Source organism: Lactuca sativa, chromosome 3 (assembly GCF_002870075.4).
Source record: "Lactuca sativa cultivar Salinas chromosome 3, Lsat_Salinas_v11, whole genome shotgun sequence".
Classification (NCBI taxonomy): Eukaryota; Viridiplantae; Streptophyta; class Magnoliopsida; order Asterales; family Asteraceae; genus Lactuca; species Lactuca sativa.
The window spans coordinates 34,029,492-34,101,580 of NC_056625.2; the positions used below are offsets into that span (position 1 = coordinate 34,029,492).

The 72,089-nt window shown below is 37.0% G+C and overlaps 3 protein-coding genes and 1 long non-coding RNA gene across 27 annotated transcripts in view; all 4 read right to left on the reverse strand.

The window, feature by feature from the left end:
• LOC111917242 (uncharacterized) overlaps positions 1 to 1,125 on the reverse strand; it is a 2,245-nt gene extending 1,120 nt beyond the window's left edge. The window contains exons 1-3 of the mRNA XM_023912915.3: positions 528 to 1,125; positions 167 to 237; positions 33 to 79 (exon numbers count right to left, since the gene is read on the reverse strand). Of these exons, the coding sequence (XP_023768683.1) occupies positions 33 to 79; positions 167 to 237; positions 528 to 669 (260 nt within the window). The 5' untranslated portion in view covers positions 670 to 1,125. The remainder of the gene's footprint in view (positions 1 to 32; positions 80 to 166; positions 238 to 527) is intronic.
• A 1,490-nt stretch (positions 1,126 to 2,615) lies between these two features.
• Positions 2,616 to 6,055, reverse strand: LOC111891834 (uncharacterized). 23 transcript variants are annotated; one of them, XR_006189116.2, is made up of 8 exons: positions 5,682 to 6,054; positions 5,559 to 5,610; positions 5,301 to 5,358; positions 5,161 to 5,202; positions 4,431 to 5,059; positions 4,224 to 4,249; positions 4,048 to 4,116; positions 2,616 to 3,946 (listed from the first exon to the last, which is right to left on the reverse strand). It is a non-coding gene; the product is annotated as an uncharacterized LOC111891834 (long non-coding RNA). The 23 variants fall into 23 exon arrangements; XR_006189113.2 differs by having other exon boundaries at positions 5,559 to 6,054; XR_006189108.2 differs by having other exon boundaries at positions 5,447 to 6,054.
• Positions 6,056 to 18,646: 12,591 nt separating this feature from the next.
• Positions 18,647 to 26,136, reverse strand: LOC111917241 (probable serine/threonine-protein kinase SIS8). Of its 2 annotated transcripts, none has more exons than XM_023912913.3 (13): positions 25,592 to 26,136; positions 24,268 to 24,708; positions 23,963 to 24,066; positions 23,045 to 23,778; positions 22,849 to 22,889; positions 22,695 to 22,763; positions 22,498 to 22,598; positions 22,338 to 22,416; positions 22,169 to 22,267; positions 22,016 to 22,084; positions 21,882 to 21,931; positions 21,598 to 21,795; positions 18,647 to 19,060 (listed from the first exon to the last, which is right to left on the reverse strand). In XM_023912913.3, the coding sequence occupies exons 1-13, from the start codon at positions 25,997 to 25,999 to the stop codon at positions 18,958 to 18,960; spliced, it is 2,496 nt and encodes an 831-aa protein (XP_023768681.1). In that variant the 5' UTR covers positions 26,000 to 26,136; the 3' UTR covers positions 18,647 to 18,957. The 2 variants fall into 2 exon arrangements, with proteins under 2 accessions (XP_023768681.1, XP_023768682.1); XM_023912914.3 differs by having other exon boundaries at positions 21,598 to 21,774; positions 25,592 to 26,135.
• A 29,481-nt stretch (positions 26,137 to 55,617) lies between these two features.
• Positions 55,618 to 60,421, reverse strand: LOC111917240 (glycine dehydrogenase (decarboxylating) A, mitochondrial). The gene is made up of 15 exons (XM_023912912.3): positions 58,999 to 60,421; positions 58,667 to 58,912; positions 58,508 to 58,585; positions 58,324 to 58,424; positions 58,047 to 58,242; positions 57,834 to 57,959; positions 57,571 to 57,756; positions 57,371 to 57,484; positions 57,134 to 57,286; positions 56,837 to 57,025; positions 56,645 to 56,722; positions 56,454 to 56,579; positions 56,245 to 56,343; positions 56,035 to 56,152; positions 55,618 to 55,904 (listed from the first exon to the last, which is right to left on the reverse strand). Exons 1-15 carry the CDS (start codon positions 60,220 to 60,222, stop codon positions 55,813 to 55,815), a joined length of 3,126 nt encoding a protein of 1,041 aa, XP_023768680.1. The 5' UTR covers positions 60,223 to 60,421; the 3' UTR covers positions 55,618 to 55,812.
• Positions 60,422 to 72,089: the final 11,668 nt, after the last annotated feature.

Sequence of the window (72,089 nt, forward strand, 5' to 3'; positions counted from 1 at the left end):
ATAGAAGTGGTATTGTAAATCTATAATATTACCTCTCTGATATAGGTGGGGTTATGCACTTGTCTTGAGACTCTACACTCTGGAAAGATGATAAACATGGATTGAAGTCAGTCCTTCATATCATTATCATCTGCTAAAATCGTATTTTGATCAGAGAAAATGTTACCAAAGTGGAGTAATCTTCATATGCATCCACTAGATTCAGAAATTCTCCTATGGTTCGACCATCCACATTTTCTGCAAATGCATGTCCAGGTAAATAGAAAACAGGAAAGGGAAAGGGAAAGGGAAAAGAAGATAAACATATATATAAGAAATGCTACCATCATACTCAAATACAACCCACAATTTTCCACTATTTGATCCAAAAACACGTTTCCCTTACAAAACCCTAGAGCTCTGATAGCAATTGCAAATTGCAATCAAAGGTTGAAGATCCCCCAAAAATGTTACATGATTCCAACACCTAAATCTATGCAAACTAAAGGAAGCATAATAAGATAGCGGAAGGCATTATGATAGAAGACCTGATGGAGGAAAGTGAGGGAGTGATAAGAAGCCACATAGCGATTGAGCTGCTAATGAATGGAGATGGATATGAGAAGGGTTGACGAATCGAGCCAATCCGTCACCGTATAACACCAATCCTCTGCTGGGTTTGTCAGCCATTTGATATACCAGTAGTGATATTGAGTTTTGAAGGTGAAACGGGGTTGCGTTGGTTCTCAGAGATGGATTCAAAAAGCAGGGATTGTGTATCTGCGTATTTTAGAAACGGAATCAATTCGTCCACTAAAGATAAAGATGTAGCTATTCCCTGAAGATCATCAAGCACAATCAGAATCGAAGAGGCCAAATTTCTACAAGTTGGGCTATAGATTCGTCCGTGGAGAAATTATAAGGGTTTATGGGGGTGTTCGGATGTGCCTTTGATCATGTGACGTGAAATCAGAGATCCTCCTCCGTGTAACAAGGTTGCAGACTTGCAGAATATATACAACATGATGTTCGGTTGTGTTTCTTTCTCAACTCTCAAGTAATAAACATGTAAAATTTTAAGAGGATATTATAAAAATTGGTAAGAGGATATAGTAAGGAAAAAAACATAAAAACATTGTAAACAAGAATTTGCAACAACAACAAAAAAAAAAAAAAAAAAAAAAAAAAAAAAAAAAAAAAAAAAAAAAAAAACCATTAATATGTAAGTGGAGCTTGAGAAAAAAGTTGTAAAAAAATTGTAATATATATATATATATATATATATATATATATATATATATATATATATATATATATATATATATATATATATATATATATATATATATATATATATATATATATATATATATATATATAGAGAGAGAGAGAGAGAGAGAGAGAGTTAGGTTCAAATGTTTTCACTATCTATTCTGTGCATATATGATTGATTATGGACCAATCATTTTAGTTATTTTAAAAAAGTAATTAATGCATATTAAATTCTGAATATGTAATTAATATTCATTATATCTTCAACATCTAATATGCATTAATTACTTTCTTAAAATAACTAAAATGATTGGCCCAGAATCAATCATAAATGCACACAATAGATAGTGAAAACAAAATAACCTAACTCTATATAAGCGACAGGTACAAATAGTTTTTTCAGAAATCAGTTTCTAGAGGCGATTAGCTCTTTTGTGCAAATAGTTTACTACATAAAACAATTATCAATAAAATTTATTACAAATACGAAATGAGTAGGAAAAAAATGAATTGCTAGGATTGTTTACAAATGTGTACAAACATATGATTAATGAATGTTTTTCTTATGAGTAGTGTCCTTTGCTGATTAGTTGCATAGTTGTCATGTTTTTTTTATTTTAATTTTTTTTATCTTAGAACAATCTACACATGTATACATTACTTTAATCCTAAAGTCACATCTTTTTACTTGAACCCCTCTCAACTATATGTCAACTTCTAATATCGTTAGGCCAAATGCACTTTAAAGGGGGTACCGTCGCGGCAAGCTTAGTTTCATTTCAATCAACTTTCGTATTTCTAAGAACAATAATGTATTAATAAATATTTACCATTTAAATAAAAATATACAACCATTAAGTTCAAAAAGAAATACACAAATTTCAGTTACGGTCTTGCAAGTTGTTTTATTATTTTTGGATCAATAGTTTTTGAAAAGGTAAGTTGTTAGATTGGATCAATGCTATAAAAAAAATATATATCAACATTATTTGTTTTATTTATATGGTTATTTATTTATAATCTATTAATAAGTATCATATGTATCAAATTAAAATTTTGAAACCAAACAACTTATAATTGATGATTGCAATTGTGAGCCCGTGTTTCAAAAGTTAATTAATTTCCATATTAATCTAAAAAGAAATGTAATAAATAACATAACGAAATTATTAATAATATAGGTATATTTGAAACTTTTGGTACTTTTGAAAAACTTTTATCAGTTTAAATGAAACTAAAAAAATTATTTTATCCAAAAATCACTCAAACAATTAAATTTGAAACTCACAAAACGTTGGTAATATAGATGTAGAGAGTTATAGAGCGAAAAATTCATTTGAAAACATTAGCAAGCAGATACACAATAGAATCAAATGATTATGTCTAGTTATATTTTTTTTTGAACTATGACAAACTATAATAAAACAAATAAAAGCCAACTTCCAACAAGTTACAAAGAGTATCAAACAAAAAGCTTTACAAGAGAAAAAAAAAACAACACTTAAGGTCAATTATGACATCACCATGCGAAATTACCAACATCAAATGAAACTCATAGCATCAGTAAGCATCATGAGAGAAAAAACACCAATATAGCAGCGAACTTTATTTTTTCCATCAAGCAAAGTTCCTCCATGTCTACAAAAAAGAACCATAGGTAGCATCGGAAAAAAAAATTCAAGGTTACAACTGGTTAATTCAATCAGCAATCAAGATTAAAAAAAACTTTTAAACTCCACTTTACTCCATGTGGCTGATGATTTTTTTTTGGTTTAGGTAAAAAAGTATATATTTTTTTTCATTTTAGTCCATATTTTAAGATTTCATTTCGGTTTAGGAAATATACGAATTAGGACTCCAAGCTTTGCAAGATGCTGATGGCGTCAAATAGCAACCAACTTTTATACCTTTGTGAATCATAGATCCATTATTTGTCTTCAACCTGAAAAACCGCTAATGGCTATATGAAGATGCAATCAACATTATGTACACACAATACAAATGCATGGCCAACTCAATCGACTTGTATGACCACCTAGCGGATACAAATAACATACATACACACAGTAACAACCCCCGCCCCCCCCCCCCCCCCCCCACACACACACAATTATAGTTGATATATTTTTACCATTTGTCAGATTTTTATTACCTAAATACCAAAATTTGCAATCCTATTCCAAAAAAATCAAAATATCGTACACCGAAAAATTACTTGAATACATTTCAAATTATGAAATTTAACTTAATTTGCTGATGGCATTGGCTATCAAAGAGTGATTAATGGCAAGAAAAGATAGTGTTCTACCTGATCAACTGATTTATCTTGTCTAATGTTTCCAATTGCTTTTTATCAACAACAAACTTTTCTTTTTGTGGAAACTATTGGTTGCAATGCTTGGCAAATGGTTTAGCTTCCTTTCAAAGTCTAGCAAAATCAATATTATTTTGCATTTATTAAACAAAATCAAGTGGGGTTGTGGGTTAAATACAAACATCTTAAGAAAAATGAATAATAATCACATCTTCATCAATCTAGTTATGAAGGAGGGAAAACTCATTTTCTAACCTTTAGCTTCAGGAGGAGGGAAAAGTTTTGAATATGTATAAGAAATCACCAGAAACTGTTCTTACAACTGTTAGTCAACCACAGAGTTACCATTCTTGCAGAAAACAATCATATGAAGTGTTGGCCCTAATTAAACAAACGTATGTATTATAGTAGATTAAAAACCAAATAAACAAAAGGAAAAAGATACATGATAAAAGTTTCATGTAGCAAATGAAAGACAATACCATCATCTATTTCCAATGGTGACATCCATGTTTGTGCATGGTTGGTTGAAGGCAGCACCACTATCTTTTCTTCAAAGACCCAAAAAGAAAAAGATGGGTGAGATCTACAGGGTCAGATGAGGGATGGATAATGAGAACTTAAAATAAGATTAGGAGAAGAAAAGCTGAGATCTTACAATGAGATAGGGGTCTTCCTCTAAATCTGAAAAGAAAAAAAAAATGCACCTTTAGTCAAGATCATGTTTATGTGACATTTAGATCAAAGGGGACAAAATTTAAGAATTCTCTATAGCAAAAAGTCATTAATATTATGGTTCATTAGCAATAGCTTCTTATAAGAACAACAGAATTAACCTAATAACTAAAAACAAACAAAAGCTTACAAAAAGTCGAGGCTTATCATCTTCATCTCTTATGGTCCATTTCCATCGTTGGCCTGCAATTATAATTCCATTATCAATATCATATTTTAAAAAATTAGTCAAGAATATCTATCTAACAACTAAACGGCAATTTTGATATATTATGACATAAAAAGAATAGGAAATTAGAACAAAATGCTGATAAAATACCATGTTCTCATCAAATATGAACTATCTGCTATCAAGATTATTACTGTAGCGAACATAACTTTAAAATTCAAGATCATACCCAAATACTCTCTTATCATTTAATTTATCCACAATCTGCATCCAAAGATCAAACTTTCAAAATTAAAATCAGGATTTTCTTAAACATAAAACATAGTATTTAATTATAATCCCATTGTATCTATTGATGGACCCCTGAAATATGCATTTACATAGATTAAGAGTCGAGATAAGAGAAATGAGATCTATGTATATATGTAACAAATGTGGAGACTTGTCTGATTAAGTTTATGAAGTTAAAAAAACATCACCTGAGGAGAAAAGAACAACATACTTGAGGTTAAAGTGACAATGTGAGTTGTATAGCCTGATGGTCATAAAGAGATCACTTTGCTTGTTTTGTTCAGACACTTATTATATACCTGGCATACAAATAACATACAAATTTAAAATTAGAGGAATATAAATACAAAACACCACCAGTAGAAACTTTTTTTTTTGCCATATTTAAAGCTAATGGGACCTGAATTGCATCACAATATAGGCATACAATCAAGTTGCAAGTCTGCAACCATTACACAATATATTCTTGTTAACTTAGAAACAAAACTGAACAAAAACAGATGCAAATAGAATTAATAAGATTCAATCACGATACATTACCGTTAAAAATTCAGACTTTCCTAGGATTCCAGCTCAAAAATTAGATTTAATCAAGTTTCTGTTGCAACATATACAAAACAAAATGAGCATATGTTGAGACAGGAGAGAGATACACAAAAAACTTGAAGCCCTTCTGTTTGATGTACCGTATCTAACAGCTCCATCTTAGATATCAGGGCTTTATTTGATTTTGTAGTTAACGAAGAACATGTGAAAGAAAGTAGAAGAAGAAATCAAGAAATAATCGAATCTGATAACCTCATATTTTGAGTGACGAATGCAGTCAAACAAAAAAAATGAACACCAAAACCTAACAAATCGACCTTCGTTAACCATAACCCAACAAAGAAACAGACAAAAAAAATTGGAAAAACCACTGACCGAAACCAAACTAAGACGAATTGCAGAAGAAATCGATGTAGGTTTCTGCCTAGGATTGAGAAAACGATTACTATCCATGGTGTAGAGTCAGTGACCGTTGTGGTGACGCTCGCTTCTCGGTGAAGATGACGGCGGACGAAATATGCGATGTGTTGTACCTTATGAAAGCAGGAAGAACAGATAGGTAGAAGATGTAATGGTGGTTGGGTGCGTTTAGGAAGAATTGATTTAGGATTTTAGTGAGTAATTGGATCAGCTCTTCGGTGGGAGAAGTTGGTGGAGACGATGAGAATCGGTTTGATGGCGGCTGTGTTTAGGAGATTAGGGTAATGTAGTGTAGTGTAATTCGTATTCGTGTAATGTAATACATTGTTATACGTTGTACCTCTTAAAAATGATAATATATATATATATATATATATATATATATATATATATATATATATATATATATATATATATATATATATATATATATATATATATATATATATATATATATATAAAAGTTGTAGAAAGGTTGTAGAAAATTTTAAAAAGTTATAAAAATGATAATTTGTAAGGAAAATTACTTTTCTAAACATTTAAAAACAACGTTGTGAAAAAAAAGTTCAATTTTGTGAAAAAGCAAATCATAACAAAATTAAAACTTGTACTTGGAAAGAAAAATAAAAAATTGGTAACATGGTTTATGTATTATCAATATTATGGTAGTTGAAGGAAACCAATTCAAGACAAACTTTCATGGTACCACTTATTGAAAAAAAAATATGTATAATGAAGCTTCGAAGACATAAATAGTTTGTTTCCCAAAACTAATATTAAAATGTTTCGAAAATAACCATTATGTCTAAAATTAGGTATTTTAGACTAACTCAATAACTCATCAAAGTATATTTAGTTATTTACCTAACAAAAGGTACATTTTGGATTGGGAACTATGGATTTCGGACCTATGGACTACAAGTTTCAGATTATAGACAACTTTTTTGCAAATAAAATCATTTGGGACAACAAATCTCCAACACTTATTCAAAAGAATTATTGTGATGTATTCTTGTTCAAATGGCTCAAACTCTCAAATTTACGAACATAAATGAAGAGCAAGATTGTGGGTATTTTTATCGGTACGATGAATTACCTAGTGTAAAGAGAATTTTATTAAAATGCATAATTAGTTGACTTAGATGACCGAAAGAAACATCTTATATTTCCCACTGGTGCAAAAACCAAATAAAACAAATGATAGTAATTTAGTGAATCTGTCATGATTTTTTTGTGTAGTTTACATGGGTTTTAGTCTTTGTATTATTTTGATATTTTTTAAGACAAATCATATAAGGGCATTGCCCGAATTAATTGAATGTCATTGTAATATGTTGTAACGTCCTTGTATTGTTTTGCACTGCTTTAGAACGGATAATGAAAACTAAAGAAAATTACATATTAATTCAACGAATGACTTATGAAACTTCCGGCAAAACCGGCCTCAAAGTGATCATCAAACTTATCAATGTAACTTTCAATTAAATTCATGGTATTGTTCAATAAAATTCGTTCATATACCATTGGAGTTAGAACATGTGTCTTCGATTTTTTCCATTGAGTTGATGAACTCTTCATTATCCTTATACATTGTAACCTAGAGGCATTGTCATTCGACAAGCCACTAATAGTCGATAATCATTGGCTTTTGTGCGAAAGAGGTATCATACATGTTTAAATTGAGAAATGAAATCAAACACAATATTATCAACAGACTATTTTTGTGACCTTCACACGTACCACTTCAATTAGTTGTTCTATCAAAATCATTGAGAGAATCTAAAATGTTGTTCCCATATATGATGGGTATCACATTTTAGATCCTCTCTAAATATGATTTTAAGAAATGAAATCAAACACAATATTATCAACAGACTATTTTTGAGACTATCACATGTACCACTTCAATTAGTTATTTTGTCAAAATCGTTGAGAGAATCTAAAATGTTGTTCCCATATATGATGGGTACCACATTTTAGATTCTCTCTAAACAGGATGGACCACATAAGTTGATAGAACTCATTCCACAACGATCCCTTTCATATCCAGGGTCATTTTGTTGATTAGCAATTATTTTTTGTTATTTTCTATAATCCTATAAAAATATATGGTGTTTTGGGAATATCTTATTTTTTATAGCCAATTGACATTGATATGTACAAAATTAGTTTAGTTTTGTTAAAGCACGGAAATACATGTGGCTTGCATCCCTTAACCATTAGAAAAAGGGTCCTCCTATATACACAAATTTTTCGTGTATTTGTTGCATTGAATTGCGTGTCTACACTAAATCAATCAGTGTTTTTAATCCTTATTTATAAAATTTTCATTTAGAGTTCTTTAATATAGGTCAAATTTATAATTTACCCTTTTGTAAAGTTTTACATATTACTTTAACTACTTTGTAAAATTATATATATTACTTAAATATTTTAGTGTTTCCTACTTTTATTATTATTATTATTATTATTATTATTATTATTATTATATATATATATATATATATATATATATATATATATATATATATATATATATATATATACTAGTCGTTACCCGCGCAAAGCGGCGGACAACGAATAATTTGTTTTGGCAATGAGAGAGAGAGAGAGAGAGAAAGAGGATGAAATGGTGGCAAAGGTAGGGGTGGATACGTATTGTAGGGCTTTGTCAAGGCTCTTCTTTCAACCAATTCTTCTGTCAGTTATTAGTTTTCTTTCATAAAAGATGTTATATTCTAAAGAGCACAAAAGCTATCAACAAATAGGATTGAACATATAAATATGATTGATAAGGTAAGTACAAATTTGTATTCCCTTTTATAAATTTAGTCTGTATGTCATATTGTTTAAGATTTTGAGTTTTAGGTTTCGATTTGTAAAAGACATTCCATAAAAATTTGCAATACATTAACAAATATCATTTTACATCTAAATAAAACTATAATGTATGTTTACAAGAAATGTAAATTGATATAATTTGGAATAAAGTTGGCAAAGATGTTATCTAGGTTTTTTTTATTCAAATTAGAAAATGAAACTGACAAATTATTGAACAACTTAAAAATGTTCACGAAGTAGTTATTCAACTTCTAATTTTATGCAGTTTTATCTAAAATTGATCACGAATACCAAAAATAAAGTAATTATAACTATTATTATTATTATTATTATTATTATTATTTATTTCCATGTTTAAAAATATACTATTACAATATTATTTCAATTTTTTTAGTAAAACAATTTAAATTTTATTAAAGCTTTTAATTTGTAAAATATCGATGATTATCTTGTTTGCTTTTCATTGATGCAAAAAGTAAAAATAACAATTAAATTAATCGCAAAACATAAGCTGAAAAAGTTAGAAATCAATTTCAATCTTCATAGTATTTATAGCACAAGAACCATTACAACACAACGTCCTTTCTTTTTAGTGGAGAAATAGAGGGTAATAATCCAGATTTCCATAACAAAGAAATACGGAACACATACGCTTATTTCCTTCTCTTTAGCACACGATAACATATACTTTGATCACAACCATTATTTATTTAGCAAACTATAAATGTTGGATGTTGTACAGAAGTAGAGTAAGTTTTTCCTATTAAGAGAATGTTTAATAAGTCTAGTATTACCCTCACACAAAGTTAATCCTTTAGCCAGAAATAAAATAATTGTTTTGCACTTTGTAGTTTGGTAACTTCTAGCTCTTAATATCTGCTGCATTAATCAAGAACATATGTAGGTTTACTAAAAAACGGGCATATAGATTTTTTGTTTTAACGATATGAAAATTAATAGGAAGAACATCAACTATTTTTTACAGCCTCTGTGTTGCTATTTGGCTACTATTTCTTAGGTCCAATATAAAGTTATATATTCTCCCATCATAACACACATATTATTCACTCACTTGTCATGCTAAACATGTGTACGAATTGAAAAAAGAAACATAAGAACACCCATTAATAAAAATTACAAAAATTCTAAAAGAAATATAAAATATCCCTTTTGATTCTCACCTCTATTTTTACCAACTTCCATTTGTGGACCTGATAGATTTTTGATATTCAAAGTCACAAAAGACAAAGTCGTTGAAAATATTGTTTTTCAAGAGATATCAAATAAAGGTTGATTTAAGGCATCTTTGTCCACTTTAATAAAAAACCACAGCAACCTGAAAAGAGAAATACATGATCTAATTGTTCATTTTGATTTTTGACAAACCAAGATAACATGTAAGGCCCTTTGAATAGACAACTCTAACTCTTACATAAGTTTATTACCAAACCAGTAGGATGTAGTTAAATAGGTCATTTAGATCGGATGTCAGCTCAGTAGCTCTAATAATGTGTAGCATCATCTTAAGAAAACTGAATATAAACAAAATAAAAATGTAAGGCAACTTAACATTCATCAATCAAATTAGTCACCTATATATACATTCTATTAATAAAAGGTGATTTTGAAATATGCATCCAAGTGACCCTGGTGTAAAAGGCAATTTTAGGGTTCCATATCTTAGAGAAATAGATGCTTGGGAGAGAGAATGCTCATGAGTTTTTTGGGTTTCTCTTGAATCATATGAATAGATTCCAGCAAAGATCGGTGTGGTGGATGGTCGTAAGGCGTGGTGGGCGGTGAGAGAGAGAGAGAGATAACCATACCGACTCCACATCTCTTTAGAACATCTCCTGTGGGTAAAACCTAAAAATCAAACAGAAGCAGAACAACCATTGGAAATCAAAATACAAAATCCCTTGTAGCAAAATGAAAAAGAAAAATGATTCAAGGGAATCAAAATCAGAAAACTCAAACCTGGGGAAAGGTGTGTGCATAATGAGAAGCTCAAATCCACCGCGATAGATGGTGGTGAAGGTCAAATACACACATGAGCACAAATAAACATACACAAGATTTTAGAAAAAAAAAACTAAGAAACATACCATAGCATCGCCAAATCATTATGATTTTATCAATCAAACTATGTTCAACTTGAAATAGACAAAAACAAAAACACTCAACAATTATGTATTGAGCGAGAGTGGTGAGCGGTGCGTGTGTAGAGATTATTCGATTTTCAACGTCAACAGGGAGGAAAGGTAACTCTCTATATATGGCAGTATGAAATGACAAGGTGGAGCCGTGTTAGGGTTTCTTATGGAGAGAGGAAAGAACGCTTGTAGAGGGATAAGTTTTCAGGGATTTCGCTATGAAACGTATATCGCTCATTGACTGATTCAATTCGACGAAAGTGAAGGAATACAGGGTCAACTTTGACCAATTCAATTTACAAACTACTTCGAAAGTTAAGATATTTAAGGAATAAAAATAGTATGTATATGTTTGTTATGCGGATAAAATTCGTGTATTATTTGATTGTACCATCAGCTTAAAGTTCGGACTATTTCAGATTTAATTATATTTTATTGATGATTGTTTGTACTTTCAGCTTTATATTTTGGACGTCTTAAACCTATTTTTAGAAATAGTAAGGTTTGTATAATAATATAGTAATATATCTCAAAATATTAACGTTTGGTATTTTATTATGAATTTAAATCCAATTTCAATAAAGTTTATTTTTTACTATGATATATTTTATCATTTTAAATTTATAATTTTAACGATCGATTAATTTAAGAATTCTTAACTCGTTTCTAGAAACATCTATTTAACCACCCTTACGTCAACTGTTATCATACATACTTATAAAGCTAACATTTTTTCGTGAATCTCATGCATTTGAAACTCCATTTTTTAACTTCCTTTCACCACATTCATTTGAAACTCCCATGACTTTTCAATTTCTTTACAATAATATTATAAATAAGTTAAATAATGTTCTATAAACAAGAAAGGGTGTTTTATTACAATGTCTTCATCCCACATCGATGGTGAGAGTAAACAAGAGAATGTTTCCTCTTCTATAAATAGAAATGGTTGTGAAATGTTTCAAAGGGACCAAACCATGAGAACTTCCTCATGTCTACCTTTGTAGGATTTTGAAGGTATTATTTGGTGAGATTGTCTATATTGACAAGTGTCCAATTAACTTTTAGAATTCCAAAAATGGTTTTGAACCGAATTTTTTCAGGTTTAAACCGTGTTTCAGTTAGAAAAAAAATTATGTAGTTGTCTCTATTATCATTTTTTTCAGGTTTAAACCGTGATACAAAACATTTTTTTTACTATTTAAGATAAAAAATTGTCTCTATTATCATATGTTGTACACAATGATAAAATTTAAGATAGATAAAAAGATGTCTCTATTATCGTATTTTCTACATAATAATAATATTTAATATAAACGTTTTAATTTAATATGAAATTATTATTTAATAGATAACAATAATGATTTATTTACTTTTAAAAATTAACTTTTTCTATTTTAATCATATAACTTTGTATATGCAAAACAACTTCAAGTTCCAACCTTATCTCTTATAATATAGTTCAACATAATAACAATACTAAAAATATTTTTTATGAAATTATTATTTAATTGTTAATAACAATGATTTAGTTATTTTTAATATAAAATATTTTTTTTATATCCCACGCAACGCGCGGGTATTCGCCTAGTATATAATAAATTAACGTCTTATGTCACGTCTTAAAATATGTCATAGCTCATTTATAACTTGTCAATTATTTTTACGCCCTACAACTTATAACAATAAAACACCACAACTTATCAATTATTTTTAGTAAATTGTCAATTATTTTTACGCCCTACAACTTATAACAATAAAACACCCACAACTTATAATAATTATTTTTAGTAACCCGCCGAGTAAGAACTGATTTATGAACTATTATTATCGTCAAATGTTGATAAGGGTTATATTATAATGTATTAGTAACTTGTCAATTATTTTTAAGCCCTACAATTGTTATACCCCCGGCCGAGGTGGCGGAATATAAGGTTTGATTTGAAAATCAAATATAAATGTAAGGATATTTAATGAAAATAATATATTTTATTATTTTCAAAATTCATATTGATCGACCAATTTATAACTTTATTAAAATTTCAATTATCGTATTGATATGTGTGCCGATAAAATGTATTAATATGTGTGTCAATCATTTTATCGATAAAATGTAATATTACAATTTTATACCTTCGGTTTACGATGTAGTTTTAAAAAAGACCCTAGATTTTATCAATTTAAATCTTAAACCCTTAAAACTTTATTAATTTTGAAAACTAACAAATAGAAACATATTACCTATTTATAAAAGTTGTTTAATTAAAATGATCTCATGAATACATTTACAAGAAGAGTAATAATGAATATTATTAAATATTAATAGAAAAAAATTAATTTGTTAAATAAGAAATATAAACTATGAAACATTAACAAAAATATAAGGGATAAAAATAAAAATTTGGTTACAATTTCTTTTTATATATAGAGGATTGGTATTTCTTATATGGTAAACTGAAAGCGACTTGCTGAAAGTAACTTTCCTTAAAAGCAAACATACGATATTTGTTATAAATATAGATTTTATTAAATGACAAGTTGAGAAGAATGGATGGATGACACATATTATGAGGTATTTGTACTTAACCTTTCTTCTTCTTCTTCTTCTTATTATTATTATTATTATTATTATTATTATTATTATTATTATTAAATATATGTTTAGAGAGATGATATTCATCCAATGAAGACAAATGAAGTAGATGAAAATAATTGCTTCAATAAAAGTAATTATTTTTTCGACGACACATCGCCATTCGACACGGATATTCATCCAATGGACACAAATGAAGCAGATGAAAATGAAAGTATGAACGAAAGTCGTTATTTCTTCGATGACACATCACCCTTCAAAACATATAAGATATAAATTCATTAGTATGTTGTTACAGTAATGTAAGCATCAAGTGGATTTGTTAGCTACTGATAATAATATAATTGTCAGGTGTTCAATTCTCGTCAAGAATTGATGGACTGAGTGCAAAATATGGTAAATACTTTAGGTTATGTCATCGTCATAAAAAATTCTAAACGTAACTTTAATGTTGTATTTCAATGTGACCGTAGAGGTACATACAAAAGTACACAAATCTCCAAAAAAAAAAAACAGGGACAAAAAAAATTAATTGTCCATTTAGCCTACAGGGTAAATATTCTTCAGTAGATAATTCTTGAAAGATAAAAATGATATGTGAATTTCATAACCATGAGCGTCATTATATTTAGAAGGCCATCCTTATCCACGACGGCTAACTGAATATGAATGTCGAATAGTGGAAGATTTGTTGAAAAAAAAATGTCAAACCAAAAGATATATTATCTGCACTAAAAAACCTAAATCCGAAAAATGTATCTACTCTCAAAACTATCTACAATGCAGACGAAAAACTTCGACGTAGGGAGAGAGAAGGTAAAACTCAAATGCAAGGTGTTATGGAATTTCTAGATCAAAATGGATATGTTTATTATAGTCGTGTAAATGTTTTGACAAATAAGTTAGAAAATTTATTCTTTGCTCATCCAAGATCATTAGAAATATGGTGTGCATTTCCACATGTCTTGTTAATGGATGCAACATATAAGACAAACAAGTACGGGATGCCTCTATTGGAGATTGTTGGTGTAACTCCAACAAATATGACATTTTCCATTGCATTTGTGTACATGCATGAAGAAAAACAGTCCAACTATATTTGGGCTTTAGACTGTCTAAAATCGGTAATGGAAGGATGTATGTTGCCGCGTGTTATTGTGACTGATAGAGAAATGGCTCTTATGAACGCATACACTATTATATTTCCAGATGCTAAAGGATTACTTTGCAGATGGCATATAAATAACAATATCATGAAGAAATGCAAATCATGTTGGGATGTTCTTTATACGTCATGGACGAGGTTGGTTAACTTTGAAACAAAGGAAGCATACAACAAGAATTTGGCACAAGTTGAAAAAATTACGAACAATTATCCAGGTATTTTTAAATATACATTATAATATGTTATAATTCATTACATCAACTGAAATTTTTTATGTATTTCAGGTGCATTTTCTTATCTAAACAAAACATGGTTGACACCACACAAAGAAAAATTTGTGTCTGCATGGACCGATAAGTTTCTTAACTTTGGCAACCACACAACTAATAGAGTTGAAAGTCAACATGCCAAGTTAAAAAGATATGTCGAAACATCACGATCAGATATCGCCAAATCATTGAAGCGTATTGTTGATGTTGTTGAGTCACAATACACAGGTATAAAAGCGAGTCTTGCGCATAACAAAATTTTGATTGTACATCGGTACTACAAAATACCACATCTAAAACCATTGTGTCGTTTCGTTTCAATTTATGCACTTGATATCATTTTCAAAGAATATGAGCGGTCCAAAGAATTTGGATTTGTTTATGAAAATTGTGGATGTCAAGTACGTACAAGTTATGGGCTGCCATGTGCGCATGAACAAGCTATATTTGTTTAAAAAGGTCATTGTGTACCGCTTCATTCAGTAGATAAGTTTTGGAAGAAACTTGATTTATTAGAATGCAAATCGTTAGAAGATGACAATTTGGGTTGTGCAGTTGAGGTAAATATGTTTAATGCTCATTACGAAAAACAATCAAGACCTCTTAAGTTAAGTTTAGCAAGGAAGTTACTAAACTTAATCACGTCGTCAACAACTTCAGTTTCTGAACCTGCTACTCACAAAAATACTCGTGGGCGCCCCTCCTTAAAGAATAAACTTTTCAAGAAAACCCATATCGATTTAAACCAGGACCCATCACCTCAAGATCCACCACCTCAAGATCAACCGACTCAAGCGCCACTAACTCAATATCCGTCTCGACATAGCATTTCTACTTATACGCCTGATTATATGTGGTCTAATTTGTTTGATCTAAACCAGGAACCGGATAAGCACAGTACGTACTCGTTCCGAGAACCTCCAATGTTCAACTCAACTTTTAATCGGGAACAATCGATGCATAGCTCGTACTTCAACCAAGAACAAGTAATGTATAATTCAGATCCACTTATGAATGAAATTCCGTATGAATTTCATCCATGTCACAAACATACAAAACATGAGGGGAGATGGAAATTGTGGATTTCGTGCAATAGCTGCGTGTCTCGGTTATAGTGAAGATAATTGGTGTCAAATCCGCTTAGATTTACAGAATGAGTTGTTAGCACACCCAGTTGAGTACGCACAGATTTTTAGTACGATTTAAACACCATACATCACTCACTCATTGAATTTCAATGGATCACGTTTCGCACCAAAAGATCGTTGGTTGATTATGCCAGTCACTAGCTTTCTCATTGCTAACAAGTATAGTGTAATAGTTATTTTTCTAAGCAAAGATAGTCCATCAACATGTTTTCCACTATGGCTTGGTCCCCAAGACATCTCAACTCATAGAGTTGTTGTTATTGCTCTTGTTAGAGGTGATCATTATGTGAATGTTGATTTACATGGAGCATATCCAATGCCTACTATTTTACCACTTTGGTGTCACAATAGATCATCACAGTCTGCTGGATGGGAAACTGTTTATGCTGCTCGCCCGAATTCCTACATTTCTCCATTTGCAGCACACAGTAATTGTAACAATTCTACAGTTATAATATCTGATAATTAATAAAATCAAATTTATGTTTTGTTGTTTATAATTATTAAGATCTCTATAAATTTAAAAAAAATTGTTTTTTTTTTTAATTTAGCAAACTTATATATGTGCGATTCTGATGTTCTATTATATATATATATATATATATATATATATATATATATATATATATATATATATATATAAACTAAAGTCGTAAAGTATAAGGTTTAATCTAAAAATCAGTATAAATACAAGGTCATTTACTATAAATTTGAAAAGTAACATCTTTATGAACACTCCCATTTATATATATATATATATATATATATATATATATATATATATATATATATACACACACACACACACACAGAGAGAGAGAGAGAGAGGTGGGTTCAATTGAGAAAATAAAAAAGGTTGAGAATGGGAGAATCATTCTCAGCCACTCATTTAATCTAAGCATAAAAGACACGGTGACAAACTTGTAAATATCGTAATAACCTTCAATCTCAAATACGTAACTATAGAGAATTCGATAATTGTTCGTTCATCATCAAAAATTTTCCTCCAACCTTCAATAATCATCCAGATTTCTTCAACTAAACCGGAATTTCTTCGCTGTTCATGAAATTGGAATCGGAGTTCTGGACTCGCAGGCACAGTCGACATTGAGGGACTTAGAATCGGTAATCACAGGTTCCCAATCGTATTTTCGGAAATCAAAATCAAATTGAGAAATCGATCAGGGATAGGTTATCGCATCTGAAGTCGAAATCGGAAGTATATGATGATTTGGAATTGATAACTTGATGTTTTTAACATTTTTAAAATAGTTAACTTGTTTGCACTCCAACTGTTTGATGAAATGCATAAACTAAATTGCCACGTTATATTCACATATGAATATGTTTTCTCACCTGAATCAGTATATGATTATTAAAAACACAAAACAAATATGCAAGTCTGTATGTTATTCATATGTGAATAGCATATAAAAATTATATATATTTTTCAAAATACCTTCAATATTCATAAGTGAATATACCTTGTAATATTCATATGTGAATATATTGTGTAATTTTCATAAGTGAATATATCATCTAATATTCACAAGTCAATATACTCTTTAATATTCACATGTGATATACCATGTAATACTATGTAATATTCACATATGAAATATCATTTAATACTCACAAGTGAATATACTATGTTAATATTCACAAGTGAATTCATCGTCCAATATTAAAATATGAATATACTATGTTTATTATATGCTATATTCATATATAAATGATACTTAAATTGTAAAAAAAAAAATCATACTTTTTATTCATAAGTGAATAACGAATGTACTGTAATAAAACCTGATGCATTGTTATTCATTTATGAATAACGATAGCTGAAAATATAAAATAAAAAAAAATTATTTTATCTTAAAACTATATCAATATGGATGTCTATTAGTAGAGAATAAAAAATCATGAATTTTGGTATATTTAAAATCATTTTTTGATAAAAATAGCTTATAAAAATTAAAAAAAACAAAAAAAAAACTATGTTTTTGTATATATTAAGGTAATGATTAGCATAGTTTAAGGAAATATGTTATGTTGGAAAACACATGTGCATTCGTTTCCCATTTCCGCCGATACGTTGGAAGCTTTTGCGGCAAAAATAAATTATTGGCTGAGAATGATTTCCCCATTCTCAACCTTTTTTTTTTCTCAATTGAACCCTCCCATATATATATATATATATATATATATATATATATATATATATATATATATATATATATATATATATATATATATATATATATATATATATATATATATTAAAGTCTTAGAAAATAAAAGGGTTGATTTAAAAATCAATATAAGTATAAGGACGTTTAAGGTAAAATGAAAAATGACATTAATAATTTTGAATAAATATTTTTTATTAAAAAAATCAATTTAATATGTTAAAATTGATAACTGACATCTATCATTTCAATCTAATCTTCGTGCATTTGGATTTAGATTCGTGTAGTTAGAATCACCCTTAATAAAAACATGGGTCGTCTTACATACATACAGTGACGATTCAGCGGTCTGCAACTATTATAATCTTTTTAAAAATCAAAATCAGACAAGGAAAACAAATATATTCCACCCCAAAATAAGTTTTTTTTTTTTTTTTTGGTTTATGTATTGTTTGTATCTTGAAGAAGTTGGTATGAAAATGTGAAGAAATGTACAAATTGCGCAAGAAACATTGAAGGTTTGCAGAGACCACTACTAGTGTTTACAATTTGGAAGCTGCAATTACTGAAAACACCATATTTTTCTTCTTTGTTAAAACAAATTTTATAGACATTATTATTAAATGAACTAAGTTGGTACCCAAATAAACCACTCGGACAAACACTTGATTTTGTCGTCATTCAACTGGCTTGGTTTGGCTTGGCTTGGCTTGGCTGTGCTTTGTCCCCCTGCCTTATGGAGTCAACCAACACTTCCCAACCCACAACTCTTTGTTGTTGTTGTTGTTGTTGTTGTTGTTTAATCTTGTACAACAATCGTTCTTTCATCTATCCACCTCTATAAAATATAAATAGTTTACATACAACTGAATTCTATTTTTGATTTATTCGAGTTTCTATTCGTTCCACCGAGAGCCGCCCGAGACTTCTGAGGCGGGCAATGATTTCCTTGAATGATGGCCGAGCCTGTGGCTCGCTGCACACAAAGGAATGGAATTCATCATTGCATTCCATTATAATGTTTGCTTTGGTTAGCTTTATTGAAGAAAGGGAATTACTCATTCAAACAAGATGTTATCTAAAATTACAAAACTAAATCAAATTATATACATAAATAAAGAAAAAAAACATATATTATTATTATTATTATTATTATTATTATTATATGAAAATAAATTTTAAACAAATAAAGATATATCACTGAATAATTTGCATATAAACATAATTCATATATATTTCGAATGGTGAAAAAAATAACATTTATCACTTTAATAGAACTGTTTACAAAAATAAAAATAAATTCCATGAGATCTTGAGATAAAACTACTACAAGAGTCTACTTTTGGAAGAAAAAAATATATGAAGTTTTGAATTGTTTTTAAAAACATTATACTTATTGAAGCTTATTTAAAAGAAGTAATTTATAATTATAATATATCATTACTCATTCCATTCCACCAAGGAATGAAAATGAATAATAACCAGCACAGGAGAAGGAATCATATTTCCATGACGAAGAAATCTCTTCGATTACTACAATATCAACACTATCTGGATTTAAACAATCTCCAAATAAAAAGTACCGTTCCTTCAACATAAATAATAGATAAAATATGACATGACGTGTGTTTTTAGTTAAATAAAAATAAAAAAATTCGTAGAAATGATACCACTATTTAGTGGTCATTATGTGTTCATTAATAATGTTTATTGTATCCTTCAATTCAAATTTAGGACCTACTTCGATTTTGAGGTAAAACAAACAATATAGTAGTGAGTTTGTTTAGAATGAAGGATTAATAATCTAACTTATCTATTGCACTTAATGTTAGTCAACATTGTGAGTTGGGGGTACTAGATTCCACATAAAACTTTTAGGGTTGTAACTGGATTACGCAATAATTGTCATGATGGGTTAGTTGTTTTAGTTATATTTTGCTTGGTTTAAGTTGTGTGGTGCTTTTGATTTAGATAGTTGTTATTTGTTAATGCTTAGTAAGATGGGGGTCTTGAGGACAAGGAGCATAAAGAATTGTGTTGTGGTAAAAGAAAGGAGTTTTAAACGAGTGGGTGAGGGTGGGGAAAGATAAAAGGAGATGTGAAGAAAGCAATGGCATATATATATATATATATATATATATATATATATATATATATATATATATATATATATATATATATAGAGAGAGAGAGAGAGAGAGAGATGTATAAGAAATTGGATAAAGATAATCCAGAGAGAGCAGGAAAATAGGAAATGTAGGGTGTATTAAGAGCAGCAAATGGTCATGTTTGTGTTTTTTGTGAAAGATGAGGACCATAAGAGGAGGAAATTGGGTGAAGATGAGAAGGGCAACAACGAACTTGCAATGATTGCTTCTTCACAGATTAAAAGTGAGGAAGTGGCAGGCAAGTATCAAGATATAAAGCTAGGGTGTGTTAATGACAAAATGCTAGGTTGAATATGTGGGAGGAGATTGCATTACAGATAATGATAATACTGAATAAGTATGGTTCAACTCCAAAGGAAGGGAGTCTCTAAAGAAAGAGCAAGTACTACACCCAAATGAGAATTTTAACTTCTTAGGGTTTTTGAGATGCCAACATAAAGGCATGGCATGGCATGATGCTTAAAGTAGAGGGTGGCCATGGCAGTTTTGAGCGACAAGAGAGAGCCATACAGGTTGCCAGTTAGGCCAGCTAATTTGTACTAATCCGAACGTTGGTCGATAACCAAGGCATACAAAAGGAATATGGATTGCAGAAATGAGGATGCTATTGTTGGATTGGATAACAAATATACATCACCGAAAAGCTGATTAAGGTAGTTCCAGCATGTGCAAAAAAGGCAATCAATGACTACGGTTGGTAGGGTAGAGACATTTATGACCGATGAAGCATTGTCTGAGGAAGTAGGAAGATCGCATGAGGTTACAAGACATGAAGGTGATGCCACTTTTGGAGGACATGAACATGACCTCATTCATATACAAGGGGGTAAAGACTTAAAATTAGGGTAGTGGCTGTGGCCTCTAACTACACTACATTATTTATCTTCTTTATTTTTTCTTTAATCTCTTTTGCTAGTAACTAGTATCATATTTTTAGATCCAAATTCCCCCGTGTTTGGCTTGCACTCCTTTTTGTCATAAGTCTTCTATGGAAGCAACCTCTCTACCCTGAAGTGAAGATAAGATTGTCTACATCTACCCACCCCTTCCCACTTTGGTTTTTGGATTCCAATACTATTGTTGTTGTCTTTGTGCATGATGTTTAGGAGCTTCAATATGTTCATTTGTGTTGTATGTATAGATATATTGATGTTAGCATCCCTTATACTAAATGCAACAACTACAACTGATTGATTACTCCAATTCCAACCAATTAACCTTCTTCCTTATATGAGTTATCTTGAATATGTGTGTTTTCCCTAATTCCATCCCTACTCATTCTATAACTAATTAATATCCCATGCTAGTCGATGAGAAAGAATCAAAGAATAGAATATTGACTTACGGATGCCAACAATCAGTTATGATTCTTGCGACCACAGGATCAACAGTTTCAGGAATGTCAAGGTGTCTATACTGAAACCCAACAGCACCAACAACCTGCATTGAATTCATCTCTATCCAAGGTACACGCAAAGTTGCCAACTCCCATAATATTACACCAAAGCTAAACACATCACACCTGCAAAATAACCCACCCCATCTATTCTCTTAGCTACATACTGAAACATATGCATCCCTGAAACTTCCACTATCTAACTCCACAAGTTTAAATAATTGCCTACTTACTTTTCATTCGATGGCTCGTTCCTTAGTACTTCTGGTGCCATCCATTCAGGCTGCAAATAATCCCATCCATTAAATGCTATTTTGACATTTTATATTATATACAACAAGTCACATTCAGTAACAACATAACATACAGTTCCAGCAGTAGATTTTGAAGACAGAAAAGTGTGGTGTTTCATGCGTGACATCCCAAAATCAGATACCTGCATACATACGTTAACAAAATATGTAAATACATATTAACAACCAACTTTTGTCATATTAGATGGATATATACATATACAAACCTTCACAACCCAATTTTTATCAACAAGGAGATTTGGAGTCTTTAAGTCCCGATGCACAATAACTGGATTACTGGTGTGTAAATAATTCATTCCCTTTGCCTGAAAGTGTTTCATAAAATTAACTACAGAAAAACAAAAAGGTTAAAAGCTGGAATCATTTGATTTTTACCACATCAAGAGCCATACGCATTCGCCTCTTTTCATCAAGTTGGACATTTGGCCGATGAAGCAGTTTATATAAGCTACCCCTGGGTAACATAAATCAAACAGGAAACAAGAGAATGAGAAATACTGAAAGATAATCATCTCATAAAAATAAAATAATCCACCTTGGTAGAAATTCTGTGAGGATGGAAAGATTTGGCGGACGAGTAACTGCTCCCATGAAAAGAACAATATTAGGATGTCTCAACCTCAACATGATCTCAACCTACAAAAACAACACTATCTTGAATACTTTTTTTGAACAATATGAATGCTATGTTGACTCCAATAAATGACACAACTTAAAAGCTGTAGCACTTACTTCGCTTTTAAACTGAGTTAGTGCATCGCCTGATATATCCTGGTTCATAAACTTCTTCACAGCCACCTCCTATTGACAAATACCATCATATCACCAATTTAATCAATTAAACAGAAAAAATCTTTAAGTATAATTTTGTTAAATAGCAACTTACAGTTCCATTCCATTCTGAACGATAAACCTCACCAAAAGAACCTGGAAGAAAGGAAGTACCATAAGAATGTTATGTATAATAAGATTTCATCCACACACTTGGTTCTCTAGATGATGCATAATTTTTTACCACCATTTAAGTAACATTATGCAGTTACTGATTTAAGAAACAGTAAACAAGGGTATCTGTATCTCACCTATACCAATGCGTTCTCCAATCTGAAGATCCTCCCACAGAATTTCCCACTCAACTGCAGTAAGACTAATTCCCTCACTATGGCTTTCACAAGTAGATTCAGAAGGTATATCTTTTTTGGACATTACTTCTTGCTGTGTTTGTAACCCAAAAAATGTAACATTTGTGTTGTCATGAAGCTCCTCATTATTAGACATGATTAACAATTGACCATGTTGACCACCAACATTCAACATGTCAGCATCTAACAAATGAACAGTTTCACATATGTCTGCTTCTCCCTTCACTTGGTTATTTACATTTAAAAGGGAATCGGGCAATGTTCCACCATTATTTAATAGAACTGCATGGAGTTTTTGAGCAAATTCTGGGTTTTTTGCAGCAGTTATGACACATTCAGACACATCTTCAATCTGCAATTTTTGTGCAGGGGATGTTCTTCCACCAGCATTTGATGGGCCTTCATGTGACCTGCTGAGGATTGGAAGAAGGTTACCAAAATCATACTCAAACCTCTCAGTTTGATTTCTCTTCATAACTTTTCCATCCTTTAGACCTTTTGATTGTGAGCCTATAATAGAAGGCACTTCAGAACTTGAAGTCCCAACTTTGCCAACATTATCTGGTTGAGGTGTAGCTGCTACTGAATCTAGTCCAAAATTTGGAAGATTATAGCTCTGAACTTCAGAAGAGATCAGGGTGCCTGGAGCACCCATTAAATCAATAATGTATTCACTGCATCAATGAAACCAGATCCTACATCAATGTGCATCCTACATAGGTGATAGGTATTGTACAAATACAAGCAAAAATATGTATGCATACAATCACAAATGAGCAAATCATACACATTCATATTCATATATATATGCATATGAAATGGTGGAGTTACTAATTAACAAAAGACATGATCACTTACCTTCCATTATCGATCTTGATCAAGTTCACAGCTCCATCATCAGTGCCAGTATAGTAGCTCCCTTTTACCAGACTACATGGAAGGTTGATCTTATCAGCGAGTACCTAGCATTAAATGAATAGTTGACAAAGTGTTCAAAGAATCTTAAGACCATACAAGGTAAAAAGGGCAAAGCATCATGCTAAAGTTATTCCTTGTGAAGCTACATGTTTTGGGGTTGAACTTTGAGAATTGGTTTTATAAGATTTTGACTATCTATCAGTATCAACAAACTGCTTAAAAAACTGATACACGAAGTTGAATACCTTAAAAAGCAAGGCCCTGTGGCGGGAAAGTCCAACATCAAGACAACCAAGAGGAAGAATGATAGTGTTCATGGAATTCCTTAACTCATAACTTCTAAGAGTCCATCTTCTCAACATTTCATCTGCATCACTAACAGGACCCCCCATTTGAGCAACAACAATATTAGCAAGTTTTTGGATTAATGTACTCATAATCTCCCTAGTCCCAGCAGCCTGGCATTCCAGTGATATAGTAGAAACTCTTTCCTCAAGATACCGCAGTTCCTTATCAACCATTCGGTCAACTAAAATTACTTCATAGTCAACATTATCTGAAACGGTTATTGCTTGAAGATCCACTAACAATGGCATCTTCCCTTGTGTGATTGAATTTGAAGTAATCCCATATACATCATAGAAACCGTCCATCACTTTCTCATCATAATTTACAACATTATTGCTCTGCATGTACAAAATTCTTTCCATCATTTACAAGCTTGTCTTTAAAAAGCATGTTGCATAAGAAGCATAAAAGCAGTACTAGATACGTGGTAAATATTAATAAGTGTAGAACTTGAAATATATAACTCAATTTCACAAGATATCATTCACATGCCAGCAAAAAATTTGATAGATATGCTTTTATTGTATGTGCCCAAGCATACTATGGATGCTTGATCACACATACTGTTTGGTGTAATGGAAAAGGAGACAGATTAAGAAGTTCTATACTGTTCACTCAAAATATGTCACTCAACTCCTATTACCTTTATTTGCAAAATAATTATTTAACATTTTATCATTTACTACATAAAGCTGATAAACATTCAATTGTCTAAACAGCATTGATGATGATAACCATTCGTCCAGCATTCATTCCATCAATAACAGCTAGAGCTTACAGTAATTGTGATTCAAGTTAAGAAAATCTTGTTATAAAAACTTATATCCTCTCAATGTAAATTTTGTTGTTACTTGGGCTTAGTAGAATTATGTTGCAGATCCATGTGCAAAGGTTAAATCTTCTAAAACTTGTGGTTATCTTCATATATTTCCTTCTCTAGCAAGAGCTCAATCATTGATTGTTAAAAAGACACAAATTCATAATTCAAGGGTCCCTTATGTCGTAGATGTCAGTACGATCCTAAGCTAATCAATGTTTAATACATCAACGTTCGTAAGTATATATTGAAGTCCAAAGAAACTCACGCTACTGAACACGGCACTTGGATCAAAAGTAGAGTTGAAGCCAAATGCATATTCAATTATGTATAGAATGCGATTAGTTAAGGTAACCTTACGTAGCCATCAAAATTTAAGACCTAGAAAAATATGAATACATTACCCAATACCGAAGCGAAAGAAATTCAACGAAGGGTTCAGAAGGAGAACAGCCCAAGCTTCTTTGCTTAGCAGCCTTAATTTGTTCGGTTTCAGCATCAGGTTGACCCGTCTCGACCGATCCCGATGAGACACTAATCGCAAGAGCAAGTTGCATCTGAAATTCCTCTTCGAAGAAATTAGAATCAACTGTGGACGAGTTTGAGATGTCGTTGACGTTCTGGGCAGTTGAAGATAAATCGGCTCCGGTTCCATCGACAATCGGCAACATAGATGGAGAAGAAGACGATGAGTGAAACGTGGTCGTTGCCGGAGACCGTGATGACGGGTCGGCCGCGGCGAGTCGATTGTTGTTATCGTTGAACCCACCACCGATGTGAAGCTTTCGCAACAGATGCTTCATCTTTGACATCGTCGTCGATCGATGCGCATCAAAAACTCGCACTCTGTCTCTCGCACACAGAGTCTTTCTCTCTCTAGAATTCCCCTTAAAACTTTCTCGCTCTACCGGCTGAAAGGGTGATTCTCTTAACCTACGCCCACTTCTACGAGTAGTACCCGCTCGAAAAAAGAATTAAGTTAGGTAATTATTACTTTTCCCAAAACACCGCCGCAACAAACATCTTCTTTTTTTCTCTAATAAATTAAGTTTTTTTTTTTTTTTTTTTTTTTTTTTTTTTTTTTTTCACTTGTTACATTCTGATTCATTTTGCCACATATCATTTTGTGGTTATTTTGAATTAATTTTTATTCAATATGTAATTTTGTGGTTTTCTATTTTATTAAATTCCATATTGTATTTAAATTTAATAATAAATGCATATCAATTTCATTAATGGACTTTCCTTATAATTTCAAAATTTTAAAATAAAATCTCATTAATTTGCTTTGATTATTTTATCTAAATGATTTGTTTGAATTTAAAAGAGAAAAAAAAAACACTTTAATTTTAGTAATTCAATATTTTTCTCATTTTTTTATAAATTCAAATTTCTCAAATCTTTATACATATTTAATTGTTTTAAATACACCCATGTAATACACGGGGTTCACATCTAGTTATATAAAAAGGTAAAATGATTTTGAAGAATAATAGTATATTTTTTAGACAAAAATATGCAATTGCTTCTTGTTATTTGTCAAAAATGATATGGTGAAGACAACCATGAAAATTTTATGTTCTTGGTATTTAGGTTTTTTTTTGTGGTTGAGCTTATGATCTCATTCATTCTGCTTCATAACTTGGTGCTTAATAGTCTTCTACATTGTTCTCGAAATTTTTTTAAAAAGGAAATGGGAGGAAAGATAAGGAAATAGAATGAAATGTGTGTTCTCAAATTTTTTAAGGAGAGAAGGATAAGGAAAGGAAAGGAATGGTGTTCTTGAGTTTCGTTAAAGAAAGGAAAGGGAAGGAAATTGAGGGATTGAAAGGGGAAGAAATGGTTTACAGTATTTTCTAAGATTTATTTCCTTTCATTTTTTGGATGATTGTGATGGAAATGAAGAAAAGGAAAAAGAAGGAAATGAATGGAAGGAAAGGAAAAATTACTCATTCCCCTTCCTTTTCTTTCCCTCTCTTTCATTCCTAAAAAAGGTGCTAGTGATGATGAGAATAAGAAGATCAATTGGATAGCTTGGGAGGTGGTCACCAAATTGAAGGAGATGGGAGGTTTATGGGTTGGATGTCTTGACTCGACTAATATGACGTTTTTAGCTAAATAGTGGTGGAGACCAAAATTTTGATATAGTTCTTTTTGGTTTACTGCATAAAAGCTATTCATAGTCACTTAATTACGGATAGTAAGGCTTTTTCAACAAAAAAAAATTCATAAATGGTGCTTGGCTTATTATCGCAAATTGATATTGAATTTGAACAAAAAGGATCTCGCTTACCAATCTCTTTAAGAGGTTGGTCGGTATAGGAGACAAAATATACTTTTAGAAAGATTTATCGTGCAAATACATACCCCTTAAAGATATGTAACCCAACCTTTATACCATTGAAGTAAAGAAAAATTTATGTTATTCCACTTGTTGTGGTTTTCCCATATGGTTATCAGGCTGGAGGTGAGTCTCAACCTTAGGGGAAGTGTAGCATTTGGTCCAGGTATAAATCAACTTGTATGTTTAAATCTTAATTGGCGTAGCGTCCCCAAACAGTAATAAAAAAAATCATTTTAGAGTCCATCAAATCATTCATCGATTGTTCAAAATCAACACCAAATCATAATATTCAAAGCATCAGAGTACAGTTATTCATAATGCAAAAATCATGAGGGGAGGATCTTTGTAACATTCTAAATTTTCAAATAAATTTTTCATTTTTAATTTCACGAAAAAACACAGTTTAACATTTCATACTTAGTTTATAATTGTTTCAAAACACAACCACATAAAAACTGTTTGTCACATATCCTAGAATCCTCAAAAGATAAATCAACAAGTTGGTGTGTACAATCATGTCGGCACCTTTCCGCGATCCTTAGATGTACCTGAAACACATTTCACTCAACATTGTAAGCACAAAGTTTAATGAGTTTCCCAAAATACCACACACAATAATTAGCCTCTCATGGTTATAACTCGATAAGGACCCTCTGGTCTCACGGCTCGGGTTGGACCCTCCAATCTTGTATCTCAGTGAGGACCCTCCGGTCTCACAACTCGGGTTGGACCCTCTGGTCCTATCTCAATAAATGCACAAAATAATATACAACATGAATCACAAAGACAAAATGCATACTATCACATATCTCAGTATAAACACATAAGACCCTCCAATCAATAACACAAATAAGACCCTCCGGTCGCATAGTAATTACCACTCAGGTAAGTATAGTGAGAAGACTCACCTCGTAAAGTAAAAGCAGTATATACCATACCCGAACTGTCGGTCTAGACTCTGCCTAACATATATTACGTATTACTCTAATTAATAATTGATATTAATGAAGGGGTTTGAGCATTCTGACACTCCTATGGTGTACATGCAACCCTATATGCTTTGGATCTATGTTTTCTCTAATATATATGCAAACTTTGATTTTCCAAAGCATCATCCTAACTAGCATACAATAGAGTATCTTTAATACAAAATTATAGTTAGATGACATACCTTTTGTTGTGGCTAGAAACCTTGGACCTTTAAGAATTTAGCACCAATAGTGTGAATGCCTCAAATGGAATCACAACACACCTTTGGACAAAAGATGACTTTTGAGAGAGAATGTCTTTCACCAAAAACGCCTCATGTGAACACATAGAACACTAGTGCCATTTTGGATACTAAGGGACTTCTTATATAGTGTGGCATGATTAGGGTTACACCATGTAAACCCTAATGGGCATTAATTTCCACATTCCTTAGGCTTCATGGGTTTTAACCTCCATGGAGCATCCATGGGTCACCACATAGGTTTAGCCCAAGATAGAGAACTATGGATCATAAGGTCACTTTATAAGAATGAATGATTTACACAATCAATCCCCATATATTTAATTAGTTTCTTTTGATCACATAATTAATTTCCAAATTAATTCTTGATCAATACTAATTAAATAATATGATTTCATATTAATATCTTAGAACTTATAATATATTAATAAATCATAAATAACCTCTTCTCAAAAGTTCATCCTATCAAATTGTCTTGGCGATATGCAACCCAAATGGACCATGCTACTTTAGGGTCAAGTACATACCAATTATAGTTATGAAATTAGACATTAACAACCCCCAAAAGATGTTAGGCTAAGTTCCCTAACTAAATCTCATAAGGGTAAAAGACTATTTTACCCCTCCATGGCCTCCAAAGTCCACAACTTGACCAAAACCCCCAAAAGATGTTAGGCTAAGTTCCCTGACTAACCTCTTCAAGCTCCAAGTTCCTTCACAACCACACCAAATCACTCTCCAAAGCTCTCATATACACTCAAGAAGGTATAAGTCTCGAACTCTCTGGATGGTAAGGTGGTAAGGGAGGCTGGTGAGGGAACTTAAGATCCTTTTAAATAGGGTGCAAACCCTAAAAATTAGGGTTTTCATGCACATCCTCAACTCGCCGAGTTAGGTCCTCCAACTCATCGAGTAGGTCTTAAGTGATGTATAAATTTTTTGAAATGCATATATGGGAGTCGAGATGTTACAAACCATCTTGATTTTTGAAATATGGCAATGATTGAAATCATTGCCTTCCTCCCCAAGACTTGTCATTTTCGAACATTAGGGTTTCATGATAGGGTTTTCTTATTTTTGGTAATTATCAATTATAAATTTGAATTATCCCTCCCATGTTTTTCAAAAATTAGGGGGAGAGGATTAGGTTAAATTATTTTGATTAATTTAATTGGATAATCCTCAATTTGTTTAATAACTTAATTAAAGGTTTAATTAACAGACAATTATTAAATCAAATTCTTTTAAATTTAAATTAAATTCTTTTAATTTCGAAATTTAAAAGGATTATAAAACCCTAGTATTTTGAAATGTTTAAAATACACCCTATACTATATGTAAAATTAAATGTTTAATATTTACTATATCTATAAGACAAGTCAGTTGAATTGCTAGTACGCCTCATTCACGAAGCCGATCTACAATGGGAGTTTAAGGAAGCGGCGTATAAAATAACTGTCATTGGGTATCCGCTCTTACCCACCGTTCCCTTGATTGATGGAAGGTTGTTAGCCAAACGGGTTTGATAGGACACATAATTTTCATTAATAAGTATAATGAAATTATAAAGTAACTAAATTTTTTATGAAATTCTCAATCTTAGTTACTTTAGGAAAATATGAATTTGATGCTAATCCATGAAATTGCACATTGCACTTTATATAAGTCATTAGTGGAGTGTATATTATTAACCGACACACTAATATGGACTAATAAAGGGTGACAATGAGTGTCTCGTAAATTATCATTGATTAATAGAGTGCGTGTGGCTAACCGACACATTGATTAGATGATAAATGACATCGAGAGTACCAAGCTAATTTGCATGGTTATTCACATCTTGTTTGTGATCATCAGTATCCCAATCACAAATGGAAGAGCATAATCGAGATTAAACATGACATTGAATAGGTCAATGAATCTCAAAAGATCTAGGAATTTCATTAAAAACCTAATTCGTTTAAATTTCGTTTTTCATGGTGAAATTGGTAAATCATCATTTACCTACCTTTACTTATTTCACAATTAGATTACGACATCTGTTTTCTAAGTTGTGAAAAATCTAGTTGGATCCTAGCCTTAATATTTCATTTGGTTGTTATATTAAGGATTACTTCTATCTAACCTAAAAGTCCCTTTTCTTTTTAGATGTCAACTCCCAACAGTGCTTCTGGTTCCTCCTCCTCCAACAACTTCTCACTTCTAAACATCTGCTCGAGAGTTACCTTTGATGGCACCAATTATAATGATTGGATGTGAAACATCAAGATGGCTCTACATTTTGAGGACAAAGAGTATGTGCTCAAAAAGGAACTTCTCGAGATTGATGAAACCTAACCTACTGCCGCAGAAATAGCTGAGTATATGAAGCACTAAAATAATGCAACCAAAGTGGCATGCATCATGGTGGCTATTATGACTTCACAGGTACGCTAAGCGTACGCGAAGCCTCACATTGACCAGCTTACAGGGTGGCTGACCGAGTACGCGAGGCGTACTCCCACCTATGTGGGGGGTAATCTCACAGATTTTAAATCCTCATTAAGTGCTCAATGGCTTAAGCACTTAAGTCGATACTTCAGATCTAAGGTCCAAATGCACCCTAAAGTCTCCAACTTTATGACTTTTCACGTCCATAAAGTCCTTAATACAAGGTCTTAATCCATTAAGACCCTCTACAAGATGCATGAGATAATTCTAGCCATTGGGATCTCATTTTATGGCTTAGGACCCTTCATTGGGTCTGAAAGGACAGCTCAAAACGTCAATAACCAAACATGCATAAAATGGGACCTTTGGGATAAGAAAAGCAACATAAAACTTCCAAAGATGGGATATAACAATCAAAACATAAAGGTATATACTTTATACCTTTTGGAGCTTCACAAAGAGGCACAGATCCTAGATCCACAAGCTTGTTTCCACTTGAAAGCTTCATGATGCAACTCCTCCTTCCTCTAATACACCAAGAACACACTTTAAGACTCAAATCACACTTTAAGGGACTAGGGTTTTGGAAGAACGTCTCTAAGACTTTCGAGGCTGAAAAGGTGGGGATAAATGAGCCATAAGGATGTTTAAATACTCCTCAAACCTTAACACTTAGGGTTTCCTCCAGACATGAGTATGCCCAACGTATATAAGTGTACGCCCAACGTACCCTCATGTACGCTTAGCGTACTCCTCCTGTCCCAAAATTACAAAATTACCACTAGGGCTTCTCATGGCTACTTCCTTCTATTATAGGGACCAAAATGACATAAATTAAAACCATATGGATGAATTTGAAATTATCTTAATACCAGGGTGTTACAGAATGCAAGTATTAAGCACTAAAGGAAAAAGTGCTTAATAGGCGTGTATGCTAGGCGTACTCTAGAGTACGCTGCGTGTACGTGCCCGTGTTCGCGACTTGCATGCAACTTAGTACGTTGGGCATACGTCTGGTATGCGTGGCGTACCAATCATGGATTGGGCTTTTGTGACTTTGGGCTATTTTCGAACTAAGGAAGTATGGGCCTTGATGGGTCATCAACCCTTCTGATTTTAAGCCATTGTTGGTCATTGGGCCTTCTTGTGTTTGGGCCCATAAAGGGATTTGGGAATCTTTTATAGATTTGGGCCATATTGGGCTTTTTGGTGCTATTGGATTGAGCCTTGAATGTTTGGCCAAGTTAGGAATGGGTAAAATGGTCTTTTACCCTGAGTGTTGGACAATTGGACTGGATTCCAGTTATGGGTGGTAACCCAATTATTGAATGGATATTATTGTTGGATTAGTGTCTAAGTCCATAACTATTTTGGTATGTACTTGACCCGATGGTGCATGGTCCTTTTGGGTTGCCTTCACCAAAGCAACTTGATAGGATGAATTATGGAGAAAAAGGATTAAATATGATTTATTAATATATTATGAGAATAATATATTAAAGGAGAAATCATATTGTTTAATTAATATTAGTCAAGAATTAATAATAATTAAGTTTGTGACTAAAAGATATTAATTAAACTTAAGGGACTGGAATTGTAATTATAAGATAATTGCAATTGGGCCATGGATTGCCTTATATTATAAGGTTAGACGAATTCTATGGGGAAACCCATTAGAAATCATCCTAGGCCTTTAAGGAAAGGAGTCCATGGGTTGCTTAGGGCTTAAGCATCCAAATTAGGGTTTCCTTATTAAATAACCCTAATAGCCTCACTATTTAAAGAGCCCTTATGACCCAAAAACGTGTACAAGCTTCCTTCTAGGGTTTCCACACGTTTTGAGAGCCTCCTTCTCTTCTCTTCTTCATCCTCTTGCTCTTGGTGTTTGTGAACCATTAGAGGAGTGACATTTGTGACTCTAAGCTTTCTAAAGTCAATACAAGAAGGATTTGAGATTGTTATTGCTACATAACAATCAAGGTATGATCTAAACCCATATTTATATGTTATCTTGATTATCATATGCTAGATCTAGGGTTTATAGTCTTGGATAAATTGCATGTACAATAGAGAAACCTAGATCCAAGCATTAGGGTTTGTATGAGCACATAGGATGTTCTTATAGCTAAAACCCATCAGTGGTATCAGAGCCATGCTTGGTTTCTATTGTATTGATGCATTATGTAGCTGAAAATCGAATTTTTGGGTTCTGAGTGTTTGACTCACCGAGTCACTTGGTGCACTCGACGAGTCGAAACGCCTGACAGCTAATTTTCGCGATTTTCTTCCTGTTTTGGGGTTGGATAATTACCATAAACATGTTTTTGTTATAAAATCCGAATTTTATCAATATTTGGTGATTATCCTTACCTAAATAGAAGATAATTGTCAAAATTTAGATAATCATTTGTTTTATTAGATAATATTTGATTATTTGTAATTTAGATTTGAATTATCTTGTATGAAAAGTTTCAATTTTTCCCCTTTAGGTTTTATAGTTTAAATTTGAACTCAAATGTTTAAGTTTTGAAATTTAAATAGTTGAAACCCTAATGTTTTGAAATGTTTCAAAACTTGCCCTCAAGTTTTGGAATTTAAAAGTTGATTAAAAGGTTTAATTTAGGAATGTTAAATTCTAAAACCCTAGTATTGTTTTGAAAAGTTCAAATCACACCCTTATGGTTTTATTAATTAATTAAGGTGTATAATTAAAGGAGGTTTAATAAATCCATAAAAGTTTAGGTTTACAATTTAATTGAATTAAAAGTATAATTGTTAAAGCTGACCTCCTAGTATTTTAAAAGTTTAAAATACACCCTATACTATATATAACATTAAAAGTCTAACATTATATATATGTATGAGTAAAAGTCAGTCTTACCGTCAGTAGGCCTCATTTACGAAGCTGGTCTATAAGGGGTGTTTAAGGAAATTGCCTACAAAATGGCGATTGAATGGGTATCCACTCTTACCCACCGCACTCTTGACTAGTGGAGGGTCGTTAGCCGAACGGGTAGGATAGGACAAAACCTTCCATTATAAGTATAATGAAGTACAAAAGTAACTAAATGTTTTACAAATTCCCAATCTTAGTTACTTAGGAAAAGTGAATTGATTCAATTCCATGAAATTACACTTTGTACTCTTGCGAAGACGTTAGTGGAGCGTGTGTGGTTTACCGGCACACTAAATGGCTCTAAGCAAAGGTAGCAAAGGGTGACTCAATATTTAGCATAGTTCGGTGGAGCGGGTGTGGTTTACCGGCACATCGAATAGGTGACTGTAACATGTGAGGGCACCATGTAAGTTTGCATGGTTATTCACACCCGCTTTGTGATCCTCGACATCCCAGTCACAAACTAGAGGGGCATATCGAGATTTAAACATGCCATTGAAAAGTTCAATGAATCTCAAAGGATCTAGGAGTTTTCATAAATTTAAAACTTAAATTTCTTTTTCGTTTTTAATGGTGGAAATTAGTGAATCGTCATTCACTTACCTTCAAATATTTTGTAGCTAGATTACGGCATCCCTTTTCTAGGTTGTAGCATATTGTGTTGGGTCCTAGCCTTAATATCTCATTTGGGTGATTTATTAAGGACTCAATCAATCAACTAACTTGAATTCGTTTTCTCCCGTTTTGTAGATGTCAAAGTATGACAACTATGGTCTTCCTAAATCTCGTGGAACAAGCTTTCCACATGAAGATGATATTCCACGATTCGATCGAGGAACAAGAGATCATGCTTCACTTCCTCCACCTCCTCCAATTATTCTCCCTAACCCACAAGTTCGAGGGCTTGAAAAGTTCAAACTCACTCAAGCCCTTTTGGCAAGTAAACATAAAGAAGGAAAGTCAGTGTGTGCACACGTCCTAGAGATGAAGTCACACATTGATAGGTTAAGAATGTTGGGATCTGTTGTCTGTGAGGAGATGGCTGTTGATTGGGTTCTTCAGTCAATTCCTAACTCGTATAGTGAGTTCGTAAGAGAGTACTATATGATGAACCACGACGTGACCCTTATAAATCTCACCTACATGCTTATTGCCGCTGAATCAGCAATGATTTGGCGCAATGGAAAAGCAAAGTCGATTGGTGAATCTGCCTTCCAGACCTCTATGGATATAGGCAATGGCAATGAAAGACATGCCATGATCGAAGAGTTTGATCATAAGAGAAAGGCAATATCTGAAATAGTTCCATGTGTTGTTCCAAAAGAGTCAATTTGCTTTTATTGCCAAGAGAAGGGGCATTGGAGACGAAGTTGCCCTGTTTACCTAAGAGATCTAAGAGATGGGAGAGTCAAAACGTATGGCTCTGCTTTAGGTAAAATCCATTGACTAACTATTTTAAGCTTCTATTCTAGATTCTTAATACATAATGTGATAAGATTACTATTGATGATTTGTAGGATCGAAGAAAAGAAAGGAAGCTTAAGGGAAGAAGTGAGCAGAATCTAACCGTGAAGGAATGGATTTCGATCGCATTACTTGAAGATTAGATTCTCGAGCTGCTACTTAGAGTTAGAATTAGATTGCTAAGAAAGATGTATTAGCATACTTTTTCAATGAATTGCATTGTAAGGACAAATTTTTCCGCAATAAAATAAAATTTGATTTTATATTATTTATTTATCCTTGCAATGGTGTGTATGAAAAATTAATGTTTGAATGGATTTGATTCTTAGTTATGTTATTTGTGGAAATGACCGAATAGGGAAAGTTTCTCATCGCCCAAGTTTCAGTTGGACAGAAACTTGGAATCATGCAACTTGGTTGCACGATGAATGAGAAATTTGATATTTGGAAATTAGACTAATTCATTGACAAAGTGTCAAGTGAAGGACTAGGAGATCGAATACACAAAGTTGCGTGTTGATCAAGTCCACCATAAGAGTAACAAGATATTCATCATGATTTACTAAAGGTTTAGTAAATATGATTATACTTATAAGATTAAGTGTAATTCTGAATTGATTTAAAAGGTTTAAATCAATAGCAAGACGAATAAGAAGAATCAAGTAGGCAGAAAGATAAAAGTTTCTCCATTCTAAGAAGAAGGGAGAGTACCTTTTATGCTCTATGATAAGTCTTAATGATTAAGAACCATATCTCAATTGATCCTCTAAGTGAGTCTTAGTACAATTGCATGTCTACGAAGAGGAATCAAGAATTGAAGAAATGGTTAAATCAAGAAGTCAATCATACTTCGTTCCAAAACAAGTCTTAGAGTTAAGATTGTGAAATTGAGTGATAAGTAGGTTTATAACATTCATCAAATGTGGAAAGTTGTGATGTCTTGGATAAGACAAAGACCAACTAGGACCAATTTTATGAAGTGTTTTGTTTTGATAAAAACTACACTAACTCTTGAATATTTGTTTGTCAAGAAATGTTTATTGACAAGAGAATCTTATATGTCAAGGAGTCAGTGGGAGTTTTAATAGTCTTGAAAGGTTTTAAGAACAAATCAAAATAGACCTTATCGATCATCACTAGCACACGAGTTGAGGTTTACAACCTATCGTGTTGACACTATATTGCGTCTGTGCCGTTCCAATTGAGTTAATTATGCATGTGAGCCCTATGAGTTCTCATTTGAATGCATAAAAGACAAGGACCTTGATCAATGAAAAGTACATTGATAGGAAAAGGTAAGCTGCTTAACTACTTGTAAGACATGGTGGGCAGCTGTGCTACCATAAGGCAAGAAATCAAGATTAAGAAAGTTCGGTCCATATGAGTTTGAATTTGTCGCAAACTTTAGTTTTGACAAATTCACATGGATAGGAACACATACACCATTAAAATCTAAGTGTCATAAGATTCCCTCCTTCATGAAAATGACTGTGAGGAAATGCTTTCACTAAGAGAGATTTTAAGAAGATAGTGATTGTGAAATTGAATTCTCAAATTTGATTATGGTTACGGTATCCCTTTCCATGATTCGAATTGTGAGATTTGGCAATTAGTCTTAATTGTTTAGACACTCATATGAGCTATCTAAGGGAAAGGTGTATAAGCTTAGATAAAAGATTATCAAAGCATTGGGTATTAGAAACATGAACTTAATAAATTCAATAAGTATTGTTTTTTTGGAAGTTAAGCTGGTTTCTGAATACATGTCAAAGCTAGTGGGAGCATAAGTGTTATGTTTATAATAATCATCATGATAGTGGGAGCATAAATTTTATGATTGTATGATTATTATGGAAAGTATTGCAAGTTAGCAATATTAATTATAGAAAACAAGAGTTATACTTTGCAAAGTCACAAGAGTTGAAAAGTTGTTTTGCTATAATTAAGGGAGAGAATATTATGCTTCATTTCAAATCTAAAGGCTTAGGTTGTGGAATGTTAATAATTTAGTCAAGGAAACATAGTGTGCTCTCAAATTTCGATTATGATTACGGCATTCCTCTTCATAGTTCGAATCTTGAGAACGTAGCACATAAAATATTATGTCAGAAGATTGATAAAGTATCGAATCTTCATGTAAGACATTATGCATCGTGTCCCATACGCTTCGGGTGTAGGATTGATTGCAAATGCTATAATATTTGACCATTCTAAAATTTTCCAAATGTCTAGCGCATTTAGAGGGAAAAAGGACGAGAATCGGTTTTGACTAAGATAATTAAACAACTATCAAAGGACAATCCAAAGTTCGCCTAGGATTGGTCGCTTGTGAGTAGTTGGAAGTATAGTATTGGATGGACCATATCGACATTATTATGAATAGATAAGATTCTATTGAGAATGAGTTATCATATGGTAAGTATGGAAAGTTTTCCATATTGGGAATTGAATTGTAGCACCTGGTTTCCGGTATGTGAATTTTATTGAGCATTGCCCTAATTTAGCCTTGGACTCGGCGAGTCATAGGGTCCGACTCGCCGAGTAGGGACGAGACTCAGGACGCGTTTTAAGTAGGCGACTCGACGAGTCCATATCCTGGACTCGGCGAGTCACCGCTGCGGGATGAAACCCTAAGTTTCAAGGGTTTGCACCCTATTTAAACTCTCATTCCGCCCCAACTCGTCCCCATTCACCCCCAGAACTCCCCCTACATCGTTTTCCTTTGTTTTCTTGAGAGTTTGAGGTGTTCTTGGTGTGTTCTTGAAGGTTTTGAAGTGTAAGAGGAGTAGATCAAGAAGAGGAGAAGGAGATCAGCCATCCTTGTGTCATTTCAACATTTCCTTTGAGGTACAACCCGTTTTCCCCTTGATTCTATGCTTAAAACTTCATTTGGGTCCTTCTTGGTCAATTTCCCAAGTTTGCATGTTCATTATATGTTGTAATAAGGCGTTTGGCCTCTGGATCTATGTAAGATTGAGCTCCAGGAGCTCAAATCTGTTAGCTTTTTGGCCTCATAAGGCTTGTTAGCCCTAGATCTACCATTTTGAGACATTTTGAGCCTTATAATCCATATTGGTGAATATCCACACGTAAAGTTGGAAACTTTACGTGTGATTCGTGTCCTAGAAGTCCAGATCTATGAATGGCATGGTCTGGAACCGAGCAGATCGGTATACTTAAGGAGTGCATGGCGACGACTCGGCGAGTCGCATAGGTGACTCGGCGAGTCTGGTCGCGAGTCACCGAATTGGTCCCTTCTTCATGTGTCGAGTTGAGCCTTGAGTCACAGGGGGTGACTCGGTGAGTTGGGAGCTGAACTCACCCATGTTAGGACTCGGCGAGTCAATGCCCTGACTCGGCGAGTCCAAGGCAATCTTCATAGCTCAAGAACAGACTCGGCGAGTTGTTCATACAACTCGGCGAGTCTTAGCATAAAGTGTTCATCGGATGAAGATGAACTCGACGAGTTGTTCATACAACTCGGCGAGTAGGATGAAGGTGTTGAATGGCAGTTAGAAGGCGAACTCGTCGAGTCATAGCCCGACTCGACGAGTAGAACCAGGGACCCAGGACATTGGTTTGCTAGGGACTCGGCGAGTCGGGTCAACTGAAAGTTGACTCCAGCTTTGGCTTAGAGTTAATCCAGGGGTAAAATGGTCATTTTACCTAAAGGACAGTTAGCAGTGTTTGATTGAGTATGTCGTGGAAATTGCAGCCGGAGGACTCCCGGAGCAGCAGCAGTCAGTTAGTTCCCGATCAGTTCAGCAGCTACTTTGAGGTGAGTTACCTTCCAGTAGCGGTGGGTCTAAGGCCACAATGCCGACCCACCAGTAGGAGTTGTATGATAAATGATTGTCTTTGTGATATCATCTAAGTTCGCTAGTACCTGACATGTTATATGCTAGCATGATATGCTGTATGTGATAGTAGTAGAGTTGGTTGTTCGGACCGAAGGGTAGTCAGACACCCCAGATACGTCTGACAGTATGTGACGATATGTATGTATGCTGGCTTGTTATGTTATATGTGATCGTAGTAGTAGGGGTGAAATAGTCCCCGAGGATCGGTTGTTAGGACCGATGGGTAGTCAGCACCCCAGAATGGCTTGACACGGGTAAGACGGCACCCCAGAATGGCCGTATGGGTAGGTCGGCACCCCAGAATGGCCGTACCGGGTAGTCAGGCACCCCAGAATAGTCTGGCAGTATATATGTTATGTGTTTGTATGGTATGCGGTACGTTGGGGGGGGACTCACTAAGCTTTGTGCTTACGTTTACAGTTTTGTTTTCAGGTACCTCTGCATCGAAGGGGAAGGAGCCGGCGCGGTAGCGGCACGTCATACACACACTCTTCGGTTTCCGCATTTATGAGATTTACTGGGATTGTACTCTGATATTTGATGGGATGTACGGTTTGGCTTTTGAGAACATGGTTGCAATGTTTTATGGTGTGAACAAACAATGTTTCTTTTATTTAGACAATATTTTTATTATTTAATGTTTTCTAAAGTAATATCAAACAAAAAAAAAAAAATTTGGGTCGTTACAAGTTGGTATCAGAGCCCTGGTTTGAGGGATTCGGACACGCCTTCGGGAGTGTTTGGACTCAAACCGAGGGATTGAAAGATTTTTCAAAAGAAATTATTCTTTAAAACCCGAGAAAGAGTAAAGTGTGTGACGTGCGCGACCGGCCGAGCTCAAGTAAGTATTCCCCATAGTACCCATACAAGTTTATGTTATGTTTATCAGCTTTGTGAATATTGCATGCTAGAGTAGGCTAAGGATCTAGGAGTGATGCCTTATGTGCCTGTTATTTGTGCTTTTTTTTGCTGCATGATAGTGCTGATTAGACAGTAGTAGGATAGCCTGTTTAGGTTATGCCTGAGTTTATGAGTTTGTGTTGCATGCTAGTTCAGATTCTTGCCTTGTGGATATGATTGTTGAGTATGTTGTGGTTAGATTTTCCCCTTGTCCGAATGCTGCTTGCTTTGTGCTTTGTGGGACTCTGAGTGGTGGGAGTTAGCCATTAGGTGAAAACGTCACATCACGGTGAGCAGGGTTGAATAATCTCAGAGTGCTGGATTTGGCCCTACTGCGCAGCTCTCGTTTGAGTCCAACCGTTGTAGGGACGAGACTTTTACTCGAAGGATTATCCAAGCCTCATTACATGTGGTGGTATTCAGGTGGTGGCTAATTGGCATTACAATGAGGCCTTCAGCAGCTGAGGACTGGTTTGAGTAGAGTCAGAAGTTACCTAGGGCAAGCCTAGGATGAGAGCAGCAGAGATTAGTAGCAGTAGTAGAGGGGAGTTGGTGGAGTCGAGGAATTCCTCGGAGAAGGTACGGATAGATGTGGAAGGTAGTATGGGCCCGTACTACTGAAAGCAGAGGATCCGTACCCGAGCCGAGGAAGGCCAAGACGAGACCAAGGAACCTGTTAGTAGTTGAGATCCCTCAGAAAGTAGCAGTACCACTAATGATTATTATTGATGTTTTGCAGAATGGTGGTACTTCGACCGAGACCGACAGATGGCGGGTCAGGAGAGGGGTCAGGTTCGGGATCTGGCACCGAGCCGATTGAGGAGAGGCTACGTGAGTTCATCACGTCGGAGATCACTAGGGGCATCCTTGAGTCGACCCCCATCATCTTTGGGTCGATCAAGGAAGGGATCGTGGAGATGATGGAGGATCGCCTACGGGCATTCAGGAGCGACTTGGCCTCTAGCCAGTCAGGATCTCGCACACTGTCCTTCAAGGACTTCAGGAGCAGTGGTGCGCCGGATTTCCATGGGGTGAAGGACCCCATTGTCGCCAGGCGGTGGATTGCGGATATCGAGTCCGCCCAGTTGATCAGCTTCTGCCCTGAGGGGTCGAAGGTGAGGTACGCAGCAGGGTGTTTACGGGACCGGGCCCGAGATTGGTGGGAGTCAGTGGGTGACTCGATGGGAGCCTCGGCTGTCGAGGCAATGACCTGGTCGGACTTTGTGGCTAGGTTCAGGGCAGAGTTTGCGCCAGCGGTCGAGCTTCAGCAGCTGGCCAGGGAGTTCTTAAACATGAGGCAGACGACGGAGACCGTGGCGGAGATCACCGCCAAGTTTCGGGAGAGGGCTTTATTGGTGCCCCAGTATGCAGGTGACGAGGATATGAGGAGGACTCGTTACCACGATATGCTACGAGCTGACATTCGGGAGCATGTTAGCTTTTCGGCTTGCCCTACCCTGGACTCCATGATTGCCAGGGCTAGGGAGAGAGAGATAGATTTGGAGCACATCCGGAAACGGAAACTTGAGGATGGTCAGGCATCAGGGGCTTCGGGGAAGAAGCCCAAGGGATCAGATGGGAGGCCGAAAGGCCAGTCGGGACCGAGCCGCTGCAGGAGGTGCGGCAGGCCGCACGAGGGGGCGTGCAGGATGGGATCGTCAGGCTGCTACAAGTGCGGCAAGTTTGGGCATATCAGCAGGGATTGCACTGCTCCTGCGACCGTTATTCAGACATCGGAGTTGCTGTGTTTCCACTGCAACCAGAGGGGCCACAAGAAGGCCAATTGCCCCATGTTGACAGCTTCAGCGCCAGTGAAGGCGCCAGCTCCAGCGACCCTGCGGATCACGGATGGCCGTCAGGGCAAGGCAGAGGCTCCAGTGGTGAGGAGTCGGGCATTTCAGTTGACTGCCGAGGAGGCACGCGCCGCGCCCGATGTGGTGACGGGTATGATTCCTTCCTTCTATCTTTTATTTTACGTTGTTATGATATTGATATGTGCTTCGTGTGTATACATGTGTATTAGGATCGTTCCATGTGAACGGCATCCCGGTTCAGGTATTGTTCGACTCGGGTGCATCCCGATCGTTCGTTTCTCTTGCTCTTAGCAAGAGATTTCATGAGACTTCAGGCGAGTTAGATTGCCCGTTGGAGGTAGAGATTGCCGATGATCGATCGGTGCGAGCATCGATGGTGTTTCGAGATTGTGTCCTGCGACTGTTTGAGGAGTGTTACCTGGTAGACTTGGTTCCCATTCCATTGCGTGGGAACAAGGTGATTATTGGTATGGATTGGTTGAGCCCTAATGGGGCGGTGATAGATTGCGCACAACAGCTAGTGCGAGTCAAGACCCCAAGCGGGGGAGAGTTAGTGATTCATGGAGAGCGGCCGCAGTGTGGACCCACTGTATGTTCAGCAGCGAGGGCTAGGCGCTACCTTCAGCAGGGATGCGCGGGTTATGTCGCGTACGTGATGGACACCCGGGAGGCGGGTAAGGCGACCGTGAGCGAGGTCCCGGTGGTTCGAGATTTTGCTGATGTTTTTCCGGAGGAACTACCTGGGATACCTCCGGAGCGACAGGTGGAGTTCAGGATTGACCTCGTTCCCGGTGCGGCTCCGATAGCCAAAGCACCGTATCGGTTGGCTCCTCCCGAGATGCAGGAGTTGTCTACGCAGCTGCAGGAGCTGCTGGACAAGGGATTTATTCGGCCGAGCAGTTCGCCCTGGGGAGCCCCGATTCTGTTTGTGAAAAAGAAGGATGGGTCGCATCGGATGTGTATAGATTATCGGGAGCTGAACAAGGTAACGGTGAAGAACCGTTACCCGCTTCCGAGGATTGATGACCTCTTTGACCAGCTTCAGGGCGCATCTTGGTTTTCCAAGATTGATTTGCGTTCGGGTTATCATCAGATGAGGGTCAGGGAGGAGGATATGCAGAAGACCGCGTTTCGGACGCGCTATGGCCATTACGAGTTTGTGGTGATGCCGTTTGGGCTCACCAATGCTCCTGCCGCGTTCATGGACCTCATGAACCGTGTATGCAGACCGATGCTGGACCGGTCTGTGATAGTCTTTATCGACGATATCTTGGTTTATTCCAAGACCCGGGAGGATCATGAGGAGCATTTGAGAGAGGTGTTAGAGACCCTGAGGAGGGAGAGCTTGTATGCCAAGTTCTCCAAGTGTGAGTTTTGGTTGCGCGAGGTGCAATTTCTGGGGCACCTCGTCAACCAGAACGGGATCCTGGTCGATCCGGCCAAGGTCGAGGCCGTGATGAGATGGGAGGTTCCGAAGTCCCCATCTGAGATTCGGAGCTTCCTAGGATTGGCAGGCTACTATCGGAGATTTATCCAGGATTTCTCCAAGATAGCCGTGCCCCTGACGCGGCTGACGAAGAAAGCCGTGGTCTTTCGGTGGGGACCCGAGCAGCAGGCTGCATTTGAGACGCTGAGACAGAGATTGTGTGAGGCGCCGATCTTAGCCCTGCCAGAGGGCGTGGAGGATTTCGTGGTTTATTGCGATGCGTCCATTTCTGGGTTGGGCGCGGTGCTGATGCAAAGGGGGCATGTCATTGCTTACGCTTCGAGGCAGCTCAAGCCTCACGAGGCGAACTACCCGACGCACGATTTGGAGTTGGGGGCGGTGGTATTTGCCCTCAAGATTTGGCGACATTACCTCTATGGGGTTCGGTGTACCATCTACACGGACCACAAGAGCTTGAGGTACCTCATGGACCAGCCGAATCTGAACATGAGGCAGCGTCGGTGGTTGGATGTGGTGAAGGATTATGATTGCGAGATCCTTTACCACCCGGGAAAGGCCAATGTGGTGGCCGATGCGCTTAGCCGCAAGACGGCGCCGATCAGGGACGCCTGTTTGAGGATGACTGTGGTGACTCCCCTGTTGGAGCAGATTCGGGAAGCTCAACAGGAGGCTATCAAGGAGGAGCATCGGAAGAACGAGCGCGTAGTAGGTCAGGTTTCCTCCTTCGGTTATGATAGCCGAGGGTTATTGACACTACACCATAGGGTGTGGGTGCCGTATCACGGGGGCGTGCGCCAGATTTTGATGGAGGAGGCGCACAAGTCCCGATTCCCTATTCATCCCGGGGCGACGAAGATGTATAGGGATCTTCGTCTAGACTATTGGTGGCCCTGCATGAAGCGGGATGTGGCATGGTACGTCGAGCGGTGCTTGACCTGCAGGAAGGTCAAGGCCGAACATCAGAGGCCGCATGGCAAGATGCAGCCGTTGGACATTCCACTGTGGAAGTGGGAAGATATCACGATGGATTTTATCACGAAGCTTCCCAGGACCGCGCGTGGAGTGGATTCGATTTGGGTCATCGTGGATAGATTGACCAAGAGTGCTCACTTTATTCCGATTCCGGAGAGCATATCGGCCGAGAAATTGGCCGACATCTATATCAGGGAGATTGTGGCGCGGCATGGGGTGCCAGTATCGGTGATCTCGGACAGGGATGTGCGTTTTACTTCCAGGTTTTGGAAGAGATTCCATGACGAGTTGGGCACTCGTCTGCATTTCAGCACCGCCTTTCACCCGCAGACAGATGGGCAGAGTGAGCGGACCATCCAGACTTTGGAGGACATGTTGCGGGCGTGTGTTCTGGATTTCGGTGGTAGCTGGGATACCTATCTTCCTTTGGCTGAGTTCTCCTACAACAACAGCTATCACGCGAGTATCGACCGCCCTCCCTTCGAGATGTTGTACGGACGGAGGTGTAGGACCCCGATATGCTGGGGTGAGGTTGGCCAGAGAGTTATGGGAAGCACCGAAGTGGTGCTCAAGACGACTGAGAGGATACAGCAGGTCCGGAGCAGGCTTCAGACTGCTCAGAGTCGACAGAAAAGTTATGCCGACAAGCGTCGATCCGATTTAGAGTTCCAGGTCGGGGATATGGTCCTCCTGAAGGTGTCACCGTGGAAAGGCGTCATCCGATTCAGGAAGCGGGGCAAGTTGGGCCCGCGATTCATCGGACCGTTCAGGGTTTTAGCCCGGGTGGGCAAGGTAGCATATAGGCTGGATCTGCCAGCCGAGCTTAGCCAGATCCACAGCACTTTCCATGTTTCGCAGTTGCGGAAGTGCCTAGTGGACGATTCTGCAGTAGTACCTTTGGAGGATATTCAGGTTGATGACAGCCTGAACTACATCGAGCGCCCAGTCGCAATCCTCGACAGGAAGTCGAAGGATTGAAGGAACAAGAGGGTGGAGCTAGTGAAGGTGCAATGGCAACACCGTAAGGGTTCAGAGTGGACTTGGGAGCCGGTAGACGAGATGATGGAGCACTACCCCGAGCTGTTTCAGGATCAGGCAGCAGACTTCGAGGACGAAGTCTAAAATAAGTGGGGGAGATTTGTAGCACCTGGTTTCCGGTATGTGAATTTTATTGAGCATTGCCCTAATTTAGCCTTGGACTCGGCGAGTCATAGGGTCCGACTCGCCGAGTAGGGACGAGACTCAGGACGCGTTTTAAGTAGGCGACTCGACGAGTCCATATCCTGGACTCGGCGAGTCACCGCTGCGGGATGAAACCCTAAGTTTCAAGGGTTTGCACCCTATTTAAACTCTCATTCCGCCCCAACTCGTCCCCATTCACCCCCAGAACTCCCCCTACATCGTTTTCCTTTGTTTTCTTGAGAGTTTGAGGTGTTCTTGGTGTGTTCTTGAAGGTTTTGAAGTGTAAGAGGAGTAGATCAAGAAGAGGAGAAGGAGATCAGCCATCCTTGTGTCATTTCAACATTTCCTTTGAGGTACAACCCGTTTTCCCCTTGATTCTATGCTTAAAACTTCATTTGGGTCCTTCTTGGTCAATTTCCCAAGTTTGCATGTTCATTATATGTTGTAATAAGGCGTTTGGCCTCTGGATCTATGTAAGATTGAGCTCCAGGAGCTCAAATCTGTTAGCTTTTTGGCCTCATAAGGCTTGTTAGCCCTAGATCTACCATTTTGAGACATTTTGAGCCTTATAATCCATATTGGTGAATATCCACACGTAAAGTTGGAAACTTTACGTGTGATTCGTGTCCTAGAAGTCCAGATCTATGAATGGCATGGTCTGGAACCGAGCAGATCGGTATACTTAAGGAGTGCATGGCGACGACTCGGCGAGTCGCATAGGTGACTCGGCGAGTCTGGTCGCGAGTCACCGAATTGGTCCCTTCTTCATGTGTCGAGTTGAGCCTTGAGTCACAGGGGGTGACTCGGTGAGTTGGGAGCTGAACTCACCCATGTTAGGACTCGGCGAGTCAATGCCCTGACTCGGCGAGTCCAAGGCAATCTTCATAGCTCAAGAACAGACTCGGCGAGTTGTTCATACAACTCGGCGAGTCTTAGCATAAAGTGTTCATCGGATGAAGATGAACTCGACGAGTTGTTCATACAACTCGGCGAGTAGGATGAAGGTGTTGAATGGCAGTTAGAAGGCGAACTCGTCGAGTCATAGCCCGACTCGACGAGTAGAACCAGGGACCCAGGACATTGGTTTGCTAGGGACTCGGCGAGTCGGGTCAACTGAAAGTTGACTCCAGCTTTGGCTTAGAGTTAATCCAGGGGTAAAATGGTCATTTTACCTAAAGGACAGTTAGCAGTGTTTGATTGAGTATGTCGTGGAAATTGCAGCCGGAGGACTCCCGGAGCAGCAGCAGTCAGTTAGTTCCCGATCAGTTCAGCAGCTACTTTGAGGTGAGTTACCTTCCAGTAGCGGTGGGTCTAAGGCCACAATGCCGACCCACCAGTAGGAGTTGTATGATAAATGATTGTCTTTGTGATATCATCTAAGTTCGCTAGTACCTGACATGTTATATGCTAGCATGATATGCTGTATGTGATAGTAGTAGAGTTGGTTGTTCGGACCGAAGGGTAGTCAGACACCCCAGATACGTCTGACAGTATGTGACGATATGTATGTATGCTGGCTTGTTATGTTATATGTGATCGTAGTAGTAGGGGTGAAATAGTCCCCGAGGATCGGTTGTTAGGACCGATGGGTAGTCAGCACCCCAGAATGGCTTGACACGGGTAAGACGGCACCCCAGAATGGCCGTATGGGTAGGTCGGCACCCCAGAATGGCCGTACCGGGTAGTCAGGCACCCCAGAATAGTCTGGCAGTATATATGTTATGTGTTTGTATGGTATGCGGTACGTTGGGGGGGACTCACTAAGCTTTGTGCTTACGTTTACAGTTTTGTTTTCAGGTACCTCTGCATCGAAGGGGAAGGAGCCGGCGCGGTAGCGGCACGTCATACACACACTCTTCGGTTTCCGCATTTATGAGATTTACTGGGATTGTACTCTGATATTTGATGGGATGTACGGTTTGGCTTTTGAGAACATGGTTGCAATGTTTTATGGTGTGAACAAACAATGTTTCTTTTATTTAGACAATATTTTTATTATTTAATGTTTTCTAAAGTAATATCAAACAAAAAAAAAAAATTTGGGTCGTTACATGAATATTGAAAATCTATGTCTAGATTAGAAACTTTTATGCAAAAGGATGTTCAAAGGAATGTACCTTGAGTGAGAGACATCATATCTAAGGAATTGTCTTGTAACCATCTCCGATAGAGGACTTTGTAATTTCATTGGTAATAGTCATTGTGACTTTAGTGCAGTGATATTACAAAAGGATCGTTGCATAAAATGTTAGAATCTAGCATATTCTATAAATGGCAAGAATTTGATATTCTTTCATTTATGAAAAAGGATTTGGAGTTGTGAAATGAGTATGATTGGAAATATGTTCGTTTGATCTATTTCACAAAGTAAGAATCATAGGTAAACATTGTGTGCATGCTAAGAGCATGGGACAAGTGTTGTAATAATTCAAGTAAAAAGTTGATTACCCGAAACAACAAATAATGAGTAATCAATATGGTGATAAATAAAAGGTGTTTTAATTATACTCAAAGGTTTGAGGCCATATGGGATTAGTATTATCCTTGTGTTTCACTTTGCATGTTTTGACTTCCTGAATAATTTAATTGGTTGAGAACAGTCAAATTATTCGAACGGGCCACAGTTGTTCATATGTTGGAAGTAGGTATGAATGAAGACTGTCGTGAATTGGTGTGTAGATTGTCTAAAGAGTATTAGACATAAGCAAATGTTTGCTGCAACGTTCATGAGTGCTTATGAATATGATTTGAGCATTGGATTAAACCCACGCTCACTTGGATCACTCCATGAATTGTATCACGAGTGATTGGTGAGACGATAACATCTTATATTCTTGAAACCGAGATGTGTGAGTTGTATCTTGCAAATCGGTTGCACATTGATAATATGTAAACGCACCAGTAACTTGGTGTCATAAAACATATTGTTGTGTGTGATTCGGTGAGTGAGTGCAAGCGAGCATTGAATCAAAGTTTATCCGTTCCTTTTATCCAAAGTAGGATAAAAGCAATATCTTTGGGCCCCTTGATGATTTATTGATGACAAACGTAAATGCTCGGCCGGGCTAGGGCTAATTTGATTTGTTCAATTAGTCAGTCGTCATAAATCGGAAGTCGAGAAATAGTACAAAGATAATGATTAGAAATCATGTCTTATATGATATCTAGAATGGAGGAATATATGATCCCTTATCTAAAGGACACACGTATCTGATAAGATCAGAGTTGACAACGGCTTTGGAAAGCTACGATTGCAGATCAGGATCTGAAGTCATACGCATAATAGTTATTAGACTTATCTAAATGGGAGACTGTTGGATTAGTGTCTAAGTCCATAACTATTTTGGTATGTACTTGACCCGATGGTGCATGGTCCTTTTGGGTTGCCTTCACCAAAGCAACTTGATAGGATGAATTATGGAGAGAAAGGATTAAATATGATTTATTAATATATTATGAGAATAATATATTAAAGGAGAAATCATATTGTTTAATTAATATTAGTCAAGAATTAATAAGAATTAAGTTTGTGACTAAAAGAGATTAATTAAACTTAAGGGACTAGAATTGTAATTATAAGATAATTGCAATTGGGCCATGGATTGCCTTATATTATAAGGTTAGACGAATTCTATGGGGAAACCCATTAGAAATCGTCCTAGGCCTTTAAGGAAAGGAGTCCATGGGTTGCTTAGGGCTTAAGCATCCAAATTAGGGTTTCCTTGTTAGATAACCCTAATAGCCTCACTATTTAAAGAGCCCTTATGCCCCAAAAACGTGTACAAGCTTCCTTCTAGGGTTTCCACACATTTTGAGAGCCTCCTTCTCTTCTCTTCTTCATCCTCTTGCTCTTGGTGTTTGTGAACCATTAGAGGAGTGACATTTGTGACTCTAAGCTTTCTAAAGTCAATACAGGAAGGATTTGAGATTGTTATTGCTACATAACAATCAAGGTATGATCTAAACCCTTATTTATATGTTATCTTGATTATTATATGCTAGATCTAGGGTTTATAGTCTTGGATAAATTGCATGTACAATAGAGAAACCTAGATCCAAGCATTAGGGTTTGTATGAGCACATAGGATGTTCTTATAGCTAAAACCCATCAATTATTTGATGGTGTTAGTGTGGTGATTTCTCTGGATCAATAGTCCGAGTTTTTATTTGAGATATTCGACAACTTGAGGTAAGTTTCCCCACTGTGCTTGACGGGTTGAAGGCACCAATTCCGACCCATGATTTGTTATAGATAGGATGCTAGTTGTCTGCGTGACTCTTGTATGTGTTGTATGTGATATGTATACCAGGCGAGGCCCAATGCCAGGTGGAGCTTGATGAATGTATTGTATGCTATTTGTCTTAGTGATTATTACATGTGTATATGTGTTAATGTGTATACGGGTGGGGCCCGATTCCAGGTGGGACTTGATGGATGTGATGAGGCGGAGCCCATCACATGATATTGACAAATCTGTTCCGAGCGAGGCTCGATGTTGGGCGGGGCCTGATGGGTGTTTGGCAATGGCCAATTGTATGTTAGATATGTATGGTATGTGGTGTTTTGGGGAACCCACTAAGCTTCATGCTTACCTTTTTTAGTTTATGTTTCAGGTACTTCCGGATCCAAGGGGAAGAGCTCGGGATGACCGCATCGCACATATAATATTGTTCCACATTTTATTTGACTATGATGTATTTGGATGTTTTGGTTATACTCTGGTTTTATTATGGTTTTATGAACATGTTTTGAATGATGGTTTTATTATTCTAAAAATTGAAATTTTGTTCTTAATTTTTAGGACGTTACACTTACTTCCCTATGGAACTATCTACATCAACAACTCTCTTCTAGCAGGTGTTATAGGCATTTAACATCTTTTCATCAAAGAACCTGAACATGGATTATCTATGTTGATAATAATTATCAATTGTGCTTTCAACGATCTGTTGATCTTCACAAAGCTCATACTGAACATCTCTTTCATCTTAGACCAGAGTGTAAAGGAAAACCAGATGCTTTCTATTATTACTGGTAGGGATGTTATTCGGGTCGGAACCGAACCAAACCGAACCGACCCGAATAAACCGAAAACCGAATAAGGGTAATTGTATGAACCGAAAACGAAACCAAATAAGCAATACGGGTTCGGTTCGGTTCGGGTATTATTCGGTTCGGTTCGGTTCCGGCCCGAATAACCCAAATAACGTGTACAAGATGATTAAGGAGTCGAATAACCCGAATAACCCGAGTAACCCGAATATTTTGTATTACTTTTGTAGCTTATGATTTCATAACAAATCTTTTAAAGAAAAAAATTAAACACTAAAAATTAAACATCCAAAACACCCAAAAATCTATCTATAAGTATACAACCCGAATAACATCATCAATATGGAATGAAACAAGTAAAAGAACATATATGGTTGTTTTCATTAAATTCTCTTATTCAAGGTCAAAGTCCCCATTGCTTGGACTTATAGAAAAAAAGTTAACTGTTAACATAGCACATTCAAATTTCAATTGATAACATACATACTAACACAATTAAAGATTGAGTAGTAGATTAACACATCCAATTTTCAATGAGTAACATACATAATAACACATTGAAAGATTGAGTAGTAGATTAAGATACAAATTCTTACTTGTGTTTCTTGATTTGGAACCCAATTTTCCATGAATTGAATAGAGTAGAAACTAGAAAACAAGATGAGGAGATGATTCACAGAAGTTTGAAGTACGGAAGTCGATCAAAAACTAATGCCGATCAAAGACTAATGTCGCAAGGAGCAATTGTCGATCAAAAAATAATTGTCGGAAGGAGCAATTCGCAATCAGCAACTGTCGATCAAAGAAAATTGTCGCAATCATCAATATGGAAGTAGTCGACTCGATTTAGTGTAATAGGATATTCGATTTGGTATATTAAGTGGGTAACGATCTTCGATTTGGTTTTTTTGGGATCGATTGTGATGATTACATAACCGAATACGTAAATTGTGCAAGGGAAAAAAACGACTCTTCATATTTGATTCGGTTCTTTGGACCGAATAAGCCCTTATTCGGGTAACCCGGACCGAATAACCCAAAAACCGAATAAGCCTTATATAGATACCCAAAAACCGAATCGAATTGCTTATTCGGGTCTAATTCGGTTCGGTTCGGTTCGGGTTTTCGAGCCAAATTCTCATCCCTAATTACTGGATTGTTTCCTATGAGCTTGACCAAAGGAGATATGAGTTGGCTTGTGATGATTTCAAGTGGATCAAGCCAAAGATTATTTTGGATGCTGAAAAGGTCCTTGTTGAAGACATTTTTAAATAAGTTTTGACATCATCATATTGGGGAAGATTGTAAGGGCAAACCATATACTCTGATGAGTCAAATCTATATTACGCTGACTACATCATCAACGACATCATGATCAAGCTTAATGACAATGTGATATGTTTGTTGGTGCTTTAGTTTTCTGATATGTTATCTTAGTGATAGGACCTGTTTTGTATTGTGTATATCTTTTATTAAAGGTAATTATCATAGTTATTCAAATTCTTGAGATGTAGAGATTTGAATCTAGAATACTCTCTCTCTCTCTCATATATATATATATATATATATATATATATATATATATATATATATATATATATATATAAGTTACACTATGTATCAATGTAAAATACGCTTGGTGCATTCTATATGTTTGAGAGATTCCTTTAATCGAAATTAGTTTTTGATTAACTTTGTTCTTTGTTCTTTATATTGTTTGATATTAATTGTTATATCTCGATCCTTCAATTTTGAAGATCAGAAGTCCCTTGAATGAAGTAAGAAGTAGGTAGCCCCTATCGTTCGTAGGGGACAACTTTTGATGATGACATCCGACATAAAAATGTAAGATAAATAAATAAAAGCTGTCACTTTTGACCATCTATTCCAAATAAAATCCTACAATACGAAATATTAGCCCATAATAGATGAAAAAAATATAAAAATATAAACTTAGAGTTAAATAAAACAATGTATATATGTGCTCTGACCTCTCTTTCTCTCTCTCTCTCTCTCTCTCTCTCTATATATATATATATATATATATATATATATATATATATATATATATATATATATATATATATATATATATATATGTGTGTGTGTGTGTGTGTGTGTTACACTATATTTGATAGACTAGATGAAAATATAAATATTATAAAATGACATTTTAAATATAATTCTATATTATAAACATATAAGTCATACATTTCATTCGTTAAGATAAAATAAATACAAAATAATAGTTTTGTATTATTTATATTTAAATGATATTGTTTACATACATATGAAAAAGATTTATCTATTTCATATTTAAAAATGTCAATATAGGCGATACTAATATAAATTGTTAAAATTTAAACTAATAATATTTCATGAACACTTTAAAATGATCATTTATTGTAACTTTTAAAGAAAAACAAAGAGGAAGTAATTTCCTCAAATAAACAAAAACAATTCTAGAGGTTTTGGAAATAGTCGACTAGATGGATTTCATATTAATTTCGTTTAATTTGTTTTTGTAAATTTTTACTGTCAAAATATTATTAAATGATAGTTTATAGCAACATTTAACTATTAATGAAAACATAAAATATAGGCTAATTACAAAAAGTACTTATACAATTTTTTTTTGAAAGATTTAAAAAAAGAGAGAGACTTCATAATTAAACCCGATGAATTGAAAGGTTAGACTGAATAGTTTTTTAAAATATCAGTTTATAAGTTTGTTTTTTTTACTAACTAAAGATAACAACCTAAAAAAAAACTCTAAAAATAATATAGTAATTATTTAAGAGATATATCAGGGAACCAAAGTTATAAAAAAAAGTTATAGCTTTTCTTCTTATTTAAGAGTCCACTGCCCACCATCTTCAAAACCTTCATGTATGTTTGTGTCGGCAAAAGTCTTTGTTTTCTATCTCAGATTTTCAACGAGTCTTTTCAATTTAATACTCATAATAATGGAACTCAATTATCAACTCTTCTGCTTGTCATTATCTTTAGACCCTTTGATAAAAGACAGTCAAATCTCATCTTTTCAACTAATTTACACTTCAATTCCGATCCCTTATAGAAGACAAACCTTAAGACCCTCAATTTTAATTACAAGAGTTGTTGCTCGTGTGTATATTTATTTTAAAGATCCCAAAGTATAAAAACTTACTTCTCTCATAGTCATATTGTCAAGATTCAAAATATAGTATTTGCCAAAATTGCTTAACATTTAATGTCGAAAATAAAAATAAAAACATAATTTATATAAATGTTACAGTTGAATCCGCCAAGTCCTTATAGGGCTGCCTTCATTAAGTTTGATTTAATTTTAATAAATAGAAAAAGAATATAGTTTATGAGTTATGTAGTTAACATCTTACAATCCCTTTAGCTTTGGGTACAATGACATAAGACATATAAATAATTTTTTTTATATTTATAAAATAGTTTTTTTTTTTTTTTTTTTTTTTTTTTTTTTGGGGGGGGGGGGGGGGGGGGGGGCATGGTTCCAAACCTGTTTTTTATAACTCAAATTCGAAATGATTTTATTATAGGTTTCTATATTAAAACAAAATTGTAAAATCAAAAACAATAATAATGTACTACATTTAAAGAGTGAGTCTCAGCCTCTTTAAATAATTAAGTACGGGTTTCTTTATTGTACACCATGTGTTTTCTATTATTTTATTATATGTTATTTTAAAGTTTGGGCATGCAAATAAATGTATTCAGGTGAATATGTCGGCTATTGTTGGCTTAAATGTCGTAAAACAATAGTATAAAACTAGTTGTCCACAGGTCAAAATTTGATTGCAATTACACACTAGGACAAAAAGACACTTTTGACATTCAATGGTTATCATATTAATATATCAAAAATGACAACCAACTTTCATCCAAATTTTAAATTTATCATTGAAAGTTAAACATTATTGAAAAAGGGTTTAAACTTTCAAAACTAGCTTGCCATCTTCGCATTTACATTTAGGACCAACTCATTACAAAGCATGATAACCAAATTGGTTTATATTGTCTTAATTGTGAACTTTTTTTTTGTTGCCAAATTTGAGTTATTTTCAAGGATTGTGATGAAATTTAATACTTTAAAACAAACTTTGTCGTCATTTGTTAAAATAAAGTCATTACACAATGAGCAAAAAAGCTACCACGAAAATAAGCGACAGTAGATGGTGTTTTTTAAACTACATGTTTGGTAAATGCTAATACATTATTTTAGTGTCGATACTATATGTTAACTTACACTAAGTTTACATGAAACCTGTAAATAGGGATGAAAAAAAAAAAAAAAAAACACTGAACCCATAGGAAAAATAAAACCTGAAACTTTTAAATCGGGTTCAGTTTGAGATGGTTATGGGTACCCATCCAATTAACCCCTGAACCATTTGTATTTTTATAATACTTATATTATTATTAATAGTAATATGCTTTTAAATTATATTATAGTGTTATATGTGATGTTAAAAATATAAAGTTTCTTATGTAAATTACTATTTACATTCTAGAATGATGATTAATTATATTGTTTTTATTAGTCATATTATGATTTGGATGGATTTATCATAAAATTTAAATAGTTTATTTTATATGCCAAATGTTATATTTATATATAATTTGTTAGATATTAAACTTATTAATGTTGTTAGGAACTGAAAGTTTTAAAAGAGTGTTTGATTCAATCATTCAATAGCTAAAATTGTAGTAATTTTTGTGATAAAGTGGTGTTGAAAGAGTGTCTGATTGAATGATAGAATAGCTAAAATTGTTTAAATTCGTTAAGATGGTATCTTTCACAACAAGTGAAATCTATACATCATGATGAGAAGGAATTGCTATAATTAAGAGCAGCTGGTCACCATGATTTTACATGAATAATACCATAAAAAGCCAGCAGCAGCCATATACGGCTTACAAATACGAAACAGGTATATACAAGAACAGATTTAAGTATAAAGCTGAAAAAGAACCTTAAAACCACATCACATCATTCACGTGTATATCTTCTTATTTCTTAAGCAGTAGCTTCAGCTTTCTCTTCATACTCCTGTGGTGGCTGAAGGGTGCAGATCAGGTTCCGATCACCATACACATTGTCCACACGGCCTGTCACACATAATCAACCCAACCATAGTTAATCAATCGTTAACCACATCAATCAACAATTCAAGATACAAATTAAAAAATTTAATTATTCAGATTAAATTTTATCCATGAGAGAGAAAGAGAGACGAACATGTAGTAGGCCAGAACTTAGCAGCACGAAGCCATGGTGCAGGGTAAGCTGCATATTCTCTGGAGTATGGTTTTGTCCACTTATCAGCCATGAGTAGTTGTGGTGGATGAGGTGCTCCCTACAAATATTTTAGTAATTTCCCTCATTATCCCTAATAATATAACTCTTCATCCAAAAACAGTCACAGAACTTAGTATAATTATTAATTACCTTGATGACATTGTTGTTGATGTCCACTGTTCCTTTCTCAATTTCTGCTATTTCTTGTCTAATGGAGATCAAAGCATCACAAAACCTGTCCAACTCAGCCTACAACTCAAAAATTCCACATGTTATGCTATATAAAATGAAAGGAAAGGAAAAAACATTATAATTTTTAAAGAAACTTTACTCTTTTTTTTTTTTAAAAAAAAAAATACCTTGCTTTCACTTTCAGTAGGTTCAATCATGAGTGTTCCTGGAACGGGCCATGACATTGTTGGGCCATGAAACCCGTAATCAATCAGACGTTTTGCAACATCTTCTGGCTCTATTCCAGCACTTGTCTGAATATGAGTCGAGTTAGTTGCTATTTCTTTTTGACTTAACAAAAAATAATATTATAACTTACTTTCAAGGGTCTCAAATCAACGATGAACTCATGGGCAACTGTTCCATTCACACCACGGAAAAGAATGGGATAGTGACTCTGCAATGTAATTAATCCCAAAGGAAATTAAAAAAAATGAGAACTTGATAATAATAATTAAAAAAATATTATATATTTATTCTTAATGAATAAGGAAAAGAAAGAAATTGAGACCTCAAGACGTTTTGCCATATAGTTTGCATTCAAGATAGCTATCTTGGATGCATCTGTAAGTCCTTGAGATCCCATCATGGCAATGTATGTATATGATATAGGCAAGATAAGTGCTGAACCCCAAGGTGCTGCTGAAATCGTGCCAAGTGGCTTACTGTGCTCAGGGGCAGGTATGCCTCCAGTTGCAACCTTTAAATCAAGATTTACGTTTACAAATTCAATTATAAACTCAACAACATACTATTACTCTAATTACACATAAACATCAAACTAAAAAAAATTATTGCTTAGTCTTACCACAGGGTGTGAAGGCAAGTAGGGTGCCAAGTGTTTCTTCACACCAATTGGGCCCATTCCGGGCCCACCACCACCATGTGGAATGCAAAATGTCTTGTGAAGGTTTAGATGACAAACATCAGCACCAATCCACCCTGGACTTGTTAATCCAACCTGTAAAAAAATAAAAAACCAAATAATTTTTATATGATGTTTCAATTAAATTAAAACGACACAACAAGTGTAATGTTTATGTACCTGTGCATTCATGTTAGCTCCATCCATGTAAACTTGACCTCCATTGTCATGAATAATCTTGCAAATCTCATCAATACCCTCCTCATAGACTCCATGAGTAGAAGGATAGGTAACCTATAAAAACAGAATTTACTTTAGTTATTAATCTTTTGTTTATTATTATCTATTTTTATGTTTTGATAAAAGAAAAAATCGGTTACCATAAGAGCAGATAGATACTCCTTGTTTGCCTCAGCAGCCTTGCGTACCTCTTCAATATTGATATTACCTTTGGAGTCAGTTCCCACAGTAATAATTTTCATTCCACACATAGCAGCACTTGCAGGATTTGTTCCATGTGCAGACACAGGGATGATACACACATTACGATGATGATCTCCTCTCGCCTATAGTTGACCAAAGTCAATGACTTTGACTCTTTATATATTATTATATAAAATTAAAAGGGTATAATTTAGCATACCATATGATAAGCCCGGATAACCATCAGCCCAGCATATTCTCCAGCAGCTCCAGCATTTGGTTGCAAAGAGAAAGAGTCAAATCCGGTTATGGTACACAACATGTCACCCAAATTCTTGAACATTTCCTGCAAGATATTTTATGTTAGGTTAAAAAAAAAGTCAAGAGAAATATAATTTGGAATTTTAAGTCAAAATTAGAAAGTTATGATTACCTGATACCCCTGTGCCTGTTGGGTAGGAGCAAAAGGATGCATATCTGCAAAGGCTGGCCATGTCACAGGCATCATCTCTGTAGTTGCATTAAGCTTCATGGTGCAAGATCCCAGAGGAATCATACTGTGGCATAATGACAGATCCTTTGACTGCAGCTTACTAATGTATCTTAGCAGCTCATGCTCCGTATGGTAACTAAAATCAAAAAAAGAAATAAAATTATTAATAAAAAGTGACTTTAAACTATGTAATCTAAGTTTTGAAAAAGATTCATACGTGTTGAAAATCGAATGAGTCAAATATGGAGTCTCCCTGACAAGTCCGGAAGGGATAACATCCTGAACCTCTGGTGCAAGTGACGTGGCACTGAATGTCACCTAGAATCAAGAATCAAGAATCAAGAATCAAGTTTCTTGATTTATATAAAGATTCGGTATATCAAAAGAAAGGACAAACTCACGGGTTTTCCCAAGGCGAAAACTTTGAACAGATTATCAACATCTTCAATCGTTGTTGTCTCATCAAAAGAGACAGTGATCTGAGAGAAGCAGGAGCATATTGGATAATAAGCTTAAGAACATAGATATGGTACTTTTGGTAACATAAAAGACATACTTACAGTGTTTTTGTCAACAATACGAAGATTTATCTGATGTTTATCAGCTTCTTCAGCTATTACACTGGAATCAGCACATGTTATCTTCACAGTGTCAAAAAAGGGAAGTTCTTGAACTTGAACTGTTTCAAGCTTCTTCAACCCAGCAGCAAAAGTTGCAGCAAGACCATGAACTCTTTGTGCAATGGTCTTTAACCCTTCTGGTCCATGGTAGATGCCAAACATAGCAGCCATGTTTGCAAGCAATGCCTATATATAATAATAATGTATTTTAACAAAACACCTTCATGAATCTCATAATTACATTTTCTACACTTGAAGGATTTAATTTATACCTGAGCTGTGCAGATGTTGCTGGTTGCTTTGTCTCTTCTAATATGCTGTTCTCTTGTCTGCATGGCCATACGTAAAGCCGGCTTTCCGGAAGAATCCACACTGACACCGATGATTCTTCCGGGCATCATTCTTTTATATTCCTGGGAAGTTGCTAAAAAGGCTGCGTGTGGACCTCCATAACCCATTGGGACACCGAATCTTTGAGCAGAACCCACAACAATATCGGCTCCAAACTCACCAGGAGGTTTTAACACAGTCAGAGCTAACAAATCAGTAGCCATGACAACTTTCACACCATTTGCATGTGCGTTCTTGATGAACTCACCATAGTCCAACAACTCACCTTCGGTCCCTGGATACTGAACAAGAACTCCACACACATCACCAGATGAGTAATCGAAATCCTTGAGATCAGAAGTGACGACTTTTAGATCAAACCCATCTGCTCTAGTTTTACAGATATCGATTGTTTGTGGGTGGCAGTTACTTGCGATGATAAAGGTTTTCTTTTTACCCTTTTGGATGTTGTTACACATCGCCATAGCTTCAGCAGCCGCAGTTCCTTCATCGAGTAGGGAAGCGTTTGACATGGGTAAACCAGTGAGATCGGTGATCATGGTCTGGAAATTGAGCAGGGATTCTAAACGTCCCTGTGCGATTTCCGCCTGATATGGAGTGTACTGTGTATACCAACCAGGGTTTTCCATGATGTTTCTTAGAATGACTGGAGGAACAGATGTGTTGTAGTATCCCATACCGATGAAGGACTTGTAGATCTTATTCTTGGAAGCTAAATCTTGCATGTGTGCGATCATTTGGGATTCGGTTAAGCCTTCATCGAACTTAGGGAATTTCATTGATTCAAGACGGATTGATTTGGGTACAGTGGCGTCAATGAGGGAATCGAGATTTGGAAAACCGACAAATTCGGCCATTTTGGTTTGTTCATCTGGGGTGGCGGAGTTATGGCGGCGTGGGAAGGTGTCACTTGGTTTTAATGCATCTACTGATATAGATCGAACTTGCGATTGCGTATGCGAACCGAACCCATTGATGGTTCTTTCTGATCTAACGTTTCTGCCACTACCACTACATACGTATGGAGTCAAAGAGGAGACATACCTTGAAGGCGAATAGAGCGCAGGGGATGATGGGTTTTGTTTGGTTTGTGAAACCAGGCGCCCGAGGATGGCTTTGTTTGCTAGCCTGCGTGCACGCTCCATTGTGTGTGATGGATACTATCGAACTTGAATGATTCAAGCTGTAATCAAGAATATTCAAGTCGATGAAAGAAAGAAAGAAAGAAAGAAAGAAAAAAAGAAAGAAAGAGCTTCAATGCTCTGTTCTTCTTGGTTTCTTTTCTTGTTGATTCATGGTGGGGGGAGTCGGGGTGGTGGTGATAAAGGGGTTCACTGGAATACACTGGCCTCACATGCTCGCCTAGTCACATGTCATCAAGAATGGGTAAAAAGTTATGTTTTTGGTCCCAAAACTATACACCCACTTTCATATTTCGTTCCTTAATTCCATTTTGCAACCAATTTTTGCTAATCAAAACCATAAACTGGAATTCGCTAATTTCAATTTCGATTAGAGGTTAAAATTTTATTACAAGGAAATGAACTAATATCAGTTGGTTGTGCAATAATACGTAAAAGATTATTATTATGTTAGGATGGGACTATGAACAAGAACAAAATTAAACACACGTTCAAATTGAAGGGCTAGATACGACTGTGTGTGTATAGTTTAGTCACCAAAAGGTAAATACCAAAGATCCTTAGATCCCAGATCTGAGGTGGTGGGTGAGTGCTTAGATTACGACAGATTACGCATCAACAATTTGGAGTGAGGAAAATGATGGCATTGGAACACGTGGAGATGATGTTGTTTCGTGTCTGTAGTTTAAATTGCGCGCAATCAAAGCCAATCGTTTGTTATCTGCGACTAAAATTGAAACCAGAGGCATATGTTGATCTTCATTCACTTGGGCAAATTGTCAAACATGTGGCAGGCAGTGGATAGACTGGATTGGGTTTCAGTGGAGCAAATTGCATCTCAATCCTTGGGGAACTATTTCGGTAAATTGCGAAATTATGTTGGGGTGGCAAACCCTGTTTCACATTCGCCTTATCTTTCTTTCAACCTCCCATCGGAAACATGTTAAGTTATCCTTCTAATTTCTGGGAATTAATAGCAAGGGAGACAGATGGCTGCTGCATCAAATCCATATCCTTCCTGTTAAGATCCGATGACAATTGCATTGGATAAAAAAAAATTAAAAAAAAATATATCAAACTATATTACTTGGCTATACATTTAACAATACTCTTTCTTGCTTAAGCTTAAGCTTCACCTTTACCTTTAGACCTTTCATCTAGAATGCCGCATGAACAATATGCTAAGTGTGTAAGCATAGCGAGATACAAGATTTAACTAGACAAAAACGATCCCCAACTAATAAACCTTTACAAAATCATGCTATAAATGCTTAACAAATCTAACTGTTTACCAAAAATACATATCTTTACTTTGACAGTTGACAACCTTCGAATCCAAGAATTAGTTCGACGATAACTCAAAAAAAAAAAAAAAAAAAAAAAAAAGATACAATTCAAGTATATGTAATAATGTGAAGGCTTACGATTCTGTTAGAGTAAACTGCAAAAACAGTTATTAGCTTGATTTTTGTTTTAAAGGGGATCTTTTGATATAGATTGTCCTTATTGAACGGTTTTTGTATGATTTTGGTTTCTCCTTTTAGCACCGTAAAGTTAAATTTATTAAGGGGTGTTTGAAATTACTTATTTAAGGTGCTTATCTTGTTTATTACAGTTTGTTACTGTTAACAAACATTTTTTGATGCTTGATAAAATTAAAAAAAAAATGTTTATTGGATTAAGTATACATTTTTTATGAGTTGTTTCATTGTGGCTACAAACTATGAATGATCAGTTTTAGGCTCTAATCGTTATTGGTATAAGGCCGTATGGTATACTAACCACGAGACACTTCGTGGTTGAGGTGTCCACGAGCCACGGACGTGCACACCGTCCCGGTGGTTCGTGGTAGGTCGTGCTCGTGGTGAGTCGTGTTCGGGACAACGGATTCAAACGATGCATTTCATTGGTTGTTTGGTTTTTGGCCGTTGAACGGCTATTTTGGCCGTTTTTTTTTTTTTTTTCTTTTTTCAAACTCAATTATAAATAAACTTCTATTACCAAAACACATACACATTCTATTACACCCCATTCTATTCTCTAAACCACAAAATACATACACATGGATCCCACAATACATATGGAATTTTTAAAAAGTTTTGACTCGGATGACGACGTAGAATTCGTCGAGACATTTTTCAATGTTGTGCAACACGTTCACGCCGAAGAAAGTTCAAATGCAGCGCGTACAAAGGCGGTCGTCAATCGTGATCGTCAAGCCGCACACGACTTATTGGTACGTGATTACTTTGCCGATAATTGTCTTTATAATGACGAATCGTTCGAACGTCGTTTCTGTCTGAATAAGGCTATATTTTTACGTATTAGTAATGCTTTAGAATCTCGTTATGATTTTTTCAAACAAAAACCCGACGCTAGAGGAATAATGAGTTTTAGTAGTATACAAAAATGTGCGGCCGCTCTTATGTATTTGGGATACGGTATAACATTTGATGCATCTGACGAATACTTGAAAGTATCCAAGAGGACCGCAGTTAAATGTGTAGATTGGTTTTCTGCATGTGTTTATGAGGTTTTTCACGAAGAATATTTGTGTATACCTACTCAACATGATATTGAGAGATTATATTCGGCTCATGAAGAGAGGCATGGATTTCCTGGTATGCTTGGCAGTCTAGATTGTACGCATGTGGCTTGAGAAAAATGTCCAACTGCATGGCGTGGTCAGTTCACTCAAGGAGATATAGGTGAACCAACTATCATCCTAGAAGCTGTTACATCTCAAGATTTGTGGATATGGCATGCCTTTTTTTGGAGTAGCGGGGTCTAACAACGACCTTAATGTTCTTGGTCAGTCTCCACTTTTCAACGATATTTGGACCGGCAAAGCACCTGATATGACGTTCACGGTAAACGGGTACGCGTACAAATATGGTTACTACCTTGGTGATGGGATATACCCGGATTATTCTACATTGATGAAGGCATACTCGGTTCCTTGAAGTGAAAAAGCAAAATTTTTTACAAAAAAACAGGAATCGGCGAGAAAGGATATCGAGAGGGCATTTGGAGTCCTTAAGCAAACATGACATGTAGTGAAATATGCTACACGACTCTGGGATAAAGAAAGAATTAAACGAATGGTCCTAGCATGTATTATAATGCATAATATGATTATTGAAGATGAAGGTCGAGCGATTTGTACGTATGATCCGAACGACGTTGTCGTTCCAATCGAGGAGTTCGTACCCAGAACGAATGTTTTTTTGGAGCGAGTTGTTGAAATTCATAACAGTGAAACGTATTTCAATCTTCGAGAAGATGTCGCAGAACATTTGTACCAACATAGCATGAACGTTTATTCGTTTTCTTATTAATGTAATGTTTGTTTTCTAGATTAACTAAGTAATGTAGTTTAAAGTTGTTATTTTATTTTTATAATTAATGAAAAAATAGTTTTAAAAAAATGAATGCTTTTTAATTATAAAAAATGTAATTTTATTTTAATTTTTGAATTAAAAAAAATAATTTTATTGTATTTTTGAATTTAAAAAAATAAAAATAATGATGTGGAATGGTGTGTAAGTGGTATGTATCCCATGTTAGTGGTAGTGGAATGTGGTGCTGATGTGGCACACACCACATATGTGGTATGTGATGGGTATAACGGATGGTCTAAGGGTCTTTGGCCTTCGTACCATTGCAACTAGTGTTGTATGGTCTATGTGGGTGTTGAATTTATGAGTTGTTTCATTCTTTATTTATTCTTAATCAATGAAACATCATTCATGAGGAAGTTATTCTCTAATAATTTATTAGGTTTATTAATTTGACGAGTTTATGAACATTCATGAAGAGTATTGGGTGCTCGTGAAGCCATGATAATCGGTTTTATCTAGATAAGGACATATAACCATCGTTATATTACAATACTACGTATTTTAATTTTTACATATACATTAATTAGTGAAATTCGGATAATTTTTCATTATGTGTTTATATCTAAGGTAATATATTTTCATAAATTCAAGGGCAAACATATGCCATGTAACAGCCCGGAATCTCAGGTATTGTTAAATTATGTTTTTGGGGTGATTTATGAGGGGACTCGGCGAGTTGGAGCCTAGACTCGCCGAGTAGGATCGCAGACTTGGTCGCGGGTTCGCGACTGGACTCGACGAGTCCAGATATGGACTCGGCGAGTCTACGCTGTTTAGCGAAAACCCTAACCGTTCAGGTTTGGGACGTATAAAAGGGACTTATTGGCCGTCATTATTCATTTTAGCCTTCTGAGAAGAACCCTAAATCGATTGTGTGCATCTGGAGCAAGGATTATAGGCCATTGTTGATTATAGAAGAGTGGTTGTGCAAGGAAGAGAAGGGATTGGCTAAAGGAGCAGCAAGGGAGTCACATTCTGAGGATTGGGGACACAGAGGATACATCATCCAGGTAAGAATTCGAGTATACTCTGCTATGTTGATGTGATTATGGAATTAGGGTTTATGGAACCCTTTTGTGAATAGATTGAATGTTACCCTAGTCCCCTAATCGATTGTAACCCTATATTGGGACCTTTGGAGGCCCATAATGTCCCATGTCTGTGCATTTCGGGAATTGATGAAGGTTTTGGATTGGAATCCTTATGCCTTAGGTCAAAATGTAAACTATGAATCATATGGTGTATCATGAGCACTGAAATGAGGACTTTACGTGATGGATCAGCCTAGGAAGGCCAGACCTAGGAATGGTCGAAGCAGTTCGGACCTTAGGATGCAGTTTGAGCGGTTGCATGGCATGGACTCGCCGAGTTCGATGAACAGACTCGGCGAGTAGCTTGAAGATTAACTGGGACTCGTCGAGTTGTTCTTCAGACGGCGAGTTGAGTCGGGGTGGCCCCCGCGATTCTTCCAGGTGTAACTCGTCGGGTCAAGGAGGATACTCGACGAGTAGATAGGGAATCTCAGAGAGTTGGAGGACGTCTAGACTCGCCGAGTCGCCATGGCACTCGTCGAGTCCGGTCGAGTTGACCGTTGACCGTTGACCGTTGACCAGAGTTGACCTAAGTCTGACTTCTTAGGGATAGTCACACTTAGAAGATATAAGTGTTAATGAGAAATATGTGATGTTATAGGGAGGTTGTAGCTCGACGGATTGTGCACGAGTGATTTCAGGATTTGCTAACTTTCAACATTCACGAGGTGAGTCTTCTCACTATACTGTACCCGGAAGGGTTTGACTGTGTGACCGGAAGGTCAGATATGATATGTGATGTGTATGCTATATGTGGTAAGTTATTTGTTATATGTGCTATGTATGTTATGTGCGCCGGAAGGCAATATGTTATGGGCCGGAAGGCGTTGTGTTGAGGACCGGAAGGTCAGGGCCTGGAAAGGCGTATGTGCGTAAGTTGTATATTGGGGAACTCACTAAGCATTTATGCTTACAGTTTTTATGTATGTGTTTCAGGTACTAGCGAGGACCGTGGGAAGGCGCCGGTGTGATCGGTACACACTGAAGAATGTTTTTATGATCTTGGGATTTAGACAGTTTGTATTTGACATGACACTTAAATTATTTATGCCTTGTTTTGAATGGAAATACTTTATTTTTAAAATGAAAATTTTGTTTGAAAATTTGCGTTGTTACAATTGGTATCAGAGCCTTGGTTTGAGAGATTCGGGTGCACCTTCGGGAGTAACTGAACTCAAACCGAGGATTTGAGGAAAACTTTTTAAATAAAGGCATAAACTTTTGTAAATGGTTTTGTGGTAAGCAAGAAAGAAGCAGTGTGTACGATCAGTCAGCGCCCGAACGGTAAAGATCCCCAAAATACCTTACAATATTATATGATATAAATTGTTATGCATGCTAGAAGACTAGGTATTCATGATAAGACTAGAGTGGCCTGATTTGTGATGCCTTAGTCTAGGGAAGTTTGCCGATATGAGATGCTTTGCTAGTGTGCGGGTAGATAGTGCATATCAGAAGTAGAGTACTCACTATCCGGGGTTTGGGGAGGAAGACTTGGGATGAATGCTGATGCGGTGTGGTCGGTAGTATTGGGCCCGTACTACCGAAGACACCGGGTCAGTGGGAGACCCAAGTAAGAATCCCTGGATATCGGGGACTGAGTAGGGTTGCGTTATCGAGTGCGATTATACTCGATGGAGTCTCTGATAGTTTTATATTGTATTTCAGAGACATCATGGTTAGACCACGCCACGGAGCGAGTTCGAGCGGTGTGAGTGACGAGGAGATTCGTCAGATGATTCACGAGGAGGTAGCTGCGGCGATCCGGGCTGAGATCCCGGAGATGTTTGGGTCTATTAAGACCACCCTGATGGAGACGTTTGATGAGCGGTACGCCGCATTGACTGAGACTGCAACCGCTGCAGCTACCGCAGCTGTGGCCGCTGCTAGGCCACAGGGGGGTGACTCGTTGCTGTTCCGAGAGTTCAGCAACACGAAGCCACCAGAGTTCGATGGGACGCATGATCCGATTGCTGCGATGAGGTGGATCGCGGATATAGAGGGGTGCTTCTACACTTGTTCATGCCCGGAGCACCTGAGGGTACGGTTCGCTTTGAACCAGCTCCGTTTGGGAGCGAAGGACTGGTGGAAGTTCGTGACGGCGAACTTCACTTTGGCAGAGATTACAGCAGTGACATGGGAGGGGTTTACTGCTATGTTCAGGGACGAGTACGTTCCCCCGGTGGAGAGGGAACGATTGGTTCAGGAGTTCTTAACCCTCAAGCAGGGTACTGATTCGGTTGCGGCAATCACGCGGAAGTTTCATGAGAGGGCGATGTTCTGCCCCGAGCTGGTGTCCACAGAGCAGGCTCGGATGAGCCGGTACTTGGGAGTTTTGAGGAGGGATATCCGGGAGTTTGTGTCGAACTCCACCTATCATACTTTTACTGAGCTTCAGGCGAATGCCAGGAAGCGTGAGATCGAGTTGGAGACCCAGGCCAGGGAGGAGGCCGAGTCTCAGCAGGTGGACCGGCGGCCGGCTCAGTCTCAGCCGGCAGCCAAGCGGACCAAGTCCGCCGATTCGAGGACGGGAGATCCGAAGGGCCGCACTTGCGGAAAGTGCGGCAAGGGTCACGATGGGGCGTGTCGAGCTGGTGCTTGCTACAAGTGCGGCAAGGAGGGGCACATTGCTAGGGAGTGTCCCAAGGGGTTTATGGTTTGCTTTCATTGCAACCAGATCGGCCACCGGAAGGCCGAGTGCCCTCAGCTTCGTCAGGGATCTGCACCTACTGCCAGGACTACTGAGACTCGACCGGTGAAGGTCGAGGCCCCGAGGGCTCGTGGGAGAGCCTTTCAGCTAACTGCGGAGGAGGTCCGCGTTGCGCCCGATGTTGTGGCAGGTATGCTGTAATTCATGTATTTATTTTAATGTTGAGATGTTATGCTTATGTTATTATATGCGTAGGTACTTTCCTTGTGAACTCTGTGCCTGCTCTAGTGTTATTTGACTCGGGTGCGAGTAGGTCCTTTGTATCTTTAGCCTTTAGTCAGCATATCAGCGTTAGTCACGAGTCGTTGAGCCGACCTTTGAGAGTTTCTTTAGCTGACGAGAGAGTGATTTGTGCCACGGAGGTTCTTCGGGGGTGCGTGCTAGAGATTTTCGGGGTTGAGTTCCCTATTGATCTGATTCCTATTGCGATGGGTGATGTTTGTGTCATCGTGGGCATGGACTGGTTGAGCCGATTCGGCGCTGTCATCGACTGTGAGCGTCAGCTGGTGACTATACGAGACCATAGTGGAGGAGTCCTTTCGGTGTACGGCGAGGGTACCCGTTCAGGATCAGCTTTTTGTTCGGCCGCTAGGGCGAGGCAGTGTCTACAGCAGGGCTGTAAGGGTTTTGTGGCGTATGTGATGGATACGCGGGAGGTTTCCGAGAGACCGAAGTCAGTTGAGGAGGTCCCTGTGGTGCGTGAGTTTCCAGATGTTTTCCCCGAGGAGCTGCCGGGAGTACCTCCTGTGAAGCAAGTAGTGTTTGGTATCGATTTGGTTCCGGGGGCCGCGCCTATTGCTTAGGTGCCTTATCGTCTTGCACCTCCAGAGATGCAAGAGTTGTCCTCGCAGCTCCAGGAGTTGCTGGGGAAGGGATTCATTCGTCCGAGCAGCTCGCCGTGGGGAGCACCTATTCTGTTCGTCAAGAAGAAGGATGGTTCACACCGGATGTGCATTGATTACCGGGAGTTGAACAAGTTGACAGTCAAGAACCGTTACCCGTTACCGAGGATCGATGATTTATTCGATCAGTTGCAGGGAGCGTCTTGGTTTTCCAAGATCGATCTGAGGTCAAGGTACCATCAGGTGAGAGTGCGGGATGAGGATGTCCAGAAGACAGTGTTTAGGACGTGATATGGGCATTATGAGTTTGTGGTGATGCCTTTCGGGCTCACCAATTCCCCGGCTGTGTTCATGGATCTCATGAACAGGGTATGCAGGCCGATGTTGGATCGGTCAGTGATTGTATTTATCGACGACATTCTGGTGTATTCGAGATCTAGAGAGCAGCATGAGGAGCATTTGAGGGAGGTCCTTGAGGTATTGAGGTCGGAGAAGCTTTATGCAAAGTTCTCCAAATGTGACTTCTGGTTGCGGGAGGTCCAATTTCTAGGACATGTTGTTAATCAGAAAGGGATATTGGTCGATCCGGCCAAGGTTAAGGCGGTGATGAGTTGGGAGGTGCCGAAGTCACCCTCTGAGATCAGGAGCTTCCTTGGGTTGGCAGGGTATTATCGGAGATTCATTAAGGATTTCTCCAAGATCGCAGTGCCGCTCACCAGATTGACCCGGAAGGGTGTTGCATTCTCATGGGGGCCCGAGCAGCAGACCTCCTTTGAGACACTTCGCCAGAGGTTGTGCGAAGCCCCGGTATTAGCTCTCCCGGAAGGGATGGAAGATTTTGTAGTATATTGCGACGCATCGATTTCGGGACTGGGTGCAGTGTTGATGCAGAGGGGTCATGTGATAGCGTATGCGTCGAGGCAGCTGAAGCCTCATGAGGCGAGATATCCCACGCATGATTTAGAGTTGGGGGCAGTAGTATTCGCTCTCAAGATTTGGCGTCACTACCTGTATGGGGTTCGATGTACGATATACACGGACCATAAGAGCTTGAAGTATTTGATGGATCAGCCCAACCTAAATATGCGTCAGAGGAGGTGGTTGGATGTGGTCAAGGATTATGATTGTGAGATCCTGTATCACCCAGGCAAGGCTAATGTGGTAGCCGATGCATTGAGCCGCAGGGCGGAGAGTACTCCATTGCGAGATGTATGTTTGAGACTGACTGTGATGACTCCAGTATTGGATGCTATTCGTGGGGCACAGGCCGAGGCTGTGCGACCAGAAATGCAGAAGAAAGAGCGGGTTGTGGGGTTAATTTCAGAGTTCGTTAAGGATGGACGAGGGCTTATGACGTTTCAGGGTCGGATTTGGGTACCGTTCGTGGGCGGTACGCGTATTACTTTGATGGAAGAGGCTCATAGATCGAAATTCTTGATCCATCCCGGTGCTACGAAGATGTATTTGGATTTGAGGAAAGAGTATTGGTGGCCCTGTATGAAGAGGGACGTTGCATGGTTCGTTGAGAGGTGCTTGACCTGTCGTAGGGTTAAGGCCGAGCACCAGAGACCGCATGGCAAGTTACAGCCATTGGAGATCCCCGAGTGGAAGTGGGAACAAATCACTATGGATTTCATCACCAAATTGCCGAGGACTGCCAGGGGAGTTGATGCAATTTGGGTGATTGTGGATAGGTTGACGAAGAGTGCACACTTCCTTGCCATCAGCGAGAGTGCTGCAGCGGAGAAACTGGCGGAGATATATGTGAGAGAAGTGGTATCTCGGCATGGGGTGCCGATCTCGATTGTTTCAGACCGTGATGTACGTTTCACTTCCAGGTTCTGGAAGAAATTCCATGAGGAGCTGGGTACTAAATTGCATTTTAGTACCGCATATTATCCCCAGACAGACGGCCAGAGCAAGCGGACGATTCAGACGCTGGAGGACATGCTTCGAGCGTGTGTGTTGGACTTCGGGGGTAGCTGGGATGCATATTTACCCTTAGCAGAGTTTTCCTACAACAACAGCCATCATTCGAGCATTGGTATGCCACCTTTTGAGCTGTTGTATGGTAGGAGGTGTCGGACCCCCATTTGCTGGGGAGAGGTGGGACAGAGAGTGATGGGCAGCACAGAGATCGTGCTTCAGACGACAGAGCAGATTCAGCAAGTTAGACAGAGGTTGTTGACCGCCCAGAGCCGACAGAAGAGTTATGCAGACAGGCGCCGATTTGAGCTTGAGTTTCAAGTCGGCGACTTCGTTCTCCTGAAGGTCTCTCCTTGGAAAGGAGTGATTCGATTCAGGAAGAGGGGCAAGTTGGGGCCCCGGTATATTGGGCCATTTCGTGTGATTGCAAGGATAGGCTGGGTAGCCTATCGGTTGGAGTTGCCAGCGGAGTTGGGACAGATCCACGACACCTTCCATGTGTCGCAATTGAGGAAGTGCATAGCCGATGAGTCGGCAGTGGTTCCATTAGAGGACATTCAGGTGGATGCGAGCCTGAATTATGCCGAGAGACCAGTGGCCATCAGGGATCGGAAGATCAAGGTTCTGAGGAACAAGGAGGTACCTCTGGTGTTGGTTCAGTGGCAACACCGTAAGGGATCGGAAATGACTTGGGAGCCGGAACGTGAGATGCGGGAGCAGCATCCGGAACTATTTTCAGAGTGAGACTTCGAGGGCGAAGTCTAATTCTAGTGGGGGAGAGTTGTAACAGCCCGAAATCTCAGGTATTGTTAAATTATGTTTTTGGGGTGATTTATGAGGGGACTCGGCGAGTTGGAGCCTAGAATCGCCGAGTAGGATCGCAGACTTGGTCGCGGGTTCGCGACTGGACTCGACGAGTCCAAATATGGACTCGGCGAGTCTACGCTGTTTAGCGAAAACCCTAACCGTTCAGGTTTGGGACGTATAAAAGGGACTTATTGGCCGTCATTATTCATTTTAGCCTTCTGAGAAGAACCCTAAATTGATTGTGTGCATCTAGAGCAAGGATTATAGGCCATTGTTGATTATAGAAGAGTGGTTGTGCAAGGAAGAGAAGGGATTGGCTAAAGGAGCAGCAAGGGAGTCACATTCTGAGGATTGGGGACACAGAGGATACATCATCCAGGTAAGAATTCGAGTATACTCTGCTATGTTGATGTGATTATGGAATTAGGGTTTATGGAACCCTTTTGTGAATAGATTGAATGTTACCCTAGTCCCCTAATCGATTGTAACCCTATATTGGGACCTTTGGAGGCCCATAATGTCCCATGTCTGTGCATTTCGGGAATTGATGAAGGTTTTGGATTGGAATCCTTATGCCTTAGGTCAAAATGTAAACTATGAATCATATGGTGTATCATGAGCACTGAAATGAGGACTTTACGTGATGGATCAGCCTAGGAAGGCCAGACCTAGGAATGGTCGAAGCAGTTCGGACCTTAGGATGCAGTTTGAGCGGTTGCATGGCATGGACTCGCCGAGTTCGATGAACAGACTCGGCGAGTAGCTTGAAGATTAACTGGGACTCGTCGAGTTGTTCTTCAGACTCGGCGAGTTGAGTCGGGGTGGCCCCCGCGATTCTTCCAGGTGTAACTCGTCGGGTCAAGGAGGATACTCGACGAGTAGATAGGGAATCTCAGAGAGTTGGAGGACGTCTAGACTCGTCGAGTCGCCATGGCACTCGTCGAGTCCGGTCGAGTTGACCGTTGACCGTTGACCGTTGACCAGAGTTGACCTAAGTCTGACTTCTTAGGGATAGTCACACTTAGAAGATATAAGTGTTAATGAGAAATATGTGATGTTATAGGGAGGTTGTAGCTCGACGGATTGTGCACGA

What these genes read in the sequence shown, in the direction of transcription:
- LOC111917241 (XM_023912913.3), bottom strand. Translation starts at nt 25,999, where the DNA reads ATGTCAAAGATGAAGCATCTGTTGCGAAAGCTTCACATCGGTGGTGGG. An exon ending in TGGAGAACGCATTGGTATAG is followed by an intron (nt 22,890 to 23,044) that starts GTGAGATACAGA and finishes CCTTTCTTCCAG; the next exon opens with GTTCTTTTGGTGAGGTTTAT. An exon ending in CAAAATCTACTGCTGGAACT is followed by an intron (nt 21,932 to 22,015) that starts GTATGTTATGTT and finishes GATTATTTGCAG; the next exon opens with CCTGAATGGATGGCACCAGA.
- LOC111917240 (XM_023912912.3), bottom strand. Translation starts at nt 60,222, where the DNA reads ATGGAGCGTGCACGCAGGCTAGCAAACAAAGCCATCCTCGGGCGCCTG. An exon ending in GCAACATCTGCACAGCTCAG is followed by an intron (nt 58,913 to 58,998) that starts GTATAAATTAAA and finishes TATTATATATAG; the next exon opens with GCATTGCTTGCAAACATGGC. An exon ending in TTATCCGGGCTTATCATATG is followed by an intron (nt 57,757 to 57,833) that starts GTATGCTAAATT and finishes GGTCAACTATAG; the next exon opens with GCGAGAGGAGATCATCATCG.